Consider the following 59,459-nt stretch of genomic DNA (forward strand, 5'->3'; position numbering starts at 1 on the left):
GTATGAAACTTATCCTAGATCTGTTACAGGGGTGACCCTCGGCAATTTAAATTGAGGCATATACCATTTTTTATAAATTACTCGTGTGATCTAGGCGATTGGATTATGATAGTGAGAAAAAAAGAGTTCATTTTGATAGATTTATCCAGCCCTTGTATGTGATTGGTCAAAAGTTGAGAACTGGGATGGCAACTATCTCTGCACTCCGTAATTATTGTAGTGGATGTGAAGTAGAGTCCACTGTACACACCAGTTGGATACAGACTTTAAAAAACACCAGTTGGAAACAGACTTTTAAAAACTACCTATTTTTTTCCAATTTGTCGAAGTTTATGCAACATTTAAATGGATACCCATCTGTGATTAATGGACACATTTGATGGTATGCTTCGACTGATTTGAGCTTTTCCATTCCATAGACCGATCTACAGGCAGTCAGCGATCATTATAGTTGTGTTCGAGCGGTCGATGAAATCGGCCACTAATAAATAATGGAGACCGTGCAGACTTCTATGAGAATGGGTTGCCCGTTTTTAATGAAGAGGCTGATACGAGGTTAATTTACTGTAAACGTCAGGTATGTAATTCAGAGTTAACATTGTTGTGCATAATATGCACTGCATATGACCTTGTTCATACGATTATATTGTTCGCAATAGTTCATAGAAATATATATATTTCAATTTAAGACATGAATGGCTACGTATTATTAACAATTGATTGCTTACAGTTATATGAATAATTACAATTTAATTTTACATGATGTGGAATTTTTAGATAGGCTATGTATGGACTATGGTAACATGTTATACAGTAATTCATGAATGCAAATGGTGACAATTATACAATATAATACAGCTGTGTTTCAGATAAATATACATTTTTGTTGTATATTTGTATATTCATTTATCAGAGGGGGCAATCTGTGAGAGCAGCACTACTTAAATGAGTTTGCACCATATTGACCACAGATATTTATTGAAAATAATAGATAAATATACTAACACAGGCTAGATATGTTATTTTATCGATCAATCCTATGATTTAATTTTTTTTAGAAATGTGTGTATCTCCTCTATGCATTTTAATTTATAAGAGAAATCCCCATGCATTTCAGTTCCACTATGGCCTTGACACAACTGTGTGTCTGACTTGAAGGACATATGGAAATTCAAAGCAGAGCATTTACTGTAGATTTTCCATATCATCTAATGAGGCAAACTGCTTTTCCCTGGGGGTGGATGCGAGTTCTGCAGTGTGCAGTTACAGAATCTGGAAGGCCTGATTTTTTTTTAACCATATGTCTTTTAGAGTTGGGGGAACATTAAGTTGTCTTCAGTCAGGATGGGAGTCCTCAAGATCATGCTGCTCATCTTTGAGTCCGTTCTGTTGTCTGACTGTGCAAGGGGTGAGTAATACATCTTTAGGATATTTTTTTCCTTAACTTCACACTGGGCACACACTGGTTAAATCAACATTGTTTCCACATTTCAATGAAATTCCGTTGAACCAACGTGGAATAGATGTTGAATTGACGCCGCTGCCCAGTGGGTTTCATTCTTGCTTTCTTGCCTACACAGTAGTGTCCAATCGTTTTAGTGAAATATTAGTGTGTGTTTGTTTTTTGTTTGTGTGACTGTGTGTACATTCGCCACTACTAAGCCAAACAAACACATCCATCAGCTTCCCAGGGTGAAAGAACACAAGTCAGTGTAAGAGTCCAGCTCTCCCGGGGTTGGTCCAGGGACCGTACTTTCTCAGCATCACGTCTCTATGTGTGTGCGTGTGTGTACGACCATGACCAGTGTAGTGTATTATTGCTTTGATTCAGGGTCAGACAACTGCCTGCATTGATTGAGGATGTCAGACAAATGCAGAACGCATAGTATAATTATGCGTACGGTTTCCACAATATCACCTGTCATCAACGGCTGAATATGTCCAGACCAGCTCAGTAGAGCTTGAACGTCACCTTTTCAATTTGACAGCTTTGAAACTTTCACATAAACTTTTAGTGTATTCTACAGCCTCTCGCAGTGGGAAACCAGACATCCTATTCTACGCCTCTCTCCTCATTGTTAAACTTAGAATGGCAGCAAATGGAAGTGGCGTCTCAAAAGTACTACATGCATGTGGCTAACAGGGCATTGCAATACGGGGCAGGTGGGGGCCGGTGAGGGCCGCTAGGTGGTTTGGATGTGGGCAGATTACATCTGTGGGCCTGCAGACAATGCCTTATTCACAGCAGGACAGACAAGCCTTCACGACATGGCTAAAGCAAAAGTAAACAAGACGTGAAGGCTAAATAAGATTAGACAGGCAATTATATCTGTTTACAGATGTCAAAGGAAGGAGAAAACCAACAGGGGAAACAGACAGCAGAGAGAAAAACAAGACATCCTAATCTGTATGCACGGTGGCCTGCACTGATTTTATCACAGAAAAAAATAGGAATATGTAGTCTGTTTTTCATACTTTCTTTCTGAAAGTGATTTTAGATAGGTCCAGAACAGATACAAATATTTACTGTTGGCGAACAGTCCCCCCAAAAATATTTAGTAATGCGCCTCTCTGACATCATATGCTCAGTTTTAAGTGGCCAAGTTTTAATATGTAATTTTGTTAAGTTAAATCATTTATTTGGCTTTTATAGGATGGTTTTAATTGTCAGGTATACAGGACTGCAGGGTGAAATGAAGTCTCCAGAAGTTGATAGAAAAGAGCCCATAGTATAATCCCTTAGAGGGAATGATGTGGCAGCAAGCTCCCAGGTATGACACAATGTGATCCCAGAGTAACAACTTCACCGTTTGATATCCTGTAAAATAAAGGTTTTGGTTACAGACACGTGGTTTTGTAGAGGAGTAGAGACTGTCGTGGCTGTAAAACTGTGCCCTGTAAAAGTTAACAGGCTATGATAACATCATTGACAAATGCAAATGAAATTATGCAGGAGATAATCCTTTGAGTTACGTGTGAATTCAAAATAACATATTGGAAGTGTTTAGTGGTTTCTTCTGGTCGTTATATGATCATCTTCTGTACTTTTACATTTTAAACTTGGGTTAAGTCCAACTTAAAGAACAGAGTGATAATGAGCCTGCTGCTGTCAGTCTGATCATTTATCTCACTATGCAAGCCAGGACCAGTTCTCCCTTGTGCTCTGATTCATGAAACTTGCTCAGGACTGATTCCTTGAACCCCATTGGACAACCCCTCCCCCCTCGTATTCCCCCCAGCAGCTGTAGGAGGTGCTCCGTGATGTGTCCCGGCAGAGCTTCTAATGTGGTGACAGGACTGGGGACCACTGTGGTATAGTAACTGTGGAATGCAGCAGCCGGGACATATGGACCTGCTGTGTGTTCTGTATCTTTGGTGAGAATGAGAGGATACAAGGTGTCCCTAGTACTTACCAACACACACACACACACACACACTCTGAAATGATTACCAGTCTCTTTTTGGAAACAGAATTGCAGTGACATCCACACAAAGTGTGTACTTTGTTTGTAGGAGAGGCCTGTGATTTTTGAGGCAGTATACTGTATCGACATGTCACAGGCAGCATATTAGCTTGACATGAACATTTTTAACTTCAGACAAATGTTTACTCATCTACACCTCCTGAGCCATCTGGATAAATTTAGAGCATACAAACTGCTCTGCAACTGTTTTGGAATATATACATTTTATAGGCGAGTTACATCATGGTTTTATAACAAGAAGGTACTATGAGATAAATTGTATGCCATGGGCATTTAAAATCACAAGGGCATTTGGCTCCCAGACAGATTTCCGTAATGAGGCTAGTTTCCCAGTAAACAAATACTCCAAAGTCCTCTTATTTTTAAAATATGGCCCAAATAGTCAGAAGATAATGACACTGTGGTGTTCTGGCACATGAGCCCAGCTGGAGAAACAGAGGGAGAGTGGACAGAGGTGAGAGAATGAAAGAGAGAGAGGGGGAGGTCTAGGCAGTACTGTAAAATCTTTGCAAAATCTTTGCCATTCAGAGTAGTCCCCTCTGAAGACACTTGATTTAGAAATTACAACAAAATCAGTGTTATCATACTATCAGATTCGCCAATGAAGTACCAGCACTGAAAAAGAGTGGATTCATCATAAATCCACCAACACCCACAGACACACACAACTCAGTGCAGTCCGACCGATTGACATGCCACCTCTGAACTCTGCGGACTGCGACGCTTCCCCAAGCCAATTTATGACCAAACAACAACCACTGCTCTCTCGCCATCCCCCTTACACATGTCTCCCTTCTCTCCCTCCCAGTCCTTCTCTCTGCATTTCCTCCCGTTTATTACCAGTGTAAAGCCAGAGGAAGTGAATTAAGTTAATGTGCTGTCGTTAAAACAAGGCATGGAGCTGACCTTTACTCCCACCCACCCTCTCTCAGCTCACCAATAGCCCCTCTTTACTGAGCCTGGGTCCATTTGCAGAGAACAATGGGTGGATTATTATATGCACTAGTCCCCCCGTTTGGACATGGCAGCAGTAATTAATTTTAAACACTCTACATCCCTGTAGACTGTGGTAATTTGCCGTCTATTAGTGTGTACGTATACTGCAAACCAGGGAATTGTTTTACTGAGGGGCTGCGATTTAGAGGTGCGTGAGGAAGAGTTATGAGAGGGAGCTACACTCAGGGTTTTGTGTAGAAGTCTGTGTGTATACGTATGTGTGTGTTTTATTAAGCATGGGGCAATTGCTCTGTGAGAAGTCATGATAATGAGATACCCAAGGAGCAGAAGCCAATTTAGAAACCCTAGAAGTATGAGTTACCAGATACAGCAACACTTATTCCCTCTCCAAAAGTTCCACCACTAGTAGGTACATCATACCACTGCTACTACTGCGTCTACGTTTACTATGATAACAAATACAGCTGCATCTATCATTACTACCGTCACACACTGCAGCTCCTGGCAAATCTATGGAAGGGAGAGGAAGTCTAGGAAGGGACCTGGAAGAGGAAGGTGTTAGACTTCACCCCAAAGAGAGGAGAGGGCTGTACATGGTGATGAGGGAAGCTGTGATAAGTAGCCATAATGGAGGTCAATTGTTGTTTACTTTAGTGGGCCATAATCTGTGTGAGCAACACTGCCAGCTTTGACTGAGCCTAATGGGCACTCTAATTAGCATTCTGATGGAATCTCAACTATTTACACATTGTCTGCTCCCATTCACTGTTGTCATGCTCAGCTGTATGGAAAGGGGGAGAATGAAGTGTGAATAGGATTGTTTATAATCTGCCAGTCATGAGGATTTGTCTATGTAGACCTACAGCGATCATGAGTTTGTTTTGCCGCTTGGCTCCGGGTGGCAGTGTCTTTAAGCCACACACTCTGTCCCCTCTGAGTAAATGGGGTGATAGACAGACACATGGATTCATGGTGCCCTACTTAACCCACAAGGATCTCATAGAATCCTTTACAATGGGCCAGAGAGCTGGTCTGGTTGACGTGTCATCATTCAAATGGTAATCACCTGCATGTGTTTTTGATTTGATTGTTTGAGATGAACAATAAATATTCAAACTATTGAGGGATATATCTCAAAGCTGCAGTATGTAACTTTTTGGGCAACCTGACCAAATTCACATAGATATGTGAGTTATAGATCTGTCATTCTCATTGAATGCAAGTCTATGAAGTGGTCGATTTGTTCTATGTGCACTATTTCTAAGCCTCCCGTTTTAAAGTTTTGGTTTTTGGTATTGGAAAATATATTTCTTTTTTTTGTTACATAAACTGAAATTAGACAAACTATTAGAATTTGATCATCCAAGAAATGGCAGAGCGATTTCTGCATATTGCACCTTTAAATCCTGCACCCACCTGTCTCCAAGCTGTTATGTAATGTCATAGTGTCACTATAACAAACAATAAGAGGTCCAAGCTCCAGCTGCATATTTCCCTGTAGCTCTGGAGCACAGGGCTGCTGTGTTACACTCTTGGACAGAGAGATTTTTTTATTTTTTTATTTTTTTTTCACCTTTATTTCACCTTTATTTAAGATGGGCCGTAGTCGTTGGGACGGAGCGTGGAGGTGGGTGTTAGGGGCCGCACTGTTGGACCCTTACAAGTGACCTTATAATAACATTTCAGCTACGCAGTGGGAAATGTTTATCTTGCGCAACCTCTTCTTTTTCAGCCTCTCTGGCCCCCTCCCCTCCTCTTCCACAGCTCTCTCCTCTCCCTTATATTTTCTCTTTTCTTTCGAGCAGCGGAGAGCAGCCGAGAGCCCCCACTCCCCTCCGTGTTTCACAGCTGTTCTCTCAGTCACTTAACAAACGAAACGTTGAGAATCTGAAGCCCACTCCTCTCACCCCTCAACAGGAGACGGTCAGTCTTGTTTTCCTGTAGATGTTAGCGTGTAGATTTATGATGAGGCCTTGGGTCTCCCTCCCTCTCTTTCCCCCTTTCCATGCCCATTTCCTTTCTCCCTTTCTTTAGACAAGTAAAGTACACATGGCGCTCTATGATAGAATAAGGGGATGTTTTAAACAGTATCTTGCTCATCTTGTACTCTTGTATGTTGAACTTGCCACAATCGTCTTTATTTGATGTTTTATTTTCTCCTATCATCAGTTATCAGAACTTCAAATCACTGGCATATCCATTGCAAATGTTTCTCTCCTCTCTGAGGTAGTCATTGGAAATCACCAGCAGTACTGACTCCTTCCCTCCAACCTCTCCCCTGCCTCCCCTTCAATGCTTTTTGTTCTGCAGTTAAAAGGTTGATTGAAAGTTATGGTGGCAACAGCGATGCCTGGCTGGGTCTGAAGAAAGCATAGCCAAGGGATAGCTGGGATAACGAGGGCTGAATAAGGCCTCCACAGCCTCCACCATAACCCACCGCTCTGATCAACATCCCCCTTTGCGATCGGCATCAATGAGACCCCACATGACTTTCTGCCTTTTCACTCAGAATTCTCACTATTTTTCTTTGGGAATTGTTTTATAGAATTTGTAAGTTCTATTCTGTATGCACTATTTCTGTCAAACGGAATAGGCATTGTTTAGGATAGCCTTTGGGAATTGGGGAATGTTGTTGTATTATGTCAGAAATTGAGTTCTGATGGTGGAGACTGTGGGAGTGGAATTTGAAACAATGCCAAAGATCACCCTACTACTGTAATTGGGTTGACATTCTTTATTTTCAATGTCAATCACTTTCAGGATCCAAAAGTAAGGAACTTTTTTTCCCGTGAACTTTATATACACAAGGGATCCACAGACCCATAGATTAATGGTTTACAAAGAATGGAAAAATATTCCCCACTTTTAACTTGAAGACTTAAGGAGGCTGGGGACAGAAGAGTAAAAATGGTTCAGAAGCTGAAAGTATGATCTGTCATATTTTATAGTTGGGCTATTGCTGTCCCAGACTGGAATTTCTGCACCATGTAGTGAAACTGATTTGATTTCCTCATGCACAGGGATGTGAGTTTGGGCTCCAGCTTTGGGCCAGGATGCACTTGGGTGGGGGAAGGGGGACTAGCATACACATGGAGATTCAAGGATGTTTTGGAGGATTCTTTCCATTCTTAAATGTACCTATAGCTGACTTTGTTGTGCTGGTGTGTGTTTTCTGTGTCCGTCAGTACAGTATATCTAAGATAGCTACTGTTTTGTGTAGCACGTTCACTTTGCAAATGTATGTCTGCAGGTCACTTTGGTAAAGGGACCGTGTGACTCCATGTGTGAGGTTGGTGAATGAAGGACTAAAGAGAGAGATAGAGACATACAGACTGGCAAACAGAGATGTATAGAGCGGAGTGACCTTTGTGGTCGGACTTGTAAGGTGAACCGGTAAAGCGGGGAACACTGTCACTGTGAAAGGCCGGGTACCTCCTGGTAATGACAGGCACAGCAACTCCACAATGACAGATTGATTTCAGACAATATTCCTGAATTGTCAAGAGGCCCCATAGCTGTCAGTAGGAGCTTTGCCAACACCCCCACCCCCTCTGTCTGTCTCTCTCCCCTTCACCATCTCCCTCTGTCTCGTCTCTTTCTACCCAGGCATGGCTGCTACATCTCATTCTGTCATTGGCTCTCTCTGTGAAAAGGTCTGGTTGACAAAGGCGCTGGTGTAAAACGCATTAGTGTGTCATGTGGAGGATTTGGTGATGCTCAGAGCGTACAGTAACAGTGGTGTAGGGTTCCTGCTGGGCCAGCTAATAGAGGGGCACACAGACAGGGGCACACAGACAGAGACAGGGTACAGTATGGGTAATGGAGGGGCATACCGACAGAGACAGGGTACAGTATGGGTCACCACACACAGATCCTCTCTGGGCCCCCTCTGACCTCAGATACAGACTCAGATACACACTGCTGGTGCTGCTGTTGACAGCATGTCTTGTTTACTAGACAGGCCTAATGCTTAATGGTCAGTGAACTTGTAGTCTTCTAGTAGTTAGAGAAGCACAGAGGCATGTATACAGATCTTTATCTCTATATAGCTCTCGGGAAGTTGACTTGATGATAAAGCAGGAGGACTATGACCTAACCAAGAGGCCCAATCAGTTGACTGCAGATTAAATAGTGTTGGCCATGCTTGAGATCCACGTTGGAATGCAGGAGAGGAGGAGGAGGGGGGTGCAAGGAGTGGTAGAGTACACAGATGGAGACACCCTCACTGTTGACTGTCAGGGCCCATGAAGCACCAGAGAATACAGACCCTGTAGCTAGCGAAGGGAAGAGAGCAGGCAGACTGATTTCTGAGGAGGAAGGAGTATTAGTTAAACCCTAATCTAGTGAGTGGTTTAATCTTTAACCCACTGTGGTACAGTATGTGAAGTAGACAGACTGACGTGCAAATGAATGGCTCTATATTGCCTCCAAACCTGTGTGTGCGTGTCCACATTCATTCTACTGTATGTGCTTCACTTTTCTCCAATCGTATGATAAGGATAGCAAGAAACAGGTGCACATATTCCCTCTACTGTTCCCCCATACAAGCAAGAGCAGAGAGAGAGAAAAGGTTTTTAGGTTTTGTTGTGTCATATGCCCAGACCAGTCCAGGCTGAGCCCAGATCAGTCCAGGCTGAGCCCAGACCAGTCCAGGCTGAGCCCAGATCAGGGTAGGGTGCGGGAAGCTGGGTGTGAGATTGTTGAGATTCCTGGTTACTGCCGCCTGGACCCTCCTAATCCCCTTCACTCCCTCCAAATCTCCTCTACCGAGTCCCTACAAGCTGTGTGTTAAAGGAGGCCTCACTGTCATATTTGCCTCTGCTCTCTGCCACTCTCTAAATCAACCTCTCTCTTGCTTTAACCTTCACCCTACTCCTCTCTTTCTAACTTTCTCTCTCTCCCTATTTAACTCCCCCTCTGTGACCCTATATATCACTGCCCTCCATTCTCTTCCTATCTTTACCCATCTCTTGCCCTTATCCCCCTCCCTTCCGCTCCCTCCTTCCCTCTCTCCTGATTAGTGCCCCTAAGCACACTCTCTGCTCCTGTGTGTGCACCATGCCGTGGCCTAATGGAGTGAGATAAGGCTGCATGAAAGACGAGGACTTTACACACACTCAGAGGAGCAGCAAACCAATGTCCATGAACAAATGTGCTCTATGTTACATTACAGATCTTCAGTACAACAGCAACGTATGGTAATGTGCAAAGGGGTTGGCATTTCAATTTGTTCCGGCACTCAACGCATGCTTTTTCAAATTAACCAGTTAAAAGCTATATAGCACCAATTATTTGTATTGATACATGGTTCTCATGAATTTCTACAGTCACTCAGAGAGGATGACAAAGTGGATATGCGATTATGATGTTCTTTGTCCTGTGGTTGTTGCAGCACAGACTCCAGCATACATGCACACACCCCTCAGCAGGAGCTGAGGCTGGTAGAAGGAATTCAAGCCTAATGAAATATAGCAGCTCAGAGTTCAAAGGCTCCACAGTAGGGGCTGTTAGGGGTAGACCGCGTGATGGAGACGTTTCCAGAAGCTTTATGACACTTTATGAGTAATTTCTGCCTTTCTTCCTGTTCATTTGATGGAGCCTGCAGGAGCCCATTGTTCTGCATGGGGCCATTAGGAGAGGAAGCGGAGGCAGATCCACTGGTGTTTGTCGTAATCACTGTCAAAACCAGCTTCCTCTCTGCTTTGAAGTGGCAGCAGTTATATTTCAATTAATTAACATTGAAAACATAGATTGGCAGGAGCATCTCATTCTTTCTCCATCCCTCTTGTTCACTGCCTCCCTCTTTCTCTCTTTTGCGCTTTCTCTCCATGGTCTCATGTCACCCAATAGCTCTTACTCTCTTGCCATTCCCACCACTGTAGCCATGGCTATTCAGCCCACATCAGATGGTGCCAAAGAAAGCCTCATTGTCCCCCCTGGTCTGGTCTGGTCTTACCCTGCTCTTATCTATTGATTGGAAAGGCGAGAGGAGAAAATAAAAGGTATTGACTACCAGACGAGGTGAAGTTGTTGGGCAGGACGTCTGAGGTGGTAAGAAAAGACAGCATTCTTTACCCTCCGCTGCCCAACTGCTGTCAGAGCACCTTCTCTCCCTTTGTCCTCCCACTTTTACCCTATCGCTGTCCCCCTCCCCCGCCTCTATTCTTTAGTCGCCAGGATGGCTCTTTCTCAGAGTGATTGTTATCTGTGCTTGTGAAATGTATAGCCCGGCGCAGCAGTGGTCTCAGAACAGAAGCTATGGTCTTTCACACACTCCCTATGCCATGTTGACTGCCTCACCTGCCCTCTCTACTCAACCTCTCAAGTCTCAAGTAAAGTCTCTGGTCCTGGGTTCGGTTTCTTGTTTTCATGTATTTTCTTCTTTCACATCCACCTTTCTTCCTCGTCCTGTTTTGGCTGGCTTTGACAGACTATTTGTGAGTAACATACTATCCCACTGGTTCTCTTTTGCCATCCATTCTGTTTGTTGTAATATTAAAGTTTGCCTAATATTTTAAGAGATGGACAGTAGGATGATGTTTCCCTGGAACTACAGGTTCCATTAAACACTGATTTCCTGCCGCTAGGCAGTTAGTGAAGACTGATGCCTGCGTCTGTCTGGAGACTGGTACGCTTCACTAAGGAAACAGACAAGCAGTACTGAGGACTTCCCACTCACTGGTGGGACAAGAAGTTGCACTGATCCAGAACAAGAGTGGTTTGCTACTTTCAAATGGTTAAAGCTAAGATTTGTGAGAGTAAAGCTGGATCAGGGTTACTGAACAATGTCTTGCTAGAGCCAAAATATTTGATCTCATCCAAATGTGTCAATGGTTCATGGTTTTGGCATGGGACTGTTAGAAATGAGAGAAAACATGGGTTCTTTGGTGAGATGGAGAGCAAATACTTTTATGAGTGGGTGAGTTACATGCAACCCACACCACGTTTGGTGCACGAGTCTTCAAAATAAATGTACACATGCATGTTATTCAATAATTTTCCCTACACTGCTAGCGTGCGTGAACTAGCATCTGCATAGCCAAGCGCTAAAATAGAACTTGGTTCTATTTGAGAAGCTCCACAAGTCCCCTATTGCATATCAGGAAGATACAAACTCACGTGGTTGTTTGAAAAAACGAACGAGGAGATATTAATCAAGGATAACTAACTAAAAACTAACTAGGTTTCCCTTTTTATCTGTGAATAAATCGTCAGAAGTATAGAAACGCATGATATTTAAATGATCCGGGTCAAAATTCTACAAAGAACCAGCTAAAAGGGGGACCATATATGCGTGATCAGGTAAAAGAACAACCCAATCAATGTTAATCTCCCACGGCAAACTGCTAGCAACAGCTATCTAGCTTAATTCATGAATGTTTCATGTGTGTTTAGAGCTGTCCCCAAATTAACATAGTTGGCTCACAGTTTTTTGTAATTTAACCTGGGTGTAATGATCGAGTCTGGTGGGAATCATAGAGATAGACGGAGGACTCTAGTTTCAAAAGTCTATTTTAGCATGGGCTGCGCCATTGAGGACTTTCACCATTTTGAAGAAGTCAACTGGGTGGGACTTCCTATAGACGGGTTGGCTGACAACGTCATGACAATTATGCGAAAGCATCGATGATGAAGGCCGTGGGGTGTTATGATTCTGAACGGTCAAATAGCTAGCAACAATGACAAGAGGGAATCATAGGTGTCTCATTTCAGCTAGTTGTATATTTAAGCAATAAGGCCCGAGGGGGTGTGGTATATGGCCAATATATCACGGCTAAGGGCTGTTCTTATGCGCAACGCTGAGTACCTGGACACAGACCTTAGCCGTGGTATATTGGGCACATATCCCAAACCCCCGAGGTGCCTTATTGCTGTTATAAACTGGTTACCAACGTAATTAGAGCAGTCAAAATAAATGTTCTGTCATACCCGTGTTATATGGTCTGATATACCACGGCTGTCAGCCAATCAGCATTGACGGCTCGAACCCCCCCAGTTTATAATGTTATTGATACCATATCTTTTTTTGAGGGGTTTTGACTCATGTCATGTCTATGCTAATATGTCTACAATTCGTTATCTAGTTAATCAACAACTGTAATGATGTATTAGAGAGACAACAAGAGCTCATTGTGCAAATGTATTTATGTTTTCAATAAACATTCAGAGATTAAATATAGTTTACATGTTTTCAAAAATCTAAGTTAACCAGTCTGTTTTGCCCCATAGTTCTGCACACGTCGGTTTTGTTGCTCATATAGTTTCACAAACATACGTCATGATCCAAAAACAAATGAGTAATCTTTAACAAAAACAAATGTTTAGCAAAATAAATGCAAGACCGTTTTTTTCTGGCTAACACAGCACATTTTACAAACATATTTCTTACTTTGTAAACACAACAGGGGTCAAATATGTTTTTGTGAATATAACAACATTTGTGACTCCACAGATTACGTTTGTGACCTGCGTTTGACATATTTGTGACTTGCTTAACATTTGTGAGTTGCTCCACGTGTTTGTGAGTGGCCTTTGTCAGGGTTTCCCATAAAAAAATGAAAACCAGATAAATAAAATTATTGCTGGCCAAATTGACCGTGAGAAAAACCAGTGCTATCAGCCATCACCCAACACTTTACAATGTGTGCAGGAGGCAGTATGTCATTTGAAAACATACTTGATTGTTTGAAGCCTGAATGTTTTACTTCATATTATGAAGCATGTCTTACCTTGCTTGAAAATAAGACCATAGAAAGTTGGAGGCAATTATTTTATAAAATTAAACAGGCAGCACACGAGTTTCAAGTTTGGGGAAGCATATTGTAGTCTACAATGTATCCTAGTATTTGATTTTCATATGTGCATTTTTGTGGAACAGTTTCATTTAAATAATAACGTTTTCGTTTCTCAAAATCATTGTCACGTGGTTAATCATAAAAATCTGAATTAAAATGATAAACATATCAAAGTTAAAATTCAACTAATGTGAGAGCACCAGCTTCTGCCATATGGACACATTGATACACCATGATCATTTACCAATGCAGCCGTTGGCCTATAAAACTTCCATTGTCAACTAATTAAAATAGCCTATACTGATTAAAATGCTGGTTCTTTCAATCATATGCATCTCTCTACTCAGCCTATCTGCCTCCCTTTCTATCTGTCTTGACTTAAACTATCATTTGTGAAATGCAACATTGTATCTAATCAATCAACTGGATCTGGCATGAAGCTGTCTCTAGCGAACTTGTAACATTGTATCAACTAGCCTATTCCAGGCCCTCAGAGTTTCCTGTCTTATCCAGAGCAACTTACATGTTCATACTTTTTCTGTACTGGTCCCCCGTGGGAAATCGAACTCACAAGCCTAGCATTACAAGCTCCATGCTCTGCCAACTGAGACACATCACATCATCACAAACCACTTGATGTCTCAATGTACTAAATTACTGTACTGTATGTTGTTGTTTTTTATGCTGACGGAAAGTCTACAGGTACAAACCTAGATGACCAGCCCATGTACAATATAGTAATGTACATTTACATGAAGTTGTTTGTAAGGATGGTAAATTAATACTGCACAAAAAGTGGTTGCTTGGTCATGAAACATATTTAATTTGATGTGGATGTTTTGTGTCTTTGCTCATAACTTTTCACCTTCTGATGTAAATGTTTGAAGACAGGGTTTTGTTCTTTCTGGATTCATTAGAATGACAATTGCAGAGAAAGGGACGGGGCAACAACTCTTACAATTCCAACTATTGAATCCTGCAAGATACTGTTCTTAATTATACAACTATCTTCTTCGCCAAAGCAGATACTGGATTTTTTGTTGTTGCTCGTGCTACATACGTCTATATCACTCTGATAATACTAGTAACGGCCATGTGCACTACTTTTGTCGAAAAATATTTCTTTCAACAAAATAATATAGTTTGTTTTATGAATATTTATTTTTTATTCTGCTTTTTCACGGGGTGCTGCTCGCGGCTATGGCTACTTCTATTAATGCTCAGGAGCGTGCACTCGCTTAACATTAACAACCAGACCCATGCTCATTGCTCACATGGAGCACTCCTAATAAAAGACAACGAACAAATTGACAATTGGTAAATGATGGTTATGATATAAATCAACATTTGTTTCTCACAAGTGTAGCAGGTTGTGAACAAGAATGAGAATGGTAAATGACTGTAGGCCTAATTAGTAATACAATGCATTAACATAAATTAATGTAACCAAATTACGGGGATTGGCGGTACATGTACTACTGGTGACATACATCACTGTGAATTGATCCAAATAAACAATCAAAGGGCAAACAATTCACATGAAACAATGAAAACGGGAGAATTGACGGGAGACATCTGAGTGGATTCTGGAGAGCTGAGAACAAGCATTCTGGACAGAGACGCGCCTATAGACTATCTTCGCCACACACCCCTCCCCTTCTAATTGTCTCAACATTTTAAATGATACTCAAGACACATTATCTTCACACATATTTGAGAGGTTTTTCACTGACAGTCGCAACTCAATAATCAGCTAGGGCTTTTGCCACGCGCTCTATGAAAGACTTTCTCAAATGCCATTTTTCTTCTGTTCTACTGGTTTTCATATTAACTTTCTTTCCTTGTCCAGAAGCCAAATGCACAATCCTAGTCATATTAGCAACCCATCCTAGTTGTTGCATCTTTAGATTCACCCTCTTTCTAAATTTCTAAAGAATATTTTCATCTCTTTCATATACTGCTTGCATCAGGTGCGCTGTTTAAAATGGTGTTGTCTCTTTTTCCCACGAATTTCATTTTGGGAAATGTTTGACAATGACATTTTATTGACTGCTTCATTACAGGAGTTGCATGTTTCGTTAAAATTAATTACCATAATCTAAATGTGTTTTCTGTCATTCTGAGCAACGCGGGAGGACGCCCTAATGAGTTACACACCTAATGGGTAACACTTTACTTGACACCTAGTGTCATAACACATTATGACATGGTCATGCAGCTGACATAACTTGTCATAACCTGTCATAATATGGTCAAAACACTGTCATATATTTAAACCTGTTGTGACATGTTTTGCATTAGTTTATGGCTGGTTATGACACCTATATAAGAGTGTCAAAACCCACTTTTATTCAAATTCGTTTTGTTTCCCTGCCGAGAAGTTTCCTTTTATTTGAACGTTTGTTTCTTAAATCCTTGGTTCATTGTTGTAATGAATTCTTTACAATCATGTTTTTTTTTACCCCATTTATTAATAACTTGTAGAATATACACTTTATGGCACTGTCAATAAGCATTATGACCATCATAGGCCAGATATCCTATCATTTTCTAACTCCCTTACCTTTCCTTCTAGCCTAGCTTCCTTTCTTCCATTCCTTACTCCCTTTCCTTCCTAGCTTCCTTTCCTCTCATCCTTTACTTGCTCCCTTTCCTTCCCTGGCTTCCTCTCCTCTATTCCTTTCCTATTTTTGTTGTTGTTTAGTTTATTAATTTGACCATTTTCAAAAACAAGTGAGTAAAATCATCAAGGATAACACACAATAAAGTCTGGGACTTATTTCCATTGTGGTCCTCTTGAGACAAGATGGCTAGGCAAGATCCAACATGGTTGAACACACTATAGCAGCGAGATAATAAAACATAAAAACAAAGAAGAAGAACATCTATATCATCATTGCTTCCCTTTCCTCCTTTCCTTCTTTCCTAGCTCCCTTTCCTCCTATCATTTCCTATCTCCCTTTCCTAGCTTCCATTCATTGGTCTATCCTATCTTCCATTCCTTCTTTCCTAGCTTCCCTTCCTTGATCCTTTTCCTTCTTTTCCTCCCCTTCCCTCCTTTGCTTTTCTAGCTCTCTTTCCTCCTAACCTTTCCTAACTATCTTTCCGCCTATCCTTTCCTATCTTTCCTCTCTTCCTTTTCTAGGTCCCTTTGTAGCTTTATTTCAACATTTCCTTTGTCCCTTTCTTTCCTTAACTTCTTTTCTTCTTTTCATTTCCTAGCTTCCTTTCCTTTCCTCATTTCCTAGCTGTCTTTTTCCTTGTTTCCTTTCTTTCCCTAACTTCAATGGAAAATAAAAAAATAATTCAGAATGGGATGGTTTGAGTTGGTTTGGAGAGTTTTGGAGCATTTTGTTACATGCTTTAAACACATTTTCATAATGCATTGTAGACAATGGCAAGTGATCACTCAGCAAAATGTGTCTACCAATTTTCCCTATAATTAAACAAAATATTTAAAAAAAGGTTTTGGGGATCAACTACAATCACAGAAAGAGTAAAAACAAATCTACATGTACAAATTGGCGAACTTCCCCTTTAATGCTGAGTGCCAAAAAGCCAGGCATCAGATCAAATGTCTTTGGTTGGTATGACTCGACCAGGGATCGAACCCCCACCCTTCCAATCTTAGGGTGGACACTACCATAGGGCCCCTGATTTGCTGCTACTGTTATGTTCACTGTAATAGTAGTATTATAGAATTCCCAAAGTCACTACTGTAGTAGGAGGAAAGGAAGCTGGGAAAGAAGGAAAGGGATCTAGGAAAGGAAGTTAGGGAAGGAAATGGCATAAGAAAAGGAGGAAAGGAAGCTAGGAAAGGATGAAAGGTATATAGGAAAGGAGGAGAGGAAAGGGAGCAAGGAAAGAAGGATAGGAAGCTATGATAGGAAGAAAGGAAAGAGAGTTAGAATAGGAGCTAGCATAGCAAAGGAGGGAAGGAAAGGGATGAAGGAAAGGAAGCTAGGAAAAGAGGAATGGAGGATGGGGAAATACCAAGGAAAGGAAGCTAAGAAAGGAGGAAATTAAATGTAGTTAGGAAAGGATTGGAGGAAAGGGAGCTAGGAAAGAAAAGAAGGGGAGAAAAGGAAGGAAAGAGAGCAAGGACAGGAATGTAGGAAAGGAAAGTAAACTAGGAAAGGAAGTTAGGGAAAGAAAGGGAACAATGAAATTAGGAAATAAAGCTAGAAAATTAGAAAAGGAGGAGACGAAAGGAAGCTAGAGGAGGAAAGGAAGTTAGGATAGGAGGAATGAAAACATAGTTAGGAAAGAATAGGAGGAAAGACAGCTAGGAAATAAGGAATAGAAGATAGGAAAGACCAAGGAAAGGAATCTAGGGAATGGAGCTAGAAATGGATAGGATGAAAGGGAGCTAGGAAAGGTGGAAAAGAAAGGGAAATAGGAAAGGAGGAGAGGAAGCCGGGGAAGGAAAGGGAGAAAGGAAAGAATAGAGAAGAGAAAGTCATGGAAAGAAAGGGAGCAAGGAAAGGAAGCTAGGAAGGAAAGGGCGCAAGGAATGGAGGAAAGGAAGCTAGGCGAGAAGGAAAGAAAATTGAGTTAAGAAAGGATAGGAGGAAAGAGAGCTAGGAAAGCAAAGAAGGGGAGGAAAGGAAGCAAACGGGATCAAGGAAAGCAAGCTAGGATAGGAGGGAATTAAGATATGAAAACAAGAAAGGAAGCTAGGATACCAAAACAGATGCATTTTCAAAAGTTATTGTAATATATTCATTTTTATCTTATTTGTATGAGAACTGAAGATGTCCTAGTCTAGATTCTGTATATTACATTTGCACAACTGATCTGTAAAACGCAACTCACAAATATGTGGAGCAACTCAAAAATGCGAGTCAACTCACAAATGTAATACAAGTAATAAATATGTAAAATGCAGGTCACAAGAGTTAATCAGTCATATTCACGAAAACATGTTTGACCACTGTTGTGTTTGCAAAGTAAAAAATATTTTTATAAAATATGCTGTGTTAACCAGAAAAAAAACTGTATTGCGTTAATTTGCAAATCATAATTTGTGACTCATTTGCTTTTGGATCATGACATATAGTTTGTGAAACTATATGGGCATATTTACAGACTGATTTTTATTTGGAAGTTGCATTTTGTATTTGCACAACACCTCTTTTGTTTGTGACTCTACTTATTTTGATAAAAGTCACCATATTATATACACCCTTTCAGTTTGTTTGCCAACAATTTCCTTCTCGTAGAAGAAGAAAATGGACTACTTCAAAATGGAGATGGCCTCAATTGTGCTGCCCGTGCTCTCACAGACACCATAATGGGACAGATACACTGATGCGATGTCTAAGTCTATGATGGGGATAGACAAAATCAACATGCGCACGATGGCGCATGCACAAACGTGACCTGTGTAGCCATGGTGTTAGTGTGGTACAACTAAGACCTACATTGCCTTCGGAAACAGACCCCTTGACTTTTTCCACATTTTGTTACGTTACTGCCTTATTCTAAAATGGATTAAATAAAACATTTTCCTCAGCAATTTACACACAATACCCTATAATGACAAAGCAAAAACTGTTTTTTAGAAATGTTTGCAAATGTATAAAATAACTAAGACAGAAATAGCTTATTTACATAAGTATTCAGACCCTTTGCTATGAGACTTGAAATTTAGCTCAGGTGCATCCTGTTTCCATCGATCATCCTTGAGATGTTTATACAATTTGATTGGAGTCCACCTGTGGTAAATTCAATTGATTGGACATGGTTTGAGAAGGCACACACCTGTCGATATAAGGTCCCACAGTTGACAGTGCATACCAGAGCAAAAACCAAGCCATGAGGTTGAAGGAAATGTCCGTAGAGCTCAGAGACAGAATTGTTTCCAGGCACAGATCTGGGGAAGGGTACCAACATTTTTTGCAGCATTGAAGGTCCCCCAGAACACAGTGGCATCCCTAATTCATAAATTAACGAAGTTTGTAATCACCAAGATTCTTCCTAGAGCTGGCCACTCGACCAAACTGAGAAATCAGGAGTGAAGGGCATTGGTCAGGGAGGTAACCAAGAACCCGATGGTCACTCTGACAGAGCTGTAGAGTTCCTCTGTGGAGATGGGAGAACCTTCCAGAAGGACAACCATCTCTGCAGCACTTCACCAATCAGGCCTTTGGGTTAGAGTGGCCAGACAGAAGCCATTCCTCAGTAAAAGGCATATGACAGCCCTCTTGGAGTTTGCCAAAAGGCACTAAAAGAACTCTCAGACCATGAGAAACAAGATTCTCTGGTCTGATGAATCCAAGATGGAACTCTTTGACCTGAATGCCAAGCGTCACGTCTGGAGGAAACCTGGCACAGTCCCTACGGTGAAGCATGGTGGTGGCAGCATCATGCTGTGGGGATGTTTTTCAGTGGCAGGGACTGGGAGACTAGTCAGGATCAAGGCAAAGATGAACGGAGCAAAGTACAGAGAGATCCTTGATGAAAACCTGCTCAAGTGCACTCAGGACCTCAGACTGTGGCTAAGGTTCACCTTCCAACAGGACAATGACCCTAAGCACACAGCCAAGACAATGCAGGAGTGGCTTCGGGACAAGTTTCTGAATGTCCTTGAGTGTTCCAGTCAGAGCCCGGACTTGAACCCAATCAAACATCTCTGGCGAGACCTGTGCAGCATTGCTCCCCATCCAACCTGGTAGAGCTTGAGAGGATCTGCAGAGAAGAATGGGAGAAACTCCCCAAATACAAGTGTGCCAAGCTTGTAGCGCCATACCCAAGAAGACTCGAGGCTGTAATCGCTGACAAAGGAGCTTCAACAAAGTAGTGAGTAAAGGGTCTGAATACTTAAGTAAATGTGATATTTAATTTTTTTATTATAAATTAGCAAAAACTTTTTTTTAAACTATTTTTGCTTTGTCATTATGGGGTATTGTGTGTAGATTGATGAAGGAAAAAAACAATTTAATACATTTTAGAATTAGGCTGTAACGTAACAAAATGTGGAAAAAGGGGTTAGAATACTTTCCGAATGCACTGTAAATGTGTTGTTTACTGTATTGCATGCATCACCGAGTGCGGTTTCTTGAGACCCAGGTGTTCTCTATTCTAATGTCTGTCAGCAATGGAGTCATTCCTTTATTGACCTGTTTGCGATGACTAGAAAGACCAAAGCACTCATAGAGAGGAAAAAATGCATGTACACATCATTACAAATCCACAGGTGTTTTGAAGAAGAAAACAGAAAGGAGGGAAGAGCTGCCAGCCCATCTGAACATCACTGAAGCCTGGCAGCCTACTACAGTCTGCTTGTGTGTTCCCCTCTTTCTTTCTCATTCTCTGATTCCCTGCTCTGTTTCTCTCTAGCTCTGTCCTCATGTTGAATCAACAGTTGCTTAACCCCTCCAAACGGTTAATGAAACCAGAGATATATTTAGCCTGAATCACAAGAATGCCTCTTGTTTAATGTGCCCCTTTCTCTTAAAATAATCCATCACCAAATTGAGCAAAGAAAAACAGAGCTAATTCTGTGAGTCGCCAGACCTCCTCTTCCTCACCATGAAAGATTCCATTTAAACGCAGAGCTCGGCTAAAATAAGGCCCTTCACCATTACGGCAACACGGGAAAGCTCATGCATGCGGTCATATGTATCGCTTTCCATTTACAGGGACGCTAATAACGCAAACCAGTTGTGTAAACACTCAAGTGCTGACCCGTTTGATGTAAATCTTCCAGAGTTCCATTTGTCATCCCACTGCTTAGTAACAGAGTTCCTCCACTGACATGAACAGACTTTGTTAGAGTAGATTGAAGTATGCAGTGTGTCATAGATCATGTAAAAGAACAAACTGAATCTAAGTGTGTAACAGAGTTAGAAACCGATGTCACTGCAATGGACCTATTGAGTATTTACTTCACAGGGAGGGTCTCTGTCTCTAAGCATTTAATCTGAGGCATCATTTCAGCTACAATTTTAAAAGAACCTGTCCTTGAGATAGAGGAGGAGAAGTATTTCTGTTGAGGAGAGGATGGTGGTCATTTATACAGCACAAACACTTATTACGTTACTCAGACGGTGGCCTTGACTTGCAGCACCTCTTCATGTCTTGTTTTTCAAAGCACATCAAAAGGCTTTTAAGAGGAGAGACAGAGGGAGGAAATCATTTGTTGCACATTCCACGCACTTGGTGTGGCTGCCAAGCCCTCTTCTAGTTTATTAAGCCAACGTGTTTTTTCGGGGGGCAAAAAAGTGTTTGTGAGTGCTTTCAGTTCTTTAACAACACTAAAGAAATACTTTGTTCTTCTTCTTGCATAAACAATGCGCTCTTTGAAAATAAAATTTCTCCAAAAGATCATTCTCATGATACAGAAGAAAGAGAATGTGGGGTTAGAAAAACTTGACCCCTCAGGCTTTGTTCTGATAATGCTGAAGTAGTGCATTTTGACAGTTTGCTATAGGCCTGGTTAGTTGATAGAAATTAGTTAGTAGTTTATTTAATCTGTGGTAGAAGGTCGCTTCTCTGTTGTCATTGTACATTTAGAAGCAGTTGATTGCATTAGATAAACACTCATTAGCTTTATGAATTAGTGAAGCTGAGACTCAGACGGGGCAGTGGGTATTTCCTCCATGTGCTGTGACCTCTCTTTTGCTCTCTCTGTGGTTCTGAGCAGATAGTCTGTTGAGGAGGAGTGAACACTGAGTCCCTCTGTTCTACTCTCTTGGTAGCAGAGGAGTGAGATATGAGCTGGCTGAAAACCCGAAAAAGACTGTGGTCACGTTCTCCCCACAGACGTAAACAGTGACACTTACAATTTCCTGTGCATGCTGCAGAACAGGAAGGCAAAGAGGACGGCAGAGCCTGTGCACTCCACGTGCGTATCTGGGAGGACGTGTGTGTGTGTGTGTGTAAGACTGATTTAACATAGCATAGGGTTCACCGTCTCTCATGGAGCAGTCAGAGTGGAGTGAAAGGATAGCGTACACTCACCCTTTGACTGTCCACTTTATGCAGTCTCGTAGATTAGTGTGTTGATAATGCAGTTTTTTTTTAAATGGTACACACAACTTGTGAGTGGCCTGTTACCATTACAATGAACAGAACCTGAAGTCCACCTCCCCCAACGGTTACTACCCCCAGGCAGCCCAGGGTTCCAGATCCTTTACCTGCTGTTGAGTTGAGCCACATCTGTTAGCAACGTGACCAATAAAGGCCCAGATGGAGTTATCTGCAGCCCCCTTCCCTATACACCCCCATCTCTATAATGAACTGCTTGTTTACCATATGTGTGAAATGCACTGTTGGAATGTGACTGAGTGTGTGTTGAGAGAGGTCTTGTTTATTCTGCCTTCCCAAAGGTTTTACTGCTACCAGACGGACAATTTGTATTGAAAGACAGACTACGCCAAGTGCTAATTTTAAGACCAGTAACTGTTTTGTTAAATTACGTTGCATTCTCCACATTTTTTTACTCTACTCATCTGCTAATTTCTGTTGTTTCACTGTGCTCAGTTTCTCTCTGTTATGTTGTGGTCCGGTTCAGCACTACTGCTGCTTTAAGCTGTCTCGGTGAATTGTGCAGGCTTCCTAAGTAACTTGACTATCACAGGTTGTCTGAGCCAGCTCCACTTCACCAGATCAGAGGAGGCCAACCTGAGCCAATTAGGAGCAGGGAGCGGGGCTGCTGTCCACCCCACAGTGGCCCTGCCCTCTCCGTTGCGCTTTGATCTCCCGCACGCTACACACAACCAGAGCCAGAGCCTCCAACTCTGTCTGTAATGGATGACAAGGCTAGTCCAATTATTACAATCTGGTTTCAACATCTCTCGGTAATCAGACGAAAGAAGGGGTAATGAATAATCCCCCACATCTTCCCAAAAAGCATTCAAGGGTTTTTGCTTAATTCAATACAGCCCAAGTCAGAGATCAATTGGTATCAAATCAGTTCAAATTAGAGATGAGTTACAGTAATATGTGGTTTATTGATGTATATCAATGTAGTCTGTATTATATGTCTAGATTAAATGAAGACTGTTGTTGAACATACATATAGTTCAACTCAATTTGTATGTGTTGCTCCAGGTCCTCCGTGGGTGTCTGAGAGGGTGGCCCACAGACAGCCAGTGCGCCTGGGGAGTTCCATCAAGCTACCATGCCCTGTGGAGGGAGAGCCTCCACCCCTCATCATGTGGACCAAGGACGGCCGCAACATCCACAGCGGCTGGATCCGCTTCCGCATCCTCCGCCTGGGCCTGAAGATCAAGGAGGTGGAGGCCGAGGATGCTGGAACCTACGTCTGCAAAGCCACCAATGGCTTCGGCAGCGTTAATATCAACTATACCCTCATTGTCATCGGTAAGTAGAAAGGTGTCTTGCAGTCTGCTCTACATTACAGTATATTACTGTTTGCCAAGTAATACCATTCACAGTGAAATCACCTTTACGATGACGCTACCCAGAAACCATGTACATGACTCAAAACTTGCCATCATCTTTTGAGGAAGTGATTTAAAGTCAGTCACTTAACTCTTCCGCTCAGGTCAAGATCGTGTCGATATGCAGATGTTAAAAGACAATAACATGCGCCATGGATTCATGGCTCTGAAATAAGGGGATTTAGGAAGGGGGATTGAAGTTAGTCCCCTACTCTCTTATATCTGTTATATCCTATACTGCTCAATCCCAAAGTCAACAGCAGCATGGGATGTTGTTTCATATTGCATCATCCTCGGTGACTCAAGCAGATCTTAACTTCTTCCCTATCCCCAGGCTAAACTCTGGTTTGTTAAAGCAGAGGCTCTTTAATTCGGAATAGTCCAACAAGACACATGTTCACCTTAACATTAACCTATGAAGCCCCGTAAAGCATATAAGAGGACATGATGTGGTGTGCAAGAGTCAAGTATTTAAACTCTCAGCAAGTCAAGCTACTGGTCACTGGTCTACTTCATCCACTTTAAGGCCATAGTGCTGCTCTCTCTGTACATACAGTACAGTAGGATGGCTCTGTGCTTGAGTAGAGCGTGATGAATGAGAGGAGTGGAGCGTGAAAGCTCTGTTTAGTTTAATTACTCTAAGATGCCTAATTAGGTCCAGAGCCTCCTGCAGGGGAGAAGAGGGGAGAGCAGGGGCCGACCGGAGGAGCTGCTTCCTGGTCTTGTGATGGTTTCTCACACTGGCCTTGTTTTGGGGTAGAACCCCAATCAAAAAGATCAGATCAGGATAACAGTGGGGAAAGAGAATGATGTCCATTGTGTAGCGAGTATCATAGGGTCGGGATGCGGATCTGGGGAAATGTGATTCTAACAAAGTTTTTTTGGCTCCTGTTCAATATGAAGTTGACTGAGATGTCAACAAGAGTGCAAAGCTGTTGATTTTTCCTGGTTAGATATACACTATAGACATACCAAGAGGAGGAATGTCAAAGTTCACACGAGTGTATTTCATCAATGTCATGGCTGTCGGCTGTACTTATAATACATTATTTTACTGTACATTGCTGTTACGTCATGTAAACTCTTCGCTGTGATAGTAATAACCTGCAGTGTCAGGTTGCCCACATGATTTACATTGGACCATGCTCAGTTCAGAAATATCTCTATGATTGCACAGTGCAGCACAGTGTATAAATCATCAAGTCAGTCAATTTATCCAAATGATAGATAGCATATCTCTCCTTACATAGTGTTGTGTGTAACTCACAACTGATTTATCTAGCTTGGCCTTCCTGTTTTTTATTTAACTAGGCAAGTCAGTTAAGAACAAATTCTTATTTACAATGACGGTCTATCCCGCCCAAACCCAGACGACGCTGGGCCAATTGTGCACCGCCCTATGAGACTCCCAATCACGGCCGGATGTGATGCAGCCTGGATTCGAACCAGGTACTGCAGTGACACCTCTTGCACTGAGATGCAGTGTCTTGCACCACTCGGGAGCCCTGTACTATGTAATGAAAAGTATTCTAGCCTTCAGTAGTGCTGAAGCAGGGCGAGATTGTATAAGATAACTTCAACCTGCCTGTATTACTAGATACCCACTCCCACACAAGAAAGATATGTTTTTTTTCTTGAGGCATACTGTTTTCTTATGTGTATTTTATTATACTGAACAACATTATTTTCACCCTCTCTGATCTCCACCACAAACTGTTTGGCCTCGTTCTTCATACAGATGGAGTTGGTTCTGTTTTCCTTTCCCACCGTTTGTGGTGAATGCGTGACAACCCAACACTAGCCTCTCAGCAGTCATTGTACATCTCTGTTTTGTAAGACCACAGAGACCTCCCCCTCCCTCTCTTCTCTCCATTCTCTCATCCATCATCCCAGTCTGGGACTGGCACACACCACCCGTTTGTTTGTTTTTATAGGTAATTGTCCCATCAGGGGTGCAGTCAGAGGCTTTTTGGGCTAGGGAGATTAGGGGAGCCTTTAAAACATTTACAGGACTGAAATCATACATTGAGAGAACTGACAGCCTAAAAACGGTAGAATGGTCCATACTTATTGTGAGCGGCACTTTCCAATCAATGGTGAAATTATTGTACCTCTTGATGTGCCTAATTGTTAAACATCTTTATTAATTGTGTTTTGTATGTACTCTTCATATAATTAATTAAAATGCCTTTATTTGTATGGCATGTTAAAAGGAAACAAGGTTTAAAAACTCCCTGATGAAGGGCATGCAGCCGAAACAAGTCTGAGTTTTTATATGAAGAGTGTCTTGGTCCTCCTTTCTTTTTGATGACCAATTGACCCCTTATACCAAAGAGCACCTTCTGTCTACCAAAATCTACTGTTGTGTACCTTAGCAGCGCTTCACTTCCTTCTTTTTTTCTACTGTGTTTGTGTATAGTTCAATGCCTGGTGGGGAAGGCTGGTAGTTTCTTCAGAGAGATTTATTTGTGTGTTGTAAATGGGAGGTGTAATACTGGCCAGCTTCCAACGTAGCTCTGCGAACAGTATCCATTATTTGAGTTTGTTTTTACTTGAGCTCAGAAAGAAAAAGATGCAGTCAGTTCAAGTGCTGTTCAGGGGAACAGTGGCGACAATATCCTGGCCTGCTTTCAAGCTTAAGGCCCGTAGTGACTTCCAGTCATTGCGCTAACAATAGTTAGCAATTGTGCTAGTGCTGGTTAGCAACTTCCTTCAAACTGCACACAGAGACATAAAAATGGTATCCACAAGTTTATAAAGGGACTCATTGCCAAAATTCCGAAGTATCCCTTTAATGTCAAATAGAACTTACCCTGAATATGGTTACTATGTTCTCAGAACATAAGATATTAAAGTTCTAGAAATGTTTCATGGGAACAATCAAGGCCATGATTGGTGAACCACTAATCCATTCATAGCTCTTTGTCTGTTGGCAAGATTAGGAATAGTCACAAACAGTGCATTTAAAATGTATGATTAGATTGTACATGTTCATTTATACAGTCATTATTATTCAACATGTCCTCACCTGGGATTTGAACTCAACCTCTTGGTTCATGGTACTCCAATCTTCCTGCTACGCCACCAGGTCCGTGTCTGGTATCAGTTCATCTGATTATTCTCATCATGGATTTGATTTATGCTGAAAAAAATAGATAAACACAACATGTAAAGTTTTGGTCCCATGTTTCATGAACTGAAATAAAAGGTCCCAGAAATGTTTGATATGCACAAACAGCTTCTCTCTAATGTTGTGCACAACTTTGTTTTCATCCAAGTTAGTAAGCATTTCTCCTTTGCCAAGATAATCCATCCACCTGACAGGTGGTTGCCAAGATGGCGTAGCAGTCGGACGTGTGTTTGTCTTGTCCCATGTAAATAGTCGGTTTTCATAGTTTTTTTCCGTATATATTTTAATCTCACATTCCACCTACAATCTAAATATACTTTCCTGCAACCCGCCTCACTCAATGTGGTATGGATTTGCTATTTTTATACGTTATAACTGGAACCACCATCAGAAGCTAGCCAGCTAACTAGCTACTAGCTAGTAGTCACTGTTAGCCACGGCTAGCGCTCTTCACCTTTAGCTGGCTTGATGGCGTAGCAGTTGGACGTGTGTTTTTGTCTTGTCCCATCCAATCCCGTGTATATATCGTTTTCTTCATATATATTTTGTCAGTTAACGGTGAGGATCGCTAGCACTGGCTAACTCGGACATCAGCCAGCTTCAGCCCGGTCAATTCCTGCCAGTCTGAACAGCGCGATGTCAACCCAGAGCATATCGGACTGCTTTTTCTCTACCACATCTCCGGATTCCTACCGCAAGCGCTGAACCTTAATACCGGATCATCGCAGCTAGCTAGCTGCTATCCGAGTGGCTACTCCTGGCTAACGTCTCTGTCCCGAAGCAAGCACCAGTTAGCCTGGAGCTAGCCTCGAGCTAGGCCCATCTCCCAGCTAGCCAAAGAGGTCCACCAGCCAATTCTTGGGCTACAATACCTCTTTTGCCAATTGGCCTGGACCCTTTATTGCCGACACGGAGCCCCGCTGATCCATCACAACTGGTCTGCCGACATAACCGTCCGAGGTGGTTTCAACAGGTTCTTCCGTTGCGATGTCGCCGGATGCCCATCTGCTAGCCCCGGCCCACTAGCTGTCTGAATCGCTATGTCTCCAGCTCGCCTAGCGTAGCAGCGACTATGGAATTGGCTCCCTGACTCATCTAGTGCTACTCATTGGACCCTATGATCACTTGGCTACACATGCCTCTCCCTTATGTCAATATGCCTTGTCTATTGCTGTTTTGGTTAGTGATTATTGTCTTATTTCACTGTAGAGCCCCTAGCCTTGCCCAATATGCCTTAGATAGCGCTTTTGTTACACCCCCCACACATGCGGTGACCTCGCCTGGCTTAAATGGTACCTCTAGAGACAAAACCTCTCTCATCGTCACTCAATGCCTAGATTTATCTCCACTGTACTCACATCCTACCATACCCTTGTCTGTACATTATGCCTTGAATCTATTCTTCCGCGCCCAGAAATCTGCTCCTTTTACTCTCTGTTCCGAACGCTCTAGACGACCAGTTCTTATAGCCTTTAGCCGTACCCTTATCCTGCTCCTCCTCCGGTGATGTAGAGGTTAACCCAGGCCCTGCAGCCCCCAGCAACACTCCCATTCCCCAGGCACTCTCATTTGTTGACTTCTGTAACCCTAAAAGCCTTGGTTTCATGCATGTTAACATTAGAAGCCTCCTCCCTAAGTTTGTTTTATTTACTACTTTAGCACACTCGGCCAACCCTGATGTCCTAGCCGTGTCTGACTCATGGCTTAGGAAGGCCACCAAAAATCCTGAAATTTCCAACCCTAACTATAAGATCTTCCGACAAGATAGAAATGCCCAAGGGGGCGGAGTTGCAATCTACTGCAGAGATAGCCTGCAGAGTTCTGCCATACTTCCCAGGTCTGTGCCCAAACAATTCGAGCATCTACTTTTAAAAATCCACCTTTCCAGAAACAAGTCTCTCACCGTTGCTGCTTGTTATAGACCCCAGCTGTGCCCTGGACACCATTTGTGAATAGATTGCCCCCCATCTATCTTCAGAGTTCGCACTGTTAGGGGACCTAAACTGGGATATGCTTAACACCCCGGCCGCCCTACAATCTAAGCTAGATGCCCTCAATCTCACACAAATTATTAAGGAACCTACCAGGTACAAGCCTAAATCCATAACCATGGGCACCCACTTAGATATCATCCTGACCAACTTGACCTCTAAATACACCTCTGCTGTCTTCAACCAGGGTCTCAGCAATCACTGCCTCATTGCCTGCGTGCGTGATAGGTCTGTGGTCAAACGACCACCCCTCATCACTGTCAAACGCTCCCTAAAACACTTCAGCGAGCAGGCCTTTCTAATCGACCTGGCCCGGGTATCCTGGAAGGATATTGACCTCTTCCCGTCAGTAGAGGATGCCTGGATATTCTTTAAAAGTGCCTTCCTCACCATCTTAAATAAGCATACCCATTCAAAAAATGTAGAACCAGGAACATATATAGCCCTTGGTTCACTCAAGACCTGACTGCCCTTGACCAGCACAAAAACATCCTGTGGCGTACTGCATTAGCATCAAATAGCCCCCGTGATATGCAACTTTTCAGGGAAGTTGAACCAATATACACAAGCAGTTAGGAAAGCTAAGGCTAGCTTTTTCAAACATAAATTTGCATCCTGTAGCACAAACTCAAAAAAGTTCTGGGACACTAAAGTCCATGGAGAATAAGAGCACCTCCTCCCAGCTGCCCACTGCACTGAGGCTAGGAAACACTGTCACCACCGATAAATCCACGATAATTGAGAATTTCAATAAGCATTTTTGTACGACTGGCCATGCTTTCCACCTGGCTACCCCTACCCCTACCCCTAAAGCAACTCGCCCAAGCCTCTCCCATTTCTCCTTCATCCAAATCCAAACAGCTGATGTTCTGAAAGAGCTGCAAAATCTGGATCCCTACAAATCAGCCAGGCTAGACAATCTGGACCCTCTCTAAAATGATCTGCCGAAATTGTTGCAACCCCTATGACTAGCCTGTTCAACCTCTCTTTCGTATTGTCTGAGTTCCCCAAAGATTGGAACTCTTCCGGGGTCATCCCCCTCTTCAAAAGGGAGAGACACTCTAGACCCATACTGCTACAGACCTATATCTATCCTACCCTGCCTTTCTTATTTTTCTTTTCTTTAAAAAAAATTTGACCCCCTTTTCTCCCCAATTTTCGTGGTATCCAATCGCTAGTAATTACTATCTTGTCTCATCGCTACAACTCCCATACGGGCTCGGGAGAGACGAAGGTCGAAAGCCATGCGTCCTCCGAAGCACAACCCAACCAAGCCGCACTGCTTCTTAACACAGCGTGCCTCCAACCCGGAAGCCAGCCGCACCAATGTGTCGGAGGAAACACCGTGCACCTGGCCCCCTTGGTTTGCGCACACTGCGCCCGGCCCGCCACACTACCCTGCCTTTCTAAGGTCTTCGAAAGCCAAGTTAACAAACAGATCACCGACCATTTCGAATCCCACCGTACCTTCTCCGCTATTCAACCTGGCTTCCGAGCTGATCATGGGTGCACCTCAGCCACGCTCAAAGTCCTAAACGATATCATAACTTGCCATCGATAAGACACAATACCTTGCAGCCGTATTCATCGACCTGCCCAAGGCTTTCGACTCTGTTAATCACCACATTCTTATTGGCAGACTCAACAGCCTTGGTTTCTCAAATGACTGCTTCGCCTGGTTCACCAACTACTTCTCTGATAGAGTTCAGTGTGTCAAATTGGAGGGCCTGTTGTCCGGACCTCTGGCAGTCTCTATGGGGGTGCCACAGGGCTCAATTCTCGGGCCGACTCTCTTCTCTGTATACATCAATGATGTCGCTCTTGCTGCTGGTGATTCTCTAATCCACCTCCACGCAGACGACACCACTCTGTATAACTTCTGGCCCTTCTTTGGACACTGTGCTAACAAACCTCCAGACGGGCTTTAATGCCATACAACTCTCCTTCCGTTTCCTCCAACTGCTCTTAAATGCAAGTAAAACTAAATGCATGCTCTTCAACCGATCGCTGCCCGCACCTGCCCGCCCGTCCAGCATCACTACTCTGGACGGTTCTGACCTAGAATATGTGGACAACTACAAATGCCTAGGTGTCTGGTTAGACTGTAAACTCTCCTTCCAGACCCACAAGAAGCATCTCCAATCCAAAATTAAATCTATAATCGACTTCCTATTTCGCAACAAAGCATCCTTCACTCATGCTGCCAAACATACCCTCGTAAAACTGACAATCCTACCGATCCTCGACTTTGGCGATGTCATTTACAAAATAGCCTCCAACACTCTACTCAACAAATTGGATGCAGTCTATCACAGTGCCATCCGTTTTGTCACCAAAGCCCCATATACTACCCACCACTGCGACCTGTACACTCTCGTTGGCTGCCCCTCGCTTCATACTCGTCGCCAAACCCACTGGCTCCAGGTCATCTATAAGTCTTTGCTAGGTAAAGCCCCACCTTATCTCAGTTCACTGGTCACCATAGCAGCACCCACCCGCAGCACGCGCTCCAGCAGGTATATTTCACTGATCACCCCCAAAGCCAATTCCTGCTTTGGCCACCTTTCCTTCCAGTTCTCTGCTGCCAATGACTGGAACGAACTGCAAAAATCCCTGAAGCTGGAGACTCTTATCTCCCTCACTAGCTTCAAGCACCAGCTGTCAAAGCAGCTCGCAGATCATTGCACCTGTACATAGCCCATCTGTAAATAGCCCATCCAACTACCTCATCCCCATACTGTATTTATTTATTTTGCTCCTTTGCACCCCAGTATCTACTTGCACATTCATCTTCTGCACATCTATCACTCCAGTGTTGAATTGCCATATCGTAATTACCTCGCCACTATGGCCTATTTTATTTATTTATTTTTTATTTTATTTACCTCGCCACTATGGCCTTACCTCACTTGCACCCACTGTATATATACTTTTTTTCTACTGTATTATTGACTGTATGTTTGTTTATTCCATGTGTACCTCTGTGTTGCTGTTTGTGTCGAACTGCTTTGCTTTATCATGGCCAGGTCGCAGTTGTAAATGAGAACTTGTTCTCAACTAGCCTACCTGATTAAATAAAGTTGAAATAAAACTTCTTTTTTTAAAGATGCTGGAGGAAACAGGTACAAAAGTATCTATATCCACAGTAAAACGAGTCCTATATTGACATAACCTGAAAGGCTGCTCAGCAAGGAAGAAGCCACTGCTCCAAAACCGCCATAAAAAAGCCAGACTACGGTTTGCAACTGCTTATGGAGACAAAGATCGTACTTTTTGGAGAAATGTACTCTGGTTTGATGAAACAAAAATAGAACTGTTTGGTCCTAATGACCATTGTTATGTTTGGCGGAAAAAGGGGAATGCTTGCAAGCCGAAGAACACCATCCCAACCGTGGAGCACGGGGGTGGCAGCATCATGTTGTGGGGGTGCTGTGATGCAGGAGAGACTGGTGCACTTCACAACATAGATGGCATCATGAGGAAAGAAAATTAAGTGGATATATTGAAGCAACATCAAGACATCAGTCAGGAAGTTAAAGCTTGGTCGCAAATGGGTCTTCCAAATGGACAATGACCCCAAGCATACTTCCAAAGTTGTGGCAAAATGGCTTAAGGACAACAAAGTCAAGGTATTGGAGTGGCCATCACAAAGCCCTGACCTCAATCCCATAGAAAATTTGTGGGCAGAACTGAAAAAGCGTGTGTGAGCAAGGAGGCCTACAAACCTGACTCAGTTACACTAGCTCTGTCAGGAGGAATGGGCCAAAATTCACCCAATTTATTGTGGGAAGCTTGTGGAAGGCTACCCAAAGCATTTGACCCAATTTAAACAATTTAAAGGCAATGCTACCAAATACTAATTGAGTGTATGTAAACTTCTGACCCACTGGGAATGTGATGAAATAAAACACTCTTTTCTATTATTCTGACATTTCACATTCTTAAAATAAAGTGGCGATCCTAACTGACCTAAGACAGGGAATTTTTACTAGGATTAAATGTCAGGAATTGTGAAAAACTCTGCTGTTGTTTTTGTCACACTGCTTTGCTTTATCTTGGCCAGGTCGCAGTTGAAAATGAAAACTTGTTCTCAACTGGCCTACCTGGTTAAATAATGGTGAAATAACATTTTAAAAATAAAAAGGTGTGGCATATCAAGAAGCTGATTAAACATCCTGATCATTACACAGGTCCACCTTCTGCTTGGGACAATAAAAGACTACTCTAAAATGTGCAGTTTTGTCACAACACAATACCACAAATGACTCAAGTTGAGGGAGCGTGCAATTGGCATGTTGACTGCAGGAATGTCTCCCAGAGCTGTTGCCAGAGAATTTAATGTTCATTTCTCTACCATAAGCCGCATCCAATGTTGTTTTTGAGAATTTGGCAGTACGTCTAACTCGCCTCAACTGCAGACCACGTGTAACCACGCCAGCCCAGGACCTGCACATCTGTCTTCTTCACCTCCCGGATCGCCTGCGACCAGTCACCCGGACAGCTGATGAAACTGAGGAGTATTTTTCTCTGTAATAAAGCTCTTTAGTGGGGTAACACTCATTTTGATTGGCTTGGCCTGGCTCCCAATTGGGTGGGCCTATGCCCTCCCATGGCTGCTCCCCTGCCCAGTCATGTGAAATCTTTAGATTATGGCCTAATGAATTTATTTCAAATGACTGATTTCTTGTATGAGCTGTAACGCAGTAAAATCGTTGAAATTATTGCATGTTGCGTTTATATGTTCAGTATGCTTATTTCAGCAATTGAAGGACTTTCTGTATAGTTGTCAAAGGTTTTAGATTTTTAGTCAGTTAAGAACAAATTCTTATTTATAATGATGGCCTAACCCGGACGATGCTGAGCCAATTGTGCGCCACCCTATGAGACTCCCAATCATGGCTGGTTGTGATACAGCTGGAATCGAACTAGGGTCTATAGACACCTCTGGCACTGAGATGCAGTGCCTTAGACCGCTTCACCACTCTGTCTGATAACCAACCCCCCTTGGCCATTTGGCCTAGATGCCCTGGCCCATGAGTGGCAGAGGAGAGGCTATACGCCTTCCCCCTGATCCTGCCGATTCCAGCGACTCTAGTCAGAATCAGGGAAGCGGGCCACCAGGTTCTTCTGATTGCCCCGAGATGGCCGAGATGCCACTGGTTTAGCACAATACTGTCACTCCAAGTGGGGACAGCATGGGAACTACCTCGGAGGCCGGACCTATTGTCACAGGCGGAGGCACATTGTGGCATCCTAATCCCTCCCACCTGCAGCTGTAGGCCTGGCTGCTGGCCCTTGAAAATGGTCTGGTTTAGATCTTGAGCCCTCTGTTGTTAACATCTAACAGCCAGGGCCCCCTCCATCAACTTATGACACGAGGTGGCGCGTGTTCTGCCAGTGGTGTGGGGAGCAGGGTGTTGCTCCAGAATCTTGCGGCATAAGAACTGTGCTCCAGTTCTTGAGGTCTTTGTTTGATGTTGGCAGGGCTGCAGCCACACCTAACGTATGCGCAGCAGCCATTTCAGCATGTCAGGATGAAGAGCAGGATGGGCCGCTTGGCAGCCATCTGCTCAAGGCAAGGTTTCTTAAAGGAGTCCGTTGATTACGCCCCTCAAGCTCCCTCAGTTCCCAAATAGGATTTGGATCTGGTTCTTGGAGTACTATCCATATCTCCCTTCGAACTGTTAGACGCTATAGACTTTAAACATCTTGCTCTTAAGACAGCGTTTCTGGTGGCCCTCGCCTCTACCAAGAGAGTTGGCGAGCTTCAAGCTTCACCTTTAAGTAATGAGTGTTATCGTCGATGTCCCGGGTAAAGCGAGCTCTACTCTGCTGCCTAATCCTGCCTTCCTACCAAAGGTCCTGCTCCCAGGTCACGTGAACAAGGAAATGGTGCTAACAGCCTTATCCACCTCCATGCTCCCTGGGGCTCATGATGTTGATGTACACGATCTGTGTCGTGTACATCAACATGTACATGACACAGCAGCCCGATGAGGTCCCGTAGGACACTGGTGAGATCTACCAATGATCTCCTTGTCTGGGAGAATCATGGCCGCAACAATGGGGTCCATGATAGGGTACTGGTCCAGTCCCAACTCCTCGGCCGAAGACATGAAGGTCCAATGCTTTCACTGGCTTGAGACATGGAACCTTGAGTTCACCTTAGCCCAAGTTGACGCAGTTCATTGGAGAACTTGGGAGCACTGAGGAATGTACAGTGCATTCTGAAAGTATTCAGACCCCTTCACTTTTTCCACATTGTTACATTACAGCCTTATTCTAAAATGTATTAAATCGCTTTTTCCCTCATCAATCTACACACAATACCCCATAATGACAAAGCAAAAACAGGTTTTTAAGAAATGTTTGCAAATGTATAACAAAAACGTATCACATTTACATAAGTTTTCAGACCCTTTACTCAGTACTTTGTTGAAGCATCTTTGGCAGCGATTACAGCCTCGTGTCTTATTGGGTATGATGCTACATGCTCGGCACACCTGTATTTGGTGAGCTATTTTCAGGTCTCTCCAGAGATGTCAGATCAGTCCGGGCTCTGGCTGAGCCACTCAAGGACATTCAGAGACTTGTCATAAGGCCACTCCTGCATTGACTTGGCTGTGTGCTTAGTCGTTGTTCTGTTGGAAGGTGAACCGTCACCCCAGTCTTAGGTTCTGAGTGCTCTGGAGCAGGTTTTCATCAAATATCTCTCTGTACTTTGCTCTGTTAATCTTTCCCTTGATCCTGACTAGTCTCCCAGTCCCTGCCGCTGAAAAACATCCCCACAGCATGATGCTGCCACCACCATGCTTCACCGTAGGGATAGTGCCAGGTTTCCTCCAGATGTGACACTTGGCATTCAGGCCAAAGAGTTCAATCTTGGTTTCATCAGACCAGAGTCTTGTTTCTCATGGTCTGAGAGTCCTTTAGGTGCCTTTTGGCAAACTCCAAGTGAGCTGCCATGTCCTTTTAATTGAGGTGTGGCTTCCGTCTGGCCATTCTACCATAAAGGCCTGATTAGTGGAGCGATGCAGAGATGGTTGTTCTTCTGGAAGGGTCTCCCATCTCCACAGAGAAACTCTGGAGCTCTGTCAGAGTGACCATCGGTTCTTGATCACCTCCCTGACCAAGGCCCTTCTCCCCGATTACTCAGTTTGGAAACAGGATGCACCCGAGCTCAATTTCAAGTCTTATAGCAAAGGGTCTGAATACCTATGTAAATAAGCTATTTCTGTAAAAAAAAAAAAATAATTATAAGACTGTAACGTAACACAATGTGGAAAAAGTGTTAGGGGTATGAATACTTTCTGAATACACTGTACACTCTGCCCAGGCTGCTGTTAGGGTATGGTTTAATATCTAGAGCTCCTGCACAGAGCCCTGACCTCAACCCCATCAAACACCTTTGGGATGAATTGGAACACCAACTGCGAGCCAGGCCTAATCGCCCAACATCAGTGTCCAACCTCACTGATGCTCGTGGCTGAATGGAAGCAGGTCCCTGCAGCAATGTTCCACCATCTATTGGAAAGCCTTCCCAGAAGAGTAGAGGCTGTTATAACCGCAAAAGAGGGACCAACTCCATATTAATGCCCATGATTTTGGAATGAGATGTTTGATGAGCAGGTGTCCACATACTTCTGGACATGTAGTGTATGTCTTATAGAACATATAATCTGTATAACACCCCTTTAATACTATATCAGGTGTAAGTACAAAGTAGTTCTGTTCTCAGGGCAATATGTGAATTAAGTAATAATTTATTCTAGGGATATCAGAATATATTTCAGGAAATTCCACTCACAATCCCCAAAAGGTATGGATGTGAGAAGCCAAACTCAACTGCTACAGTAATAGATCGTGTGAGAAGAGGTCCTGAGAACTGACTGGCCAACTCTCGTGAGATTAGTGAGGCGCGAGTTTTGAATCTCACTCCGGAAACAGCTGCAGCTCGAGCCAGTATGAGAGAATGCTAACTAGGATGCGAAGAGCAACGGTGTTTAGCTAGAGAACACCCAATCTCACCTAGCCTGGGTAGGCTCGGTACCCAGCCTCAATCTCCAGAGAGAAGAGGCTAGCGTCCAGCTGAAGCTAACAAGCAACGCAATTCGCAGTGAGACAACTAACGTTTAGCCTCGCGCCGTGAACAGGTTGGCCCAAACGGTTCACCCTGCTTCGTAGCACGGTGTCGACCTGTAAGAAAACAGTTAAGACAAAAAATCACTGCAGAGCACTCCTAGGAGGAGCAAGCTTCACACAAAATGGAATATACTCTACACACTCAATGAAAAACTCACCTACGGAGTCTTCTACATCCACTTCTCGCTCACTTGCGTAGCGGAGGGAAGATAAGAGGAAGTGATGCTACTCGCATCACACACGTGGTACATAATTACTTTAAAATTAATATCTAACTCATCCTGCCGCCAGGCGGAAGGATAACCAATTGAGTGACTAGCATAGTCCCTCAAGCGAAATAGAACAAAAAGATGATAGCTGAGCATCTCAAAGCAAACTCTTATCTAGAATTCTACCGATTCCCATCTTTCAATGAGAAACACATTTTAATTAGATCAGATAAGTGTGTTGTAACTGTTTCCAGATAATTACATTAACATACTGTGCCAACAGCACTAATGACGAACACCCTAACTACTGTCCTGGGAGAGTACAGGTAGGCCATGTCCAAAAGAAACCATAAAACCCCATAAACAACTTGATAGGTGTAAGCAATAGGGTCAGCTCTGTTAAAAGTACACTCAAGAAAAACCTGTATTGATCATAGTGATTCAGGAGTATCATTAAAACAGGTTAATATGCCCCACGAACATTAGAAAACAATAAGTAAGTAAATAAAATCAATGATGAGAGAATAGTCTAACTGATAACTGAAACATACATGGTGGCATAGCAGGATGATCTGAATACCATGAACCAAGAGTTTGTGAGTTCAAATCACAGGTGAGAACATGTGGAATAATAATGACTGTATAAATGAACATGCACAATGTAATCATGTATGTCAAATATGTCAGTTGAAAACACTATGTTAAAAGCACTGTGTGAGTTCCTAGCCTTGACAACAAGACAAAGGAGATTATTGTGGACTACAGGAAAAAGAGGACCGAGCACCCCCCCCCCCCCTCCCTCCATTCTCATTGACAGGGGCTGCAGTGGAGCAGGTTGAGAGCTTCAAGTTCCTTGCTGTCCACATCACCAACAAACTAACATGGTCCAAGCAAACTAAGACAGCCATGAAGAGGGCACGACAAAACCTATTCCCCCTCAGGAGACTGAAAAGATTTGGCATGGGTCCTCAGATCCTCAAAAGGTTCTACAGCTGCACCATCAAGAGCATGCTGACGGGTTGCATCACTGCCTGGTATGGCAACTGCTCGGCCTCCAACCGCAAGGCACTACAGAGGGTAGAGGTCGACCGATTAATCGGAATGGCCGATTAATCAGTTTTCAAGTTTTCATAACAATCGGAAATCGGTATTTTTGGGTGCCGATTTATTTATTTTTTCACCTTTATTTAATCTTTATTTAACTAGGCAAGTCAGTTAAGAACACATTCTTATTTTCAATGACGGCCTAGGAACCACTGCCTGAACGAGGAACGACAGATTTTTAACCTTGTCAGCTCGGGGGATCCAATCTTGCAACCTTACAGTTAACTAGTCCAAAGCTCTAACACTGATTACATTGCACTCCACGAGGAGCCTGCCTGTGCCGCGAATGCAGTAAGCTAAGGTAAATTGCTAGCTAGCATTAAACTTATCTTATAAAAAACAATCAATCAATGACTGTCATTGCTCCAATGTGTACTTAACCATAAACATCAATGCCTTTCTTAAAATCAATACACAAGTATATATTTTTAAACCTGCATATTTAGCTAAAATAAATCCAGGTTAGCAGGCAATATTAACCAGGTGAAATTGTGTCATTTCTCTTGCGTTCATTGCACGCAGAGTCAGGGTATATGCAACAGTTTGGGCCGCCTGGCTCTTTGCAAACTAATTTGCCAGAATTTTACGTAATTATGACATAACATTGAAAGTTGTGCAATGTAACAGGAATATTTAGACTCATGGATGCCACCCGTTAGATAAAATACGGAACGGAATAAACGTTTTGTTTTCGAGGTGATAGTTTCCGGATTACTCAAAGGTATATGGTTTAGAGAGAAATAGTCGACGCGTTATAATTCCTGTAATAACTTGCGGCTGAACTTGAAAGGGGTTCCTTCGTTATTTTACCGTTCATGTCTTCCATAGAGAATGTCTTGACCTACTTCAAATAAGGTCTGTGTTTCGTGCAGGCTTAAACCGCCTCGACGTTTTGATACCCGTGTAAATCTCACTAGGATAAGGTGACGTTTGTCAACATATTTTCATAAATCCACTCTACAAAAAAAATGATCTTCGCTTATATTTAGCCAATATTGATCAGAGTTACCTTGTCCTATGGATATCTACACAGTTATAAAATTGGCAAGGTGGTGTAAGCCTACACGAAACACAGACCTTATTTTAAGTGAATCTAAAAATATTCTATGGAATAAATGAAGGAACCGCGCTTTGGTCGTCAATTCTTACCATGCCCATTATTAAAATAGGATTTCCTGCATATAGAAATGACAGTTTTTGTTTTCAACATTCATCACAGCTAACTTAAACTCTATTTTTATTCAAACAGTTGAGAGTATTTGTCTCCTAAGCAGACTCTTCAGTATCATTGTCACTTCAGAGCTGTGTGTGTGTGTGTGTATTTATGTATTATATTAAGTTAAAATAAAAGTGTTCATTGTTCATTCAGTATTGTTGCAATTGTCATTATTACAAAAATGTGTGTGTGTGTATGATATATATATATATAAGACTTTTTTTTTTTAAATATAAATCGGCCGATTAATCGGTATCGGCTTTTTTTGTCCTCCAATAATCGGTATCGGCGTTGAAAAATCATAATCGGTCGACCTCTAACAGAGGGTAGTGCGAACGGCCCAGTACATCACTGGGGCCAAGCTTCCTGCCATTCAGGACCTCTATACCAGGTGGTGTCAGAGGAAGGCCCTAAAAATTGTCAAAGACTCCAGCCACCCTAGTCATAGACTGTTCTCTCTGCTACCTCACGACAAGTGGTACCAGAGCGTCAAGTCTAGGTCCAAGAGGCTTCTAAACAGCTTTTACCCCCAAGCCATAAGACTCCTGAACATCTAGTCAAATGGCTACCCAGACTATCTGCAGTGCCCCCCCCACCCCCTCTTTACACCACTGCTACTCTTGGTTGTCATCTATGCATAGTCACTTTAATAACTACCTACATGTACATACTACCTCATATAACTGGTTCCCCCCCACATTGACTCTGTATCGGTACTCCCCCTGTATATAGTCTCGCTATTGTTATTTCGCTGCTGCTCTTTAATTACTTGTTACTTTTATCTCTTATTCTTATCTGTATTTTTTTTTAACTGCATTGTTGGTCAGGGGCTCGTAAGTAAGCATTTCACTGTTGTATTCGGCGCATGTGACTAATACAACTACATTTGATTTTTGATTTTATTTGAATACAAAAATAGCAGTGAATGGATCGATCAGTGATTTTACAAATCAGGGCCTTGATGGGCTTGGCAACAGTAAGAAAGTGTGATGTGTAATTACTTATTTTGGGGGGGGGGGGGGGACTTTTCTTTCTTTGGGACAATCAGCTGACATCCTGACAACTGATACGCCGAAATGAAACCCATGAAATGTGTCTACAACATTAATATCTTACATTCTGAGAAAATGGCAACTCTCAGAAAACTGGACACATGAATGTTCTTGCAACATCCCATGAAGCGTGTCTAGAACATTCATATTGTATATTCTGCAGTGGTGGAAAAAGTACACAATTGTTATACTTGAGTAAAAGTAAAGATACCTTAATAGAAAATGACTCAAGTTAATGTGAAAGTCACCCAATAAAATCCTGCTTTAGTAAAAGTCTAAAAGTATTTTGTTTTAAATATACTTAAGTATCAAAAGTAAATGTAACTGCTAACATATACTTAAGTATCAAATGTAAAAGTATAAATAATTTAAAATGACTTATATTAAGCAAACCAGACGGCACCATTTTCTTGTTTTTTAAATTTACAGATAGCCACGAGTACTTTTCGGTGTCAGGGAAAATGTATGGAGTAAAGAGTACAGCATTTCTTTAAGAATGTTGTGCAGGGAAAGTTGTGAGAAGAAAAAAAACAGTAAAGTAAATGACAGATACTCCCCAAAAATGTTTTACTTTACTTTACACCACTGATATTCTGAGAACATGACAATCATGTTCTGTGTATGTTTGGCAGAACGTTGATGGAATATTTTTCTAATCCTCAGAAAACTGGACACATGAATGTTCTTGCAACGTCCCATAAAACGCATTTAGAACATTAATATAGAGAACATTGTAACCACGTTCTAGATACGTTCTGCCTGACATGAAGAGGGTGTTCTAACTTTAACACCAAAACATGCTAAAAGGGTTCTCAGAAGGTTTTTGCTAAAAGAGAGAATGTTTCCCTAACGGAAAATTGGACACTCAAACATTAAGGGAACATTAGGTTAACATTACAAAAACGTTTTCTCTCCGTAGAATTGTTAGCTGGGTATCCCAAGAATCTGGTCAACCAGTGCAACATGGCGCCTCCCCAATCCCCCCAGCTGGCTGTTTGGGCCCTGTTTGGGGTGGTCTCCTGACAACTGACCCCCCTCATCCCTCGCATACACCACCAGCTCCACCCCTCCTGCTGCTAGACTTGGACATGACTGCCACACTGAAAGACAGCCAGATAGATACATTTTACAAGTTGCACAGTGTAAAGTTTATATTCTAACACAGTGTTTGCACAAACCATGTAAACAAAGAGGGGATCATGGTAGCCTTAATTTCTACATGGACACTTTAAATCTCTATAGTACATTGGTAGCGATAGTAGTAGTGCTGTAATAGTAGTAATAGTACAGACTTTGTTGTCTGTTCAGATACACTGCATTATGTGTGGCTGATAACATATGGTGGTTGTTTGGAGGTTTCCAGTGTGATGATGTAAGGCCACTTACTCCTTACTTTCTCTGGACATGAGAATGTCCCCAACAACATCTGGAACTCATTGTGACACACAGAATGATGGGGCCTTTTCCTTTGATTCAGTTGAAGCTCAAGGCCAGGGGAGTGAGAGTGATCTATTTCCTGTGGCTGGATTTGTGAATGAAGAGGAGACAGAAAGGGAAGCGCACCAGACCCAGTGATACAGTAGACTACAGAGACAGTTTGAATGGATTCAATTCACTTCGGTTGTTGTTAGCCATTTACTTTGCCTGCCTTCCCAACAGTATCTCTGTAACCAAATATGTCTGGGTGTGTGGGTATTTGCCTTTCTCTCCCATCTCTAAATGTACAATTGTACTGTATTTAGAATGTATATTCCATTCTGAGGATACAATTGGAATACAAATATTTTATCCCTTAAATGTTGTGCCCTGCAAAACCCTAGTGGATTGCTGCTCTTAGTTGCTCTTTGATCAGGGAGGATGGGGCCCCTCTCAAGAAGCGAGAGGGGACACAAAAAGGACTGACAGGGAGTCATCCAAGTCCTGTCCTTTTAATAATAATAATTGTATTTTTCAGTATTCCAACAATAACAATTATGTGGTAGCACTGAGATGTCCTGCCTCCCCCAGTCTCTGGGTCCGGTGAGACAACATTGTGTAAAGACAATAGCAGCCTGGGATAGTAGTATAGGCCTAGACTCATAAAGGGTGCCATTGTTTCTAAGACATCCAAAAAATAGAGAGGAAGTAGATTCAGGAACAAAGAAAATGTGAAAAGAAAATCCCGGCAGTGTGGGACTGTGTTCTATTTAGATTTGGAGGTTCAGGAACCGGGAGGAATGTGGAGAGCCCAAGTGAGCAACAGAGAAATATTTCTTCCAATGGAGGCTGTTTTTTTAAAAGGAATGGGTTATTATAGTTGGCCAGTTAAAGCCCTTAAATAGCCATGACATCATGACTGGGGCTGGTGCTGGAGGGGAGAGACAATGGAGGGTTTGTGCCCGAAGAACTCTAGAGAGCTTTGGGGGGTTTGGGGAGAGTCGGAGGGCGGCTAGAGTGGGGGGTTAGAAGCCACATCTGGTCTCTACCTGCCCTATTCAAACACAGAGTGGGAATCAAGTGTTCCAAACTGCATTTGGAGACATTTTACTGGTGGCTACACTGAGCTCAAGTTCGGTACAAGGTGCAAGGCTTTGCTCATATATGTACTGTGCACCTTCATATTTATGAAATATGCCTTATGAAACATTCTTTCTAAGTACTGTATAACACATTCACTATACTTATGAAATGTGTTTGACGTCAATATTACAATTGAATAGCGGAAACATTTGAGTCTGAAGCCTCAGAAAGTAGGCTACGAAAAAAATGACAAACTCAGCGCTGGTATATTGGAAAAGATTTGAATGTTTGTGAATGACTAATACCATGAAGTGCAGTAGTATCATGTGTAATCTATCTGACGCTCTGCTTTGGTTGATCTTCTATAATCAGTCATAATGTTTGGTATTCCAAATGATAGTAATTTGCATGGAACTTAATATGCACCATAAATTAATCAATGTCTACCTCACAAAGTAGATATGCATTACAAACAATCTATTATGTTTCACTGATTATATTTTCACTAAGCCGTGTCTCAGCTCCACCACATGAAGTCAGTCAGTCAATGACATCAACTCCACAGCTGTCTCCCAGAGCTGCGCTTATAAAAACTGATCATATTACTCCCAAATGTTATAGCGTGTGACCTCAGCATGCACCCCCTCAGTGTATCCTATCTATAAATGCTACATTTACTCAGATGGAGTCAAGAGTGTTTTACTGTGCCTCTTTGGCTGGGGGCGCTTTCTCTTTGTCAAGTGGGCCGTGTCAATGACATTGTAAAAAGTGTGAAACAAATAGCATTGAATTTAACTGAATTTTTTCCCCCACTGTTTGCTGAACACTCTGCCTCATACTTGTGTCCTGAGTTAGAGGAGCAGTAAAACAGAGACTCTCACTAACAACCAGTGTCTACACCATAATAACAACTTCATTGATAGTGTTCAGATGCTGTTTTTGAATGTGAATCGATTATATAAATCGTTTACAAACTTTGAAATAATCAAGACAAACACCCATCTGAGATCAGAACTAGAAGGTAACTCTAGTTGATATTAGCCCAAACGGCCACAGAAGCCTTCACCACTAGTGAAACCCTAATAGGCTTACCTCATAATCTCTGTCATCACCCTCTGTTGAGACCTCTAAGGCCTTTTCTGTGTGCCTATTTGGCATAACGATTATACCATGTTAAATTCTATGTTGAAAAGTCTGCATCTTTTGCCCGCAATGATAAAACGTTATTTTCTCTCACAGTGATATGTTCTGTCCCCTTTCCCTTACAGATTACTCTGGCGCTGATAAGACTGGGCCAGGGGTCCCTGGTGGGGTGGACTCAGAGTATGGCCCTGACGGCCTATCAGGAAAACTAGGTAGGATCATAAAAAAAGTAACATTACTACAGTTAATTGCATTAGACTGAGTCTTATTTCATGATTTTCGAATCCATCTCTCCTTTTCCCAAAGTTCGTCCCCGTTTCACCCAGCCTGCTAAAATGAGGAAGCGTGTGATCGCCCGGCCCGTTGGGAGTTCTGTGCGGCTGAAGTGTACGGCCAGCGGTAACCCTCGGCCAGACATCGTGTGGCTGAAGGACGACAGGCCACTGACGGAGAGTGAGGTGGGCGAGGGGCGCCAGAAGAAGTGGACCCTGAGCCTGAGGAACCTGACCCCGGAGAACAGCGGCAGGTACACCTGCAGGGTCTCCAACCGAGCCGGAGAGATCAACGCCACCTACAAAGTGGAGGTTATACGTAAGTATCAGAGAGTCACAGAGGTCAGAGTCATAAATACACTTAACGAGCCAGTCCACCTGGAAAGATCTCATAACTAATGTATGTGGTAGACTCCTCAGGGGAAGGAACCAGATAATAATGTAGTATATATCACAGTCCTTCAGACCGAGTTCTATGGATGTTGTGATAATGATCATTTTTGGCTATCATGGATGGAAATAAATCTGGTCAACATTGATACAATTGCCACGTAATCGTAGTAATGTTGGGTCTGGATTTGAGGTGGAACCACAACCTTTTGGAGATCCTTTCTCTCTGATCTAACTTAGTCAGACTGCTGAGTTTGATCAGTACGTTTTAACTCACATCCCTGTTCCATGGATGAATGTTACTCGTATCCCTGTTCCATGGATGAATGTTACTCGTATCCCTGATCCATGGATGAATGTTACTCGTATCCATGCTCCATGGATGAATGTTACTCGTATCCATGCTCCATGGATGAATGTTACTCGTATCCCTGTTCCATGGATGAATGTTACTCGTATCCCTGTTCCATGGATGAATGTTACTCGTATCCCTGTTCCATGGATGAATGTTACTCGTATCCCTGCTCCATGGATGAATGTTACTCGTATCCCTGCTCCATGGATGAATGTTACTCGTGTCCCTGTTCCATGGATGAATGTTACTCGTATCCCTGCTCCATGGATGAATGTTACTCGTATCCCTGTTCCATGGATGAATGTTACTCGTATCCTTGCTCCATGGATGAATGTTACTCGTATCCCTGTTCAATGGATGAATGTTACTCGTATCCATGTTCCATGGATGAATGTTACTCATATCCCTGCTCCATGGATGAATGTTACTCATATCCCTGTTCCATGGATGAATGCTACTCGTATCCCTGCTCCATGGATGGATGTTACTCATATCCCTGTTCCATGGATGAATGCTACTCGTATCCCTGCTCCATGGATGGATGTTACTCGTATCCCTGCTCCATGGATGAATGTTACTCGTATCCCTGTTCCATGGATGAATGTTACTCGTATCCCTGTTCCATGGATGAATGTTACTCGAATCCCTGTTCCATGGATGAATGTTACTCGTATCCCTGTTCCATGGATGAATGTTACTCGTATCCCCGTTCCATGGATGAATGTTACTCGTATCCCTGCTCCATGGATGAATGTTACTCGCATCCCTGCTCCTTGGATGAATGTTACTCGTATCCCTGCTCAATGGATGAATGTTACTCGTATCCCCGTTCCATGGATGAATGTTACTCGTATCCCCGCTCCATGGATGAATGTTACTCGTAACCCTGCTCCATGGATGAATGTTACTCGTATTCCTGTTCCATTGATGAATGTGACTCGTGCCCCTGCTCTCGTATCCCTGCTCCATGGATGAATGTGCTCGTCTAATCATGAAGATGAGAAGCATATTGACTGCAGGTCTGAGAATGAGTGTTGTGTTCCGGTGTGTGGGGTGAGGAGGTGGTGGCTGCTAAACCCCAAGCCCCTCCAATCTGGAGCTGATTAAGGTCCAGCTGCCTAGACCCCCCCCCCCCCCCCCCCACACACACACACACACACACGGGACGTGTGTGCAGTACAACCAGGAGCAGAGAGAGGGGAAACTAATCACATGTGCTATTTCTCTCTCCCTCTCTAATAACTGTATGGACATCTGCGCTGGTTCAGGCAATGAGTCAGCCATGTGGGAAATGTGGGATGGCTGTGACAGTTTGTCCATTATGTCTCTCTGCAGAGCGGACCAACTCCAAGCCCATCCTGACAGGCACTCACCCGGTCAACACCACAGTGGACTACGGTGGGACTACCTCATTCCAGTGCAAAGTGAGGAGCGATGTCAAACCCGTCATCCAGTGGCTCAAGCGTGTGGAGTCCAACGAGGAGAGTCGGTACAACTCCACCATTGAGGTGGGCGACCATCACTTCGTGGTGCTGCCCACGGGAGAGGTGTGGTCACGCCCTGATGGCTCCTACCTCAACAAGCTGCTCATCACCCGTGCCAAGGAGGAGGACTCTGGCATGTACATCTGTCTGGGTGCCAACACCATGGGCTACAGCTTCCGCAGCGCCTTCCTCACCGTTCTGCCAGGTAATACCAGTGCCAGGCTGCCTGCCCTCTAGTACATCATACCCCCCATAAACTCTTACCTGGCCTCCCAAAATTCCAACTTTCAAAATATTTCCCATTGTACACACAAACTCCTCTGTTTCCAGTTTTCTTCTTCCACAGGTTCTTGTGAGTTTTGTATTGGTGAACAATGTAGTATTGACCCACTGCAGTGATTTCGAGTGCTGAGCGATAAGTGCTTTGTGAGGTCGGTTCAGTATCGGTTCGATTATTAAAAAGATAATCATGTTTTTTGATTTCGGTTTAGCAAATGTTTTTTTACATTAATTGCACTATGCATTATGTGGGTTGAATGCTGTAACAACACAGAATAAAACAATTAATAAAAGTTCCATGATGGTAGTGACTGCCCATTTACTGCTTATCTGATTTATCTCTACAGAAACTGAGCATTGAGCTCACAAAAAAAACTAAATTAAATTTAAATAATTGAACCGACCAAAATATAGGTTAATCGCTCAGCACTATTAATTTCTCTACCAAGACTCTCTCAGCATGTGTAGCTACTTCTTTGTTCAACGTTATTGTTTAGAATGATTGACTCCACGTTGACTGATCCTTCTTTTTTTGGGGGCCCTCTCCTCCTGCAGACACCAAGCCACCCATCACCCCGATGTTCACCCCAGCCTCCAGCCCCCTCTCCTGGCCTGTCATCATTGGCATCCCTGCTGGCATGGTGTTCATCTTTGGTACAGTGCTGCTGTGGTTCTGCCAGAGTAAAAAGCACTGTTCCCCAACCAGCACTGCGTCTGCCCAGGTCCTGCAGGCCTCCCACCGGCTGCCCTACCGGGAGAGGGACAGGAGCTTTGTGGCCCCTTCCTCCAGCCCAGAGAAGGACTGCCTAGGCTCCATAAACTATGAGGAGTATCTGGCTCAGCAGCAGCTTCTCCTCACTCAAGGGGGCTCTGCCCTCCCCCCCAAAATCTACAATGACATCCACACTCACACACACTCCCACGTGGACGGGAAGGTGCACCAGCACATTCACTTTCAGTGTTAGCCATGTGCCAAATGTTGTCCCCCTCTGCGCATCTGAAGGATTGCATCGTAAAGCGAAGGTCTGAGCTTTGGACTGAACCTCAGAGAACAGCTCTCTGGTTAAACACATGTGGGGCTGCTCTTTGAACTGTTACCTTGCCTGTGCTGGATCTTGATCTAACTGGACATTATAATGATCATTCAGTACTGTACAACAGTGAAATTAAGGTGATGGTACATGAGCAGTTTTAGCAGTTAGTGCATAAATGGCTGCCCTAGTGATTTCTCAACTTAAATAACATTTTCCAATGACAATGTATGGTTTTTACTGTACCTGCAAACCTGCCTGGTCCTTGGTGCTACTTTTTTCATATCAAAACCACTGAACCCTGATGTGCACTTAAATCACCAAAAGATTCTGCAATGCATTAAAGGCAGCTATTCAGACTTACTGAGAGTGCATATCCATCAGTAAATACATAAATAATCAATCATTAACTTGTTTACCCATATCAACTAACCAACAAGGATTAGGGTCAGTTTCGACCTTTACCTCATGTTGAGTACAAGGTACAGTACTTAAGCTCTGCTAGGTGATGTTGAAGGCGGTATGGAATACAATACAAAAGGGCTGGTATTACGCTCATACTCAGGTAGCCCCTTTGATTTTTGTAAATGTTTATTGTTCAAATGCACATCCATTTAACCCTGACCACTATTGATGTGCCATCAATAATCCTGTTTTTCAATCACAAAGGCAATATGATAGCATTTATTTAATATTTGAATCATGTCCATATCAAAGACTGCAAATAGAATATTGTTCCAATGTTGACTGGACTCGCTTAATATCATTGCCAGAATCCAAACGTTAACACCACTAGCCTTTTGTGTTTTGTAGAATCCTTGCAAATATCCCGTGTTGCATTGAATACATAGTCCGCAGTCTAATTCAACCACATTTTAGATGTAGTCATGGAGACAATTTATTTTTAAAAGTCAGGCATTTTTTTTTTTTTTTTAAAGGTACATTTAATAAGGTTCTGTAGTTCCAAAGTAATAAAGACAATGCCAATCAGGATAATCATAGTTTATGCAAGTACTTATACACAATTGGTTGTTTGACAATCTTGTATGATATACCCCATTAAAAAAAAAGTTGATTTGATAAAGGACAGGCAAATAGAGATTCTCTTTGGTTCATGGCCTCAATTCTTTACAGGAACTTGGTTGATGCATCAATTATCAAATCAATCTATACTATGAATGACCTCTGAAAATGAGAATTGCAAGGATGTTTGTAAAAGCCTCCGGTCAGCCCACCGGCTTAAAACACCATAGGCTTCCACTGGGAATGAAGGGATGGGTTCAGTGACAGTTAGCTGCCCTGCTAGGTAAGGACCATCAGGAGGCCCCTACAAAAGGCAGGTCAGCTTTCTTCCCGACATGACTGGAAGAGCCTAGTCTACACAGGGTGATTCAGAGGGCAGCCAGCAAAGGGCCAGTGGTGCTGGAATAGATACAGGCAGAGATAGAAAGTGCTCTCACAGGAGAGTGATGGCCCCTGCAAGAGTACACCAACTGACTAGCATCGCTCCCATTTAAGAGTGAATCTAGCCCTTCTCCTCCCCTCTGCCCCACACTACCACCTCATTCAACTCCAATCTAGGTAGGATTTCCTTTCACCATTTAGGAAGTGCATTGTCCTGGTCCGGGAGTGATGTGACAGGACCCTGTGATTGCTCAGGGAAGAAGGGGAGCATTGTATCAGGGTAGCTTGTTTTGTTGTAAGCATTGTGGAACGGGATGAGCTTTGGTTCTGGAGACAGGAGCTATTGAAATGTTTAAACAGCACATCACTAGAAAAATCTATGAAGTACACTTTTAGCTACTGTTTGGAATAACTTGTACAAATGTCACTGCTATGCTCATCAGAACATGCAATGAATGCATGAAACCAAAAACTCTAAATTACCTTTGCAAAGACTACACCACAAAATATTACTTATGGTAAACAGCGTCTCCTTGTGGCTGAAAATAGTTGAGGGCTACAATGAACTTGAAATAAACTTGCAAGGAGCTACAACAGATCTTGATTAGTAATGTTTTATTATTACAGTAATAAAGACAGACATGAACAAGACAAACATTGACAAAATATGAATCAGTAGATGAGGCAGTGAAGTGCTATTACATTTCTCAATCTCCAATTAAGAGCAGCAAAACATTTACAAAGCGATATTCACACGTTAATCAGGAAGAGCACATATTTAGATTTGTAAAAAAATCTAAACTACAGCAATAAAGGCAAGGACATAGATTAACACAGTTGAACTCAGCCCTTCTGGACTTTAGCGATTAGCTCATCGCAAAGACTGGTGAGTTCTTCAGTCTCTTTTACCTGAGGAGACCAGGAAAAAAATGCAAGAAAAAAAATCTGATAAGAGCAGAAACTTCCATGAACAAATTATGCCAAAAACAGTGATAAAGGCAGCCTCATGGACTTCAGACTGAGATGGACTTACTTTCTGGTCAAGGCTGTTCTCCAGTGACTGGGCCTTTAGCTGCTCTCTGCGCAGCTGGGCCTGATGTACAGAGACCTCTGACTTTAGTTTGGAGCGAACCTCTGCAATCTCCCCATTCGCCCTGGGAAAAAAAGTAGTAGTCAGCCAAGTGAGACTATACAAAGGCCGGCAACAATACGCAATTATGTAACCGGCTGTATTTTGCACAAAAAAGTATCGTTTGAATGTCTTACAGGCCAATTTTATGCTCTGCATGGACTTTCAGGGTCTGGTAGCGTTGCTCCTCCTTCTTGATCCTAGCCAGGTAATCTTGAGCACATTTCTTCAGCATCTCTTCATTCTTAGTGGCACACACATTCATAACCGAAGGTCATGAGGTTGGCAAAGCAAAGTCATGGACCTACATCAATTCAGTATCATCCTTCACAGCAATGTTACTTACCTGCACCAAAGCATGGTGTTTTGCGCAATAATGTGTCAGCAAGATTCTATCATGTATTTTAAGCCTTCTCCAGAAATGATAATTACATAAATGAACACAATTGCCTGAGAAAGCTGCTGGACCATAAGGACAGTTTGATGAAAAAGCGTTAAATAAAAAAGGTTCAAATTTAGGCATGCCAAATGGTTGCACAAAACATGGCCCTATGCATAGGTCATGACATTCTTTTTAATGCCGACCTTTTTGTAACCCTCGATGGCCTCTTTGTACTTGTCCAGTCTCTTGAAGAGCTCAGAGAAGGACCTCTCCATGGTGTTCAGGTCCTGTGATACCTGCTCCTTCTCCTGCAAGACTTTAGTGATCTCAGCCTGGGCCATCTCCTTCTCCCTTTGTTTATCAGCTGCAGGAAACAATGACAATCACAACAAGTTGTACATTTTACATTAAAAGGATATTAACAATGCAAAATTGCCTTTACTACAACATACCCAATATCTGAGCAATTGTGGCTTCAAATTCAGACATGATTTTCCTGCAAAAACAAAAAAGCAGAGAAACCAACAGTTAGTTGTTAGAGGTCTGAAATGAGAATAAGTGACCAAATAGAGTCAATGCTTATTGCTTACCCCATTTCATGATTATCCCAAGACAGCTTGTCATGCTTTGCCTTCCATTGATCTTCCTGTTCCTTTACCTATAAAAAGAAACCATTATAAATGAAAATGATCATGACTGGATTGAAAGGGATGAGGAAAACAAACACGTACTTCTTTCTGGATCTTGGCAATGGCAGCATCCATATCTTGCTGACTGTATTTAAGCACCTCTATGATGTTATCCTCAGTGTTGGCTGGTTGGGGGAAAGTTGAGGCCAGATTCATAGGGGAATTTTGCACGAGAGGCGTCATAGGACCAACAACCTGAACCTAAAGGAACAGAAGACATCCATTCAACAGTTTTCCCACATTACTTAGCTTTACTATATTATAGGATCTTTATAGGACTAAGGAAACTTACAGGTGGTGGGACATCAAGAAGTTTGGGGTTGAGAGACTTCAATCCATTCACCTCCTCCTTGGCACCAGTCTTCTGGGTATCCACACTAAAACCCCATTGACAGAAACCTCTCAGATTTGGAGAAAACACCTTGATATTCACCTTTGAATTGCAAACTCATTTTTAGATACAACTAGATTAAGGATGCTCTCAATTCTAGGCCAATTAAATACTTATTTGCAACTAGAACATTTTAAGATTAACACGCAAGTCATTCTCCCCACCCAGTTAGATGGGTAAAACAAAACCATGTGATTATGACCAAAACAGTAACACACCGTGAAGCAAAGGCATCAGGTTGAGGGAGGTTGTCGGGTCCTGTGGGGCCTCCAGACTTCTTGGGGCTTTCTCTCATGAGGGGGTCAAATTTGAGGTACAGAGATTGTTTCCTCAGTGCTGACTCCTTGAACTGAATATAAAGGCTACGTAATTAGAGGAAGCCCAAAATGTAAATAAACCAGGTAAGAAAGTATGTAAAATCAGCAAAAAAAGAATAGACCTCACTGTCAACTGCATTTATTTTCTGCAAATTTAACATGTATGAAAATAACAAGATTCAACAGACCAACTGAACAAGTTCCAGACATGTGACTAACAGAAACGGGATAATGTGTCCCTGAACAAAGGGGGATGTCAAAATCATAAGTAACAGTATCTGGTGGACACCAGCTGCATTAAGTACTACAGTACATCTCATGGACTGCACCAGATTTGTCAGTTCTTGCGGTGTTACCCCACTCTTACACCAAGGCACCTGCAATCTCCCAGACATTTCTGGGGAGGAATGGCCCTAGCCCTCACCCTCCGAGCCAACAGGTCCCAGACGTGCTCAATGGGATTGAGATCCGGGCTATTCGCTGGCCATGGCAGAACTGACATTCCTGTCTTGCAGGAAATCACGCACAGAACGAGCCGTATGGCTTGTGGCATTGTCATGCTGGAGGGTCATGTCAGGATGAGCCTGCAGGAAGGGTACCACATGAGGGAGGAGGATGTCTTCCCTGTAACGCACAGCGTTGAGATTGCCTGCAATGACAAGCTCAGTCCGATGATACTGTGACACACCGCCCCAGACCATGACGGACCCTCCTCCTTGATCCCGCTCCAGAGTACAGGCCTCAGTGTAACGCTCACTCCGACGATTAACGCAATTCCGGCCATCACCCCTGGTGAGACAAAACCCCTGGTGATGTCTGGTGAGGACCTGCCTTACAACAGGCCTACAAGCCCTCAGTCCAGCCTCTCTCAGCCTATTGCGGACAGTCTGAGCACTGATGGAGGGATTGTGCGTTCCTGCTGTAACTCAGGCAGTTGTTGCCATCTTGTACCTGTCCTGCAGGTGTGATGTTTGGATGCATCCTGTGCAGGTGTTACATGTGGTCTGCCACTGCGAGGACGATCAGCTGTCCGTCCTGTCTCCCTGTAGCGCTGTCTTAGGCTTCTCACAATACGAACATTGCAATTTATTGCCCTGGCCAGATCTGTAGTCCTCATTCTTTCTTGCAGCATGCCCAAGGCACTTTCACGCAGATGAGCAGGGACCCTGGGCATCTATCTTGGTGTTTTTCCCCCAGAGTCAGTAGAAAGGCATCTTTAGTGTGCATGTTGCAGGTGCATGTTCATTAATTGTTTATGGTTCATTGAACAAGCATGGGAAATGGCATTTAAACCCTTTACAATGAAGATCTGTGAAGTTATTTGGATTTTTACGAATTATCTTTGAAAGAGAGGGTCCTGAAAATGGGACGTTTCTTTTTTTTGCTGAGTGAGTGAGTGTGTGTGTATATATATATATATATAATTTTTTTAAATAATCACTTACATTGCTGGAACCAAACTGCTCCAGGTAGTCCATCTGTCCATCAAAGTCATTCGCCATGACTGGAGAGAATGGGGGACAAGTGTTAGTCAAAAAGCTAGTCAAGTCAACATTACAGCAACTAACATGAATTCCTCAAGTTATTTGACTTACATGTGGTTCCAGGAACAAACTCCTCATTAAATTCTGACATGCCATTTTGTGGGTTCTGCTCAAAATGACAGAGTTCAAAGGGTTCTAGTGTGCTCAGTGAAGGTTGGTTAGGTTCAGTTGGAGGTTCCTGCTCTTGGCCAGACAAAGGATCCTGAACTTCACAAGATTCCATCTGAAGCTGCTGATCTTGTGGAATGTTGTCCTAAAATTGTAGAAAGAATGTCACGTAAGCACACAAAAATCAATATACAGCTTTGGCTAGCCAAAATATTTTTCCAATATATAATCTGATCAAGTTTTTAAAAAGCTTACAATTCCTTCTCGTGTGGCAGAAAGATCAGGTTCAGTCCTTGAGATTTTGTCTCCAGTACTAGGAAGACTGAAAATAGAATCACTACCAGTTAATGGAGTGGTGCAGCTACATTAAGCTTCTCTTTATACAGCACTGATAATGCTTCAAATATAAATCAAGACTACCTTTAGTACATTAATTTAAGAATATTAAAGTTGCAATGAACATGAACTTACAGTGGCCATGGTGCGGTGTCTTTCTGAACAGGCTCTGTCACTTTATCAGGGGAGGCAGCCACCCTGACTGAGTTTGATCCCTTGGCCTCTAAACTGGATTTCACCTTACAGACTATAGAGTCACTCATTCTTGCATTTGTACCAAATGGATTGAAGTCTGGGTCATCAAACTTGTCAAAATTGTACGCGCCTTTTGGAACAGGAATATCAGAATCAGTACTGACCGCTGGCATCACTGGGGATTCCTTAGATAGAGGTTTCTTTTCTTCAGGTACTGCCTTTTTCTCTGTCGGCTTAAGACCAGGAGGCCTCTTGACAAACCGCTTGGGAAGAGGCTTACTTTTGATCTCCCCGCCATCATCCAAACTGAACTCAAGTTTCACTGGCCCGGCATTGGGAGCGGCTTCCCCCGGCTGAGGCATGGAGTCTTCAGCGGGCTGGCTCGTCTCCTTGGGAGCAAGTGACAATGGTGCAATAGCTCTCATCTCTGGCTGGACAGGTGCCAATACAACTGGCTGAGACACCCGAACCATGGCTGCAGGTCCCATTTCCTTACCAGCAGGGGCAGTCTCTTCAACTTCCACCTCTGGAGGGTCATTGAATGGCAGCTTTCTTCCAAGTACGGGGGAATTCTGAATTTTGGAGGCTCCTGTTTGGAAAGGGTTGACAAAATCAAGGTCGTCAAAATCGAATTTGTAAGACCCTTTGGGCGGCAGAGGAGTCTCATCTCTAGAGGAGATGGCGACAGCTTGATCTGGGTTAAGTTTAACTGACGACTGTACAGTCTTGTCCTCATCAGCTTTGGATAACTCAATGGCTGGATCCTTCGTCATAGTGATCACACTGCTATCTGTTGAACGCACATCAGCTGAGATGTCAGCAAGAGAATTTTCCAGTGATGGCATGAACGGGAAGGTCTCATCCAGTGCCGTTTCAATCTTGTCAAAATCCTCTAACATCTTCTCATGAGAAACTGCCTCAACTACATTAGGTTCACTCAGATCAATAGCCGTGGAGGTTTCAACTAGTTCACTGGGCCTTGCTGGAGAGAGGACCATTTTACCGGACCCTTGGAAGGGATTGATGACGTCAAGGTTATCAAAATCCAGCTGATAACCTCCTTTACTCTGAATTGGCATGTCATCATCAGGATAGGATAACACATCTGAAAAGTCCACAGTAAAATAAGTAAAAATCAAGTCAACATTTTATGGTTGAAATAATGGTGACAAAGCAGTGTCGTAATGAATCTTGAACCTTTATTAAAATGCATTTACCTGATTTTGGCACATCAACAGGCACATTGATTTTCTGCAGCAACACCCTGTAAAAATACAAGAGGATAGATTAGTTTCGAATCTCTCAACTTGATACCAGATTATGAATAATCATTCTGTCAAAGTGACGTACAGCTACAGCTTTAAAAAAAAATGTACACGCTTACTCTTCAGGTGTTGTAAGCTGCAAAGACTCTAGGGCTTTTGTACAGTAATCTATGCTTGCCATCTTGAGGGACTTTGTTGGTGATTCTATTCTCTTAGTGTGAGGGTCTCTTCTTGGAGTCTGAAAACAAACCTGAACGCAGAAACCAAAAGGTTATCTGAAAACAAATGTTCTTTCAAACAGACAAATAAAGAAATATGTCATCGGTAAACCTAACCTGGTTAAATTGTTTTTCGTGCACATCGAGTGAACAACTTTATTTTTATACAGTTTACTGAGTAAGCACCTCAAAAAAATGTGGGTGTGCGTAAGCTCATGCTTTTTGCTAGACTTCGAACAGTCATAGATCCTCAATAACAAGATTATTTTACAGAGAGAATTATTCTGGAACATTTAAACTACTAGAAGACTAGGCTTCTTGACAACATATATACACCGTACCTTCCCTCCCTTTACTATAGTTTTGTTGGACAGGTTCTCTGCCTGAGACTGGCGAAGGATGGATGGCCTCCCAGTCGGCTGATCCAAGGAAAAGATGTCACAACTCGTCTCTGAATTGCTGTGCTTTCTTCCAGGGCAGATCCCACGATTCTCATCGTTCACAGCAGTAGAACTCATCCTATAAAGAGGGGCACACAGAAGTGAGGGAGCTGAAGCAAAAGTAGGCCACACCCAGTAGACAGCTGGGCACACTGATTAGACTGAGCAAAGCACGTCACAGACAAACTAATTGACAAAGCCCATTCAATCTAATTGACGAAGCACATTCAATCTAATCTCTAGATACCTCATTGAGGGGGTGTGTATCAGCTCTACACCGATTGTACAAAACATTAGGAACACCTTCCTAATATTGAGTTGCACAGAACAGCCTCAATTCATTGAAGCATGGACTCTACAAGGTGTCAAAAGCGTGCTGGATGCTGGCCCATGTTGACTCCAATGCTTCCCACAGTTGTCTCAGGTTTGCTGATGTCCTTTGGGTGGCGAAACATTCTTGATACATGGGAATTGTTAAGCGTGAAAAAGCCAGCAGCGTTGCAGTTCTTGACTTAAACTGTGTGCCTGGCACCTACTACCATAGCCTGTTCAAAGGCACATTAATGTTTTGTCTTGCCCATTCACCCTCTGAATGGCACACACAATCCATGGGTGCGGTCCAAACACTTAAGACACCCTCGTCCACTTACCCTCGCCTTATGCCCTTAGGGGAATCCCCGTCACCATCTTGGAGGGCGGTCCAAATGATTCGCCAAGCAAGGGAAGTTTGCAACGCAAGCCCCATAGCCCTCGTTTTTAGTCAGCTTTGCGAGTGTACAATTATGTTCACTCCGGGGCCTGAAACTCCCCATATTTCAATTTGCGACGATTGTACATCCGCTAAGTCTGTGAAAACTTAATCAATGGAGAAGTCAACATACAAGTTTAAGTAAAAACTAATGCAAATAAGTTACAAATTGTGCTACTAATGCACATGACAGCACAAACACGTCTTGTAAAAAGTTTAAAAAAAAAAAAATTGTAGGGAAATATTTTCCTTCAGATGTTCCAGCTAGGGTAGGCTAATGTTAGTTAGCTAATTAATTTGCTAGCTATCATACAGTAGGTGTATATTAATAATTATATATTTAATATAAGTAGACATGCACTCATAATTGAACGTAGCGCATATAAAGCACCCACAAGCTACAGGTGGCTGAATAGACAATCAATGCGGGATGAATGAGTGACGAATTTCAAGCCAAGGGTGGTCCATTTAAAAATCATTCCTTCCTCCCTCGCCCTGCAAGTGTATACTCGTCAGACGTCATCAGAAGTGTCCACTTAATTTAAGGGATAGGGTGTGTCTTAAGTGTTTGGACCGCAATCCATGTCTCAAGGATTAAAAAGCCTTTAACCTGTCTATTCTTATTCTACACTGATTGAAGTTGATTTTACAGGTGACATCAATAAGGGATAATAGCTTTCACCTGGTCAATCTCGTGAAAAGACCATGTGTTCCTAAAGTTTTGTACACTCAGTTTGTGTAGTTGGATCCTTGTTGACGATGGATACATGTAAACGTCACCAACCTGTAGAAGTCTAAATGTGCAATTTATTTGGAAATAAAAGGTGAAAGGGTCATGTGCTACCAGTGGGGAGAAATAACTATTCATCAGGCCACAAAGAGTTGTCATTCAAACAAGTTTGTCTACTGACATTTCAATTGATAGCCAAGGCTACATTTAGATTACCAGATTCTGAATTGTACACAACACTTGTTAACATGCCAATAATGTTGATTTGGTGACGATGTCTAAGCAATTTACCCACTACGTCCTCACACCATAATGTGGCCTGCAGTTCCAGGGCTTGTCAGTTTTCCCTACACTGGATGCATCTGCCAGGCCTGCCAAAGAGCACACCAAATCTGCAAAGCCCGTTTGGAATCATTCAGAGTTTTGCTAAATTAATTTCCCTTGGTGCATAGCCAATTAAACTATACTACCGTGACTGCAGCATTTTATGGATGGTCCGGCTTGACATTTAACTAGTACATAAAGGTTTGGAGTATTGCCACGAATTTTGCTCTTACTTGAAGTGCAATAATGTCTGAAATAATGTGGCCAGCGCAGTAATACCGGCAATCGCATACCAGCTAACGTTAGTTAGCTAGTATGCTAACAAGGAACAATTCAAAATAAAATCTTGTTCACTTTAGGTACGTTGACGTTACCTAGTAACGCTAGTTAGCTATTAATTCCGCACGTTTGCCAATACCAATTAACAGTAGAAAACTAGCGGACCTTTTCAGCTGATACTTTGACACCAACCATAGATAACTAAACAATATGACGTTAACACAATTACCTAAATAAGCAGTTTCCCTAACATAAATGACCAGTTTATATTATACTGTATAGATAACAGTAGACATTGGAGGGAACTTGCTCTCGAGAACCCAAGGCAAAGCTAACGTTAGCGTCTAAGAATGCGCTAGGAGTTAACTAAAGTCAGTTAGCTGGTTAACGTTACTAACCATAAGTAATTTAGTTAGCTAACCAACGTTAAGTAAATCGCTAGCGTCCGGCTACAAGAGATGCGTCAAATGAAGGAAGACATTTTGCGCGATAGACCAAGTCAGATGAACAATTAAAAAGCAGCCAAATAGCTACATACCTCAATCAAGGAGTCGGATAAGCATAAAATAACTTCTCTTGACTCAAATAACTCAACCCACAGTTTACTTTTCGAAATCGTTCTTGCAACGCAAGTGGTCAGTACATTTCGAATTTAAACGCCTCGATTTGGACCAATTAAATAGACAGAAAACATAAAACATGGGGCGGAGCTTCATACGAATTAGCCAATAGCGTTGCGTGACTTTGAACCGACCAGCGAATTTGCGCCAAAGTCGAGACAAAGACGATTTAAAACACTATTTCTAGGCTCGCGTTTGATGCCAATTTTTATGATAAGAGAGTGTACATTTTACAACACGACGGAGGCAAGAGTCTTTATACTGTCTGTTCAGTTATGAAAATGGATATACTTTGCAGCCTCTGCTCTAGGAGAGGGAGAAAATTAAATGAAAGAGTGCATTCGGAAAGTATTCAGACCCCTTCCCTTTTCCACATTTTGTTACATTACAGCCTTAG

General features: G+C 42.7%; 2 protein-coding genes across 2 annotated transcripts; one reads left to right on the plus strand and one right to left on the minus strand.

Moving 5' to 3' along the window:
- The first annotated feature begins 1,344 nt into the window (after positions 1-1,344).
- Positions 1,345-47,877, plus strand: LOC120060006 (fibroblast growth factor receptor-like 1). The gene is made up of 6 exons (XM_039009080.1): positions 1,345-1,408; positions 23,294-23,566; positions 44,258-44,344; positions 44,439-44,723; positions 46,485-46,838; positions 47,468-47,877. The coding sequence occupies exons 1-6, from the start codon at positions 1,345-1,347 to the stop codon at positions 47,875-47,877; spliced, it is 1,473 nt and encodes a 490-aa protein (XP_038865008.1).
- Positions 47,878-49,947: 2,070 nt separating this feature from the next.
- LOC120060338 (transforming acidic coiled-coil-containing protein 3-like) lies at positions 49,948-59,090 on the minus strand. The gene is made up of 17 exons (XM_039009557.1): positions 58,981-59,090; positions 56,263-56,440; positions 55,823-55,953; positions 55,656-55,702; positions 54,379-55,543; positions 54,163-54,229; positions 53,851-54,052; positions 53,701-53,759; positions 52,157-52,287; positions 51,840-51,924; positions 51,590-51,748; positions 51,449-51,516; positions 51,311-51,354; positions 51,062-51,222; positions 50,614-50,720; positions 50,381-50,501; positions 49,948-50,256 (listed from the first exon to the last, which is right to left on the minus strand). The coding sequence occupies exons 2-17, from the start codon at positions 56,437-56,439 to the stop codon at positions 50,191-50,193; spliced, it is 2,790 nt and encodes a 929-aa protein (XP_038865485.1). The 5' UTR covers position 56,440; positions 58,981-59,090; the 3' UTR covers positions 49,948-50,190.
- Between the last annotated feature and the right edge of the window lie 369 nt (positions 59,091-59,459).

Source organism: Salvelinus namaycush, chromosome 15 (assembly GCF_016432855.1).
Source record: "Salvelinus namaycush isolate Seneca chromosome 15, SaNama_1.0, whole genome shotgun sequence".
NCBI classification, from domain to species: domain Eukaryota; kingdom Metazoa; phylum Chordata; class Actinopteri; order Salmoniformes; family Salmonidae; genus Salvelinus; species Salvelinus namaycush.

What these genes read in the sequence shown, in the direction of transcription:
- LOC120060338 (XM_039009557.1), bottom strand. Translation starts at nt 56,439, where the DNA reads ATGAGTTCTACTGCTGTGAACGATGAGAATCGTGGGATCTGCCCTGGA. An exon ending in TTCTTGATGTCCCACCACCT is followed by an intron (nt 51,749 to 51,839) that starts GTAAGTTTCCTT and finishes CTGTTCCTTTAG; the next exon opens with GTTCAGGTTGTTGGTCCTAT. An exon ending in TTGCCAAGATCCAGAAAGAA is followed by an intron (nt 51,517 to 51,589) that starts GTACGTGTTTGT and finishes TTCTTTTTATAG; the next exon opens with GTAAAGGAACAGGAAGATCA.
- LOC120060006 (XM_039009080.1), top strand. Translation starts at nt 1,345, where the DNA reads ATGGGAGTCCTCAAGATCATGCTGCTCATCTTTGAGTCCGTTCTGTTG. An exon ending in CTATACCCTCATTGTCATCG is followed by an intron (nt 23,567 to 44,257) that starts GTAAGTAGAAAG and finishes TTTCCCTTACAG; the next exon opens with ATTACTCTGGCGCTGATAAG. An exon ending in CTACAAAGTGGAGGTTATAC is followed by an intron (nt 44,724 to 46,484) that starts GTAAGTATCAGA and finishes GTCTCTCTGCAG; the next exon opens with AGCGGACCAACTCCAAGCCC.